This window comes from Lotus japonicus, chromosome 4, assembly GCF_012489685.1.
Source record: "Lotus japonicus ecotype B-129 chromosome 4, LjGifu_v1.2".
NCBI classification, from domain to species: domain Eukaryota; kingdom Viridiplantae; phylum Streptophyta; class Magnoliopsida; order Fabales; family Fabaceae; genus Lotus; species Lotus japonicus.
Window position 1 is genome coordinate 70,651,574 of NC_080044.1, and position 70,265 is coordinate 70,721,838.

General features: G+C 37.3%; 7 protein-coding genes, 1 long non-coding RNA gene and 2 pseudogenes across 8 annotated transcripts in view; 5 read left to right on the plus strand and 5 right to left on the minus strand.

Annotated features, from left to right (window-relative positions):
- The first annotated feature begins 432 nt into the window (after positions 1–432).
- Positions 433–2,507, plus strand: LOC130710168 (threonine synthase, chloroplastic-like). The gene has a single exon (XM_057559336.1). The coding sequence runs from the start codon at positions 525–527 to the stop codon at positions 2,055–2,057; it is 1,533 nt and encodes a 510-aa protein (XP_057415319.1). The 5' UTR covers positions 433–524; the 3' UTR covers positions 2,058–2,507.
- A 154-nt stretch (positions 2,508–2,661) lies between these two features.
- Positions 2,662–6,051, minus strand: LOC130710169 (WD repeat-containing protein VIP3). The gene is made up of 2 exons (XM_057559337.1): positions 5,604–6,051; positions 2,662–3,464 (listed from the first exon to the last, which is right to left on the minus strand). The coding sequence occupies exons 1-2, from the start codon at positions 5,940–5,942 to the stop codon at positions 2,835–2,837; spliced, it is 969 nt and encodes a 322-aa protein (XP_057415320.1). The 5' UTR covers positions 5,943–6,051; the 3' UTR covers positions 2,662–2,834.
- Positions 6,052–24,757: 18,706 nt separating this feature from the next.
- LOC130715721 (UBP1-associated proteins 1C) lies at positions 24,758–27,881 on the plus strand. The gene is made up of 6 exons (XM_057565840.1): positions 24,758–24,940; positions 25,022–25,096; positions 25,709–25,839; positions 26,601–27,075; positions 27,296–27,409; positions 27,498–27,881. The coding sequence occupies exons 1-6, from the start codon at positions 24,854–24,856 to the stop codon at positions 27,558–27,560; spliced, it is 945 nt and encodes a 314-aa protein (XP_057421823.1). The 5' UTR covers positions 24,758–24,853; the 3' UTR covers positions 27,561–27,881.
- Positions 27,882–29,276: 1,395 nt separating this feature from the next.
- LOC130713611 (uncharacterized) lies at positions 29,277–31,659 on the plus strand. The gene is made up of 4 exons (XR_009010940.1): positions 29,277–29,475; positions 29,566–29,674; positions 30,274–30,388; positions 30,962–31,659. It is a non-coding gene; the product is annotated as an uncharacterized LOC130713611 (long non-coding RNA).
- Positions 31,660–32,758: 1,099 nt separating this feature from the next.
- Positions 32,759–34,658, minus strand: LOC130714640 (serpin-Z2B-like). The gene is made up of 3 exons (XM_057564561.1): positions 34,489–34,658; positions 33,528–34,337; positions 32,759–33,425 (listed from the first exon to the last, which is right to left on the minus strand). The coding sequence occupies exons 2-3, from the start codon at positions 34,236–34,238 to the stop codon at positions 33,294–33,296; spliced, it is 843 nt and encodes a 280-aa protein (XP_057420544.1). The 5' UTR covers positions 34,239–34,337; positions 34,489–34,658; the 3' UTR covers positions 32,759–33,293.
- A 1,640-nt stretch (positions 34,659–36,298) lies between these two features.
- LOC130713276 (serpin-ZX-like) lies at positions 36,299–38,152 on the minus strand (annotated as a pseudogene).
- Positions 38,153–43,901: 5,749 nt separating this feature from the next.
- Positions 43,902–45,651, minus strand: LOC130713277 (serpin-ZX-like; annotated as a pseudogene).
- A 10,447-nt stretch (positions 45,652–56,098) lies between these two features.
- Positions 56,099–60,913, plus strand: LOC130710003 (mitogen-activated protein kinase kinase 2). Its single transcript, XM_057559157.1, has 9 exons — positions 56,099–56,273; positions 56,395–56,479; positions 57,401–57,535; positions 58,710–58,934; positions 59,045–59,227; positions 59,320–59,552; positions 59,968–60,013; positions 60,093–60,184; positions 60,573–60,913. Exons 1-8 carry the CDS (start codon positions 56,197–56,199, stop codon positions 60,180–60,182), a joined length of 1,074 nt encoding a protein of 357 aa, XP_057415140.1. The 5' UTR covers positions 56,099–56,196; the 3' UTR covers positions 60,183–60,184; positions 60,573–60,913.
- Positions 60,914–61,273: 360 nt separating this feature from the next.
- Positions 61,274–64,963, minus strand: LOC130710002 (protein phosphatase 2C 50-like). The gene is made up of 5 exons (XM_057559156.1): positions 64,811–64,963; positions 63,326–64,422; positions 62,783–63,145; positions 62,583–62,688; positions 61,274–61,766 (listed from the first exon to the last, which is right to left on the minus strand). Exons 2-5 carry the CDS (start codon positions 64,115–64,117, stop codon positions 61,429–61,431), a joined length of 1,599 nt encoding a protein of 532 aa, XP_057415139.1. The 5' UTR covers positions 64,118–64,422; positions 64,811–64,963; the 3' UTR covers positions 61,274–61,428.
- Positions 64,964–67,356: 2,393 nt separating this feature from the next.
- The window catches only part of LOC130714246 (replication factor A protein 1-like), a 2,915-nt gene continuing 6 nt past the window's right edge, over positions 67,357–70,265 (plus strand). Inside the window, exons 1-10 of the mRNA XM_057564140.1 lie at positions 67,357–67,832; positions 67,942–68,209; positions 68,297–68,393; positions 68,472–68,678; positions 68,757–68,889; positions 68,986–69,140; positions 69,220–69,340; positions 69,420–69,614; positions 69,693–69,776; positions 69,866–70,265. The exon at positions 69,866–70,265 is cut by the window's right edge and continues 6 nt beyond it. Of these exons, the coding sequence (XP_057420123.1) occupies positions 67,683–67,832; positions 67,942–68,209; positions 68,297–68,393; positions 68,472–68,678; positions 68,757–68,889; positions 68,986–69,140; positions 69,220–69,340; positions 69,420–69,614; positions 69,693–69,776; positions 69,866–70,096 (1,641 nt within the window). The 5' untranslated portion in view covers positions 67,357–67,682 and the 3' untranslated portion in view covers positions 70,097–70,265. The remainder of the gene's footprint in view (positions 67,833–67,941; positions 68,210–68,296; positions 68,394–68,471; positions 68,679–68,756; positions 68,890–68,985; positions 69,141–69,219; positions 69,341–69,419; positions 69,615–69,692; positions 69,777–69,865) is intronic.

Genomic DNA, 70,265 nt, shown 5'->3' on the forward strand with positions numbered 1-70,265 from the left:
CTTGTTTGATTTCCTTATTTGAGATTAAAAGAGCACATACACATACAATGACTCTTCAGATAGAAGAAAAAACAATGACTCTAGTCTAGACACATGCGAATATGCGATAGAATGATTGATTCGAACTTCATTCACACATAATTTTATCTTCTATCTCATTAGAATTCACATACAATCTTTCTACCTCTATCTTTTTTCTTTTTCTATCGTATTACACAACTTATCTTATCATACATCTTATCTTATGTTTATCTTCCAATCTCTGTATAATCTCTCTATAAGTATAACTCTAATTGGAGTCTGAAAAGATATGTTTGTTTCCATAAGCATCAGAATCTTAATTTCAACGTTTGGGGATAATTAAACCGCACGTGTTTCCACCCTAGTTTTGTGGGTTACCACCATTACCATTGATGAAACTCTTTTGAGATATCAAGAAAACAAAATAAATAACGTGAACCACACAACTCCTCTTCTCAAATTCTCAGAGGATTAAAAACAAGATAACGCAAAAAAAAAAAAAAATGCTCTCTTCGTTGTTCAATCCCTCTTTCGTTATTCCAAATGCAACACCAATCCATTCAACCGCCACTAGAAACACCCGCTTCCCCTCCACCGTCGTAATTCGCGCCGCCTCCAGCAACAGCCACCATCAACCGCCGGAGAGTATCAAGGAGGAAGAAGCGCGCCGCCACCGCTCCGCTGATAAGGACAACTTCACCGCCAAGTACGTCCCCTTCAATGCCGGCTTCGACTCCCCGGAGTCATACTCTCTCGATGAGATCGTCTACCGGAGCAACTCCGGCGGGTTGCTTGATGTCCAGCATGATATGGAGGCGTTGGGAAGGTTCGACGGTGCGTACTGGCGGAACCTCTTCGACTCGCGCGTGGGGAAGACGACGTGGCCGTATGGTTCTGGTGTCTGGAGCAAGAAGGAGTGGGTCCTCCCGGAGATTCACCCCGACGACATCGTCTCCGCCTTCGAGGGAAACTCCAACCTCTTCTGGGCGGAGCGATACGGGAAACAGTATCTCGGCATGAACGACCTCTGGGTGAAACACTGCGGCATCAGCCACACCGGAAGCTTCAAGGATCTCGGCATGACGGTTCTCGTCAGCCAAGTAAACCGCCTCCGTAGAATGAACCGTCCCCTCGTCGGCGTCGGGTGCGCCTCCACCGGCGACACATCCGCCGCGCTCTCCGCCTACTGCGCCGCCGCGGGAATCCCATCCATTGTCTTCCTCCCGGACAACAAGATCTCCACCGCGCAGCTGATTCAACCTGTTTCCAACGGCGCTCTGGTTCTCAGCATCGCCACCGACTTCGACGGCTGCATGAAATTAATCCGGGAAATCACCGCCGAGCTTCCAATCTACCTCGCGAACTCGCTCAACAGCTTGAGAATCGAGGGGCAGAAAACCGCCGCCATTGAGATTCTTCAGCAGTTCAACTGGGAGGTTCCTGATTGGGTGATCGTTCCCGGCGGGAACCTCGGCAACATCTACGCCTTCTACAAGGGGTTCAAGATGTGCAAGGATCTCGGCCTCGTGGAGAAGATTCCTCGACTGGTTTGTGCTCAGGCGGCGAATGCGAATCCTCTGTATCGATACTACAAATCTGGGTGGAAGGAGTTCAAGGCGATTAAGGCGGAAACCACATTCGCTTCGGCGATTCAGATTGGTGACCCGGTTTCGATTGACAGGGCGGTGCATGCGCTGAAGAGTTGTGGTGGGATTGTGGAGGAGGCGACGGAGGAGGAGCTGATGGATGCGATGGCGTTGGCGGATTCGACTGGGATGTTTATTTGCCCGCATACTGGGGTGGCTTTGACGGCACTGACGAAGCTGAGAAACTCCGGGGTGATTGCGGCGGGTGATAGGGCGGTGGTGGTGAGCACCGCGCATGGGTTGAAGTTTACACAGAGCAAGATTGATTATCACTCTAAGGCTATTCCGGGTTTGGGTCGGTTTTCTAACCCACCTGTTACTGTGAAAGCGGATTTTGGAGCGGTTATGGATGTGCTTAAGGATTTTTTGAGCAAGGCGCCAAAAGTATGAGTGAAGCTAGTTTAGCATTTGTCTTCTTGTGCTTTGATTTTTAAATTTTAATTTCACAGTTTTGTTTATGTTTGACTAATAAACACCAACTGAGAGTCTTGCTTGAATAAACCGGTGGTTACTTGGACAAGAGATTCTAAATGCTTTAAAATGTAGCAGCAGATATACCGCCAAATGTGGAGATGAATTTGCATTAGATTATTCTAGTTTAAACAGATGTCTCGGACTTGAATGTTTTTATTTTGTGTGCCGCCTAGAGTGATCCAACAATGGAGAAAACATGTGTTTTTTGGAACATCATCATATGCTTCAGTTTGACCTAGGGAAAAGCTTTCGTAGGATACACGGTGGAAAATTGATGATGCCATGCCTGTATAAAATATTGGCATGCTGGCCGATGCGAAATTCTTAACCTTATAATAATAAGAGAGATTTTATGCTTTTATCATACGCCTGCCTGTGTAACTAATACAAAATTGAAAATCCAACAAATAACACCTGTCAGCTCGTAATTTTGCTGCAATCTTCCTAGTCAACGATTTTGGACAGATTTTGAGCCGAAACAATATTTGATCGCACAATATTTTGACAGATTTGTCCAGTATTTCCAATTGTCAATAACAAAGTTCAATTCTTAAATGTAATGACCTTTTCTAGCAACAAATCATGGATACGGAATCACAACGGATAGGGAAAGCATCAAAAAGTTTATAACATTCCACGAAAAGAAAACCAAGGTACAAAGTACAAACATTGGGTGCAATGTCTAAATTAGGATCAGGAATAATCATACAGGGATATGCTCTTATCATCTGAAACACTAGCAAGCCTGCCACCTCGAACATCAGTCCCTCCAGGTGGTCTAAATGCCACTCCCCAAACCTGGTCTGTGTGGTTGCTCATTGTCTGCACAGAAGCTCTCATGGCAAGATCCCATAGCCTAACAGTTCTGTCACTTGAACCGGTGGCAATGGCACCTCCATCTGGGCTCACATCCACACATAATACCCAGCTAGCATGACCTGACATGGTCCCAACTAGAGCTTTCCCCTCAGCATCATACATGTGGACATTGCCATCATCAGAGGCTGTAAAGAGCAGCCTTGGATCATAAGGAGAGTAGACGAGAGAACGAACAGGCATGAAGTGGCCTTCAAGGTGATGTAAAAACTTAGCCCGTTGCACATCAAAAACTGAAATAGTGCCATCCATTGAACCGCAAGCAATTCGTTTCCCGTCAGGGCTCCATGCAACTGACAGGACAAATTTCTTGCTGCCACTTTTGTCTGTGGGTTTGGATCCTCCTTCTGGACGAGGAATTGAGAGGGTGGCAACAAGCTCCCATGTGGAGGTGTCCCAAAGCTTCACTGATGCACTGCCTCCACCAGCCACTGCTAGAAGGGCACCCTGAAGGTAGAGAACTTTTGTTGATTAATCCACCACAGTATGTGGTTAAAAACTTAAAATGATAAAATAATAGACTCTGGATGAAATGCTCGTGTTTACTAGTATCATAAAAAATTCAAGGCAATGGATGATATCTGCTATGCTGCAAAGATATAATGGGACAGGTAAAAGTGTACATTAACAATGAGTTTTCTAGTACCATTTTCACAGCACACGTCCCTGAAATGTTCACCGTTATTGAGGGTGCACCAAATATCCTATGCAATGGTGAAAGAAAAAGAAAACGACATACTTACTAAAATCTCAAAAACAGAGTATCCAAAAGAGCTGTGGAAGATAGATACTTTGAAAAATATTTTATAGTCAAACATTTGCAAACTTCAAAATTATTGTGAATGGCCAAATTATATAAACTTAGCATCATAGAATATGATAGTAGTAAAAAGGGTAAGAGATCAGAAGTTGCATTCATACAATATCAGAAAATAAACAAATACAAACTCACATTTGATCAATATAATTGACAACTGTGGAAAACTTAAAATTAACCAATCAACTTCATGTAATTAAGATTTTAAGTATGCAAAATTACCAATACAGGGGGGAAAATGGAAATTTCAATAAACATGCTATGTGAAAGCACTTGTACTTAAAGTCAGTTTCTATTTGTCTCAGCCTCGTTAGGGCCATCCACAAAAGGGTGAGTAGGAAGTAAAACCCTTTCTCCAGAAAAAAGAAGCACTCATGTCAGAATAATAATATTACATGTTGATTAAGAACTTGTGAGTCACAGTTGTTAATACTTAACAGCACAGTATAGCAATGGGGCAGCCTGTGGCGGCTAAATGACTTCAATAGCACTGCATTTAATAATAGAGGCAATGGCAGCAGCTATTGCAGCCTCAACACAAGGAATCACCGCTGCTATTCTTCACAAGGGAAAAATCTGTATTTACCCCTTGTCATATGGGTTATTGGAGCCATTGTTTGTTAGTTTTTTTTTCCTGAGTTGCCTTCTTAAATGTAATATTAGGTTTCTGTTTGAGGAAAAGCAAATGAACTATCATCTCCGCTGTATACTTTATATATCTTGTATTTATATCGAGATTTTAGAGCCAACAGCTCCGTGCAGTGATCCAACGTTGATATATATGTTATGAACTTGCATGGATACACCGATACAGTTATTGTACCGGGTACGAGGTTTTGTAAAAACTAAAGTATAGATATGGTGGCGTGGGTGTGAATGATAGAAAAAGAGTAGAAATTGAAAAGCTATGCAGGTCAATATAAAAACCAGTAGAAGCTGGGCCGGTATCATTGAATTCAATGCCTTCATGTTTGAATTGCCGTTTGATTGTATGCCGAAATATCTCTTGAACCTACGCTTAGACCATTTAGATAAAACTAAAAAAAAATAGTTCTGTCTTGGATGGCCAAAATATTGCATAAGCGTTGCAGGTCTTAAAAGTAAAGCAAGTAACAACATACCTTGACGGAAGCTGAGGTTAGTGGCATTTGGGTGTGTGTGTGAAACAGAGGATATAGTGCGGCGGCAGAGGCTTTAAGTTTTGGCCGTTTAAGAATTAGGTTTGAATAAGAAAAATAGCCGTTTAAGAATTAGGTTTGAATAAGAAAAATACCTAAAGTATCTCAACAAAACGACCCAATTTTGGATGTACAAGTATCTAAGAAGTACCTATGAAGTACCCGCGAAATTCCTAAAGAACACTCAATTGTTATTTTTGAAAAGTCAATCCCATACGCCTACCGATACCCTCATACCTGTTACCAACCAAAGCACCAAGCATTTGGCTCAATTGTAAATAAGTTGAGTCCTGATTTTCAGCAGACAGTCTTTCTTTCCATTAGGGTTCTCAAAATATATGTCATCAAAGTTCTTACTAGAATTGCACGGTTTAGCATATCGGCTTATTCGACCAATCAAGGATAATAGACACACATACAATTCATACTATTAGGGTTAGTCACACATGAATTTTCACTGTTCTAGGTTTCAGCACACAATGAACGAAACTCTTGAGAAAAAAAAAAAGGTATAAATTCTAGAATGCTATCAAGTTTCAATACTCTGTGCCCATGTGCAGTAAGTAAAGAAGGGAGGTCGATATTCCATACCTTGGGATCGAAACGCATTTGCCATACTTCAGAGGGTGGAGCCTCGAGGGTGGCGAGGGTAGCGTTGGAATCAACATCGAAGACGCGAACGAAGCTGTCGAGGGAAGAGGAGGCGGCGATGGAGCCGAGGGGGTGAGCGGCGACGGAAGCGACGCCGAGGCAGTGGCCGGTGTTGGTGCGTTCGAGGACAAGCTCGTCGGACCTCCAGAGCCTGACGGTCTCGTCAAGAGAACCGGTGAGGAGGAGCGGAGGGCGATTGGCGGTTGCGGGTGCCCATGTGACTGCCCACACGGAGTCGTCGTGCGCGTTCTCCACCGATTTGAGTCCACCCAGTTTCATTGTTCTCCGCTCTGCTTAGTGCTCAATGCTCAGTGCTCTGTTGCGCTTTCTGCTACGCCCGTTTTCAACTATGGTTGGCTTGTATGGGCCTTTCTCTTTTAGGCCCATTCACATAGAAGCTCCCTTGCCATTGCAATAATAAATAGTAACATTTCGACTAAGAAAAATAGAGATTTAATTTAGGCTTAAATGCACTTTTGGTCCCCCAACTTTGACCTTCCTGTGAAAATCGTCCCCAAACTTCAAAATTAGCAAAAAACATCCCTAACGTTTACACCCGGTTGCAAAATTGGTTTTCCGTCCAACTTCTGTCCAAAATCTAACAGATTGCTGACGTGGTATTATTTAATAATATTTTAATTTAAAAAACATTAATAATTTAATTAAGAAATAGATTTTTTTTTTATTTTTAAGACTAGTGACGGAGATAATCTGTCACAATTTTTTATTTGCATGTGCATTCCCGTCCCTAAGCATCCGCACCTTTTGTTTCTTCTTCTTTTCTTTACTTTTCTTCCCTAAATTTCATCTCCTTTCTTCTCCATCCTCTCTTCTTCTTCTTCACCACCCCCAACCCCAACAACCACCACCACCAATAGACTCCATTACCAAGCCTTCCTTCGCCATCTTCAACGTTCATCTTCTTCGTTTCATTTCCTGTTTGAGATCTGGGTCTGTGTTCTTTAATTTTCTGGGTTATGGGTTTTCGATGTGGGCTGGGGTTGAGGTTCTGGGTTATTCTGGGTTTATGGTTCTAGAAGATGATAATAAAAAAATGGCAGTACAAAAGTTCGATTAAGTTGCTGGGTTCTTCGATTTCAGATCTAGGTTTTTTGGGGCTCAGATCTGGATTTTTGGGATTTAGATATGGTTTTTTTTATTCATATCCCTGAAGTTCTGGGTTATTCTTTGATTCAGATTTTTGGGATTCCAATATAAGCTCTTGCAAACATGAAAGATCATGCCCCTGAAGTTTAACGAAGCAGGAATTATCATTAGAAATTTCAAATCATTACATGACACATTCATCTATTTCACTGTAATTTACGTGTTTTTGTAATCAAAGAATAGGCAACATAGAAACATATGAAGCATATCTGTTTATACACTCTACACTCATCAAAGAATAGGCCACATGTGAAACATATTTGGGTTTCTTAATTAGATTAGGGTTAATTTTGTTAATTTTCCTAACATTTTCATCACCTTCATCCTCAAAATTTGGTGGTGTTGGGTGAGGGGGTTGGCAGTGGTGGTGCTGCAGGGAGGGGGGTTTGATGAAGATGAACAATAATTAATGAAAATGGAGACGGGAAGATTTTAATTTTAGTAGTTATAAATTTGCTGGGTTTGTATTGATGAAGATGGAGAAAGTGAGGAATGAGGAGAGGAAAATGAGTGGTGGTTATAGAGTGGGGGACTAAAAATGCAACTGATTAAATGTTATTTAATTAAAAAAAAAATCAGTTAAAATTAATTTAGAAATGCCACATCAGCAATCTGTTAGATTTTGGACGAAAGTTGGACGGAAAACCAATTTTGCAACCGGGTGTAAACGTTAGGGATGTTTTTTGCTAATTTTGAAGTTTGGGGATGATTTTCGCAGGAAGGCTAAAGTTGGGGGACCAAAAGTGCAATTAAGCCATTAATTTATATGCACGTGTGTAAATAGTTTTATACATGCATTCAATCGTAGAAATTTTGGCGCTTGAGTTGGGATTGCTGAAATTTAATTGACCCCAAATAGATCATATAGACATAGATACAGATTATAGCATGTTGTGATTCAATAGTGTAAATGAATTGTGCACCTGGAAGCATTGAAGAATCCATGAGTTTGTTGTTTGACCAGATAATGAAAGTGAAAAGGAACCAGAGGAGTGGAACTGCTCTCAGCACCTGGTAATACGTTATCGGGATAAACTGTCTAATGGGGCAACAGTTTATATATCACCAGTTGAGACCAGGGTCCCCTCATTAGGCAGAGTTAACTAACCTAACCCATTATAGGACAGTTAATAACAAAAGCCTAATCTACCATCCATCATAATACATGTAATTAAAGTAAATTAATAATTCACATAATTGATATTAATGACTGTTAAGCTAAAATTACGAGTACTACGATTCTCGACATCATGGTGCAAAAGTGCGTTCTCGACAGAAAGGGTTATTGCGAAACCGGCAACTCAGCACATAGTGTCCTTCAAAGTCAAGTTAGTGAGAGCTATATCTCGACAGATGAAGGAATCTCGATCATCTTAACGGAAGAGGCAGTTACCGAGTAACGAGCAACTACAAGCACGTGCATATACCCACGATGCCACGAATAGCAACGGTTACCCACGACTCAGGACCACCCACGTGGAAATAGAGTCACGTGCGCGAAGACCACCGGCTAAACGTGGGGTAAGGCGCCAAAATTCAAAACCCACGAAGCCATCATGCATTCAAGAAAAACCGCCAAGAACGTGGGAAGAAAGAAAACTACAAATAGAGGAAGCAACAGTAGAAGAAGGGGTTCCCAACTCAAACTCTGAAAATTCACCAAAAAGCTCCAAATGTCCGCATCAATGAGACTCAAGGAGCAAAACGTGATGATGAAGGAGTATGTTGCAGAACCAACACTTTAGTTTTCTTGTATTTAAGCTTGTTAATTCCCAGTTCCTTTATGCATTTTCCTGTCGAGATCCTTATCTCTTGTAGCTTTTGTGTTATTTTGATGTATGTGATTTCTTTGTAATTGACCCGTGCTTAATGAAATTCAGTTCTGTTTAAACCAACTCGTTGTTGTCGAAAAAGCACTTACACACACACAACACTTTGGCAAAGCGTTTTCTCAAAAGGACCCTGAATCTAAACTTCCTTTAGTCGAACTAAGAGGATATTTGTTTACCAAAAATCCATGTAAACAAATTGGCACACCCAGTGGGACAGTTTTTGTGAAAACTAAGTTTTACAGAAGCGTTTTGTGTGTTTAGTTTATTGCATGCTATTTGGTGTTTGTTACTTGCCTTGATTGTGATTTATATGCACCTGAGAAGTGGTAAGACTATAAGTATGGCAAGCAATCGAGGAAGAACCTCCCCCCAAGGGTCTAACGTGGGCAATCAGGGTAGCCCCGGGGGAAGTAGTGGTAATAATAACGAAGAAGTGTCTACTGGGATGGGACCTGGCACCACTATGCCAACCCAGAATGTGGCAATCTCTGCAGTTGTAGAAATGCATGTATCTACATCAGTGCAGGCACAAATTGTTCCAACGGTTACGAGGGAAAACATGCCTTATGGTATGCCTACATCTGTGATGCAAGGCATACAAGGCACGTATTCGACGTTCCCTGAAAATGTCCCCCCATTCAGCATACCCCCTTTTGGGGCAAATGGAACAATGCTAAATTTGGGGAGTCGAGTTAGCCCTCCTATTCCTGGATCTAGTCCACAAATTTATTTATCTACAGGTATGAATACTGGTTCACTTCAAGCCATTAGGCAGCAAGTAGATGATAGTAACCATGAAATGGTTAACATGTTATCGCGACAGATAGGTGAACTAATTAACCCTGTGCTCCAAAATAATAATGTCAATAATCAGCATTTGGCACGTCAGATGGATCGCTTGGCGACAGCCCTGGGGGCACCAGTCGAAATCCAACCGGCACCAGGGGTTAATCAAATTCCAGTGCCTAACCATGTCCCCGCTCCTGTGCGCTATCAAGCGCCACAACACCAAAACATGGGGGCAAACCCTTTGTTTGGGGGAAACGAGGTAGTGCAACCACCATTACAGAATGTGTACATGGTGAACAGGGATGAGCACGCTGATGGTGTACTAGAACGAATTCGACACCAGAATGCTGGGGGGCAACAAAATGTTGCTGCTGTAGTGGAACAATTGTTGAACCAACATGGTTTCAACGTGGGTTTCGCGAATAGACCCCATTTTGTGTCGGCCTTTACAGAGGAGGTCCTCGAATCAGAACTTCCTCGAGGCTGGAAGGTCCCCAAATTCACTAAGTTCTCGGGGGATTCAGGAGAGTCCACTGTAGAACACATAGCCAGGTACCAAATCGAAGCAGGGGACTTGTCCATCAACGAAAATTTAAAAATGAAGTACTTCCCGAGTTCTTTAACTAAGAATGCATTTACCTGGTTCACCACCCTCGCTCCTAGGTCACTCCACACATGGGCCCAGTTGGAAAGAACTTTCCATGAACAGTTCTTTAGGGGAGAGTGCAAAGTGAGCTTGAAGGATTTGGCTAGTGTCAAAAGAAAGCCAGCAGAATCTATTGATGATTATCTAAACAGGTTTAGGATGCTTAAATCTCGATGTTTCACTCACGTCCCTGAACACGAGTTGGTGGTCTTAGTCGCTGGTGGTTTAGAGTATTCTATTAGAAAGAAAATCGATACTCAGTACATTCGAGATATGTCTCTGCTCGCAGATAGAGTGAGGCACATCGAATTGCTAAAGGCCGAAAAGTCTGAGGAGAGGGCCAAGACTACTAAGTGGCCAAAGAAGGAAAAAGTGGCGTACATAGATGCTGATCCAGTATGTCAAAGTCCATGTGTCTATCGAGAAGTTCCTGAAGACGTCGAATTAAATGATGTCAATCTGGCTGAACTCCAGCCAGGCGATCCTTATGTTTGTAAAGCATTGAAGCCACGTGAAAACAAACTTGGGGAGGAAAACCCCAAGAACACGATTCCTGCTGTGAAAACTTATACTTTTGATGTGACCAAATGTGATGCAATTTATGATATACTTGTGTCTGATGGTTTGCTTGTGGTCCCTAAAGACCAAAAACTTCCTTCTCCTGAACAAAGGAAAGGGAAGAAATATTGCAAATATCACAACTTTTTTGGCCATTGGACCTCACAGTGTGTTCGTTTCAGGGACCTTGTGCAAGGGGCATTGGACTCAGGAAGACTCAAGTATGATGAAAAAGCCAAAAGTCAAATGAAGATCGACTCTGATCCACTACAGATAGCTGAGGCCAGCTATGTAGAGCCTTTCTACATTGGCATGGTCGACATTTCCGAAAAGCTAGGTCTGGGCTTGACGCTTGAAGAGGCAAGAGAAGAAAACATAGCTGTCGAAGAGCCAGAGATCGAGAAAGAGGTGAGCTTGGAAGAGGTTTACCCCAAGGCTGGAGAAACTCTTGTCGAGTTTCTATCCCGGAGCAAAGATGGCGAGAAAGAAGTCATGTTGTGCCCTCGATGCAGCGCTGTTTTCGACAAATCCGCAGCCAAGGCCTACCAAGATTCAGAAATGAAAAGGCATTATCAAAAGAAAGCTCCTGTATCCAGGAGACTGAAGTACCCCCACGAGGAGTGGGTTGAGAGAGATCAAGAACTCGATGGCCATAAAGGCCAAAAGTTAAGAAGTAAGGACAAGACTTATGTCCCTGATGCTGGGTTACCAAAAAATCAATGGTTTAAGCCAGCACCTCCAAGGCCAAAACCATACCCCAAGTGGCAGAAAATCGACTTAGGCCAGGGGTCTTCTTACATCAACAATTCCCGTGTGTCGCGGAACTATTCCTATGGCTCTGGGAATTATTATGCTCCTGAACAAATGACCAGAACTCAGTTCCGACGTTTCCTGAGGAAAAGGAAAGCGGAAAGGGAAAGGGGTGGCAAGTTCCGTTCATTATGGGACATAAAGCCAGAAGACAACCCGCACAATGAACCTAGTGTGGCGCCAATCATTAATCAACTTGACCACGCCATCAAACAAGGAGCAACCGTGCCACCAAATCCAGCTAAGGAAAAAGGGAAGGATGTTGTCGAGGATGAGGATGAAGACATGCTCGAGGATTTCAATGACAGTGAGGGGGAAGATCTTAACATCATCTGCATAGTGTCTATCTTACCCGCTGAATTCGACAGAATCTCGGAGGTCACCGAGAATGAAGAAGACTACTATGACGAGGAAGAGCCAGATGACAACCCCTTGTGCTACTACGTGATGCAAAAAGGATCCGTCGAAGACGAAAGAGCTATTTTCCAGAGGCCAACGGAGCAGATGAAAAGCCACTTGAAGCCGTTATTCGTTTGGGCCAAAGTCGACGAAAAAGGAGTCAATAAAGTTCTTGTCGACGGAGGGGCCACAATCAATTTAATGCCTAAGTTTATGCTCAAGAAGTTGGGCAAAACTGAAGCAGACCTAATCCCTCACGACATGGTCCTTTCCGATTACGAAGGGAAGACAGGTTCTTCTTTAGGAGCAATTATGTTGAACATAACCATAGGAACGGTGGCCCGTTCCACATTGTTCATCGTGGTGCCCTCAAAAGCCAACTACAACCTGCTATTGGGGAGAGAATGGATCCACGGCGTGGGGGCAGTGCCCTCAACCCTGCACCAACGTATCTCCATTTGGAAATCAGATGGGGTCGTCGAGAACGTGCAAGCAGATCAGAGCTACTACTTAGCGGAGATAGGTTACGTCGGAAAAAAGAATTTCGAGAAACGTTTAGCCACAATTGCTCCTCTAGACACAGTGGCCTCTCAATATTTCAACCCGTACTTGGAATACTCAGTGACGTTGGATCCCATCAGGGGATTAAACCTTAATGAAGCATACAAACCTGATGCCATGAGTGGATGGCACAGCGATGAAGAAAAAGACGCCACAACTGAGTGGCAAAATGAGGTTAAAGATGATTAATTCGAGCCTAGCTCGAATTTCGGCTTACGCAGCCGAAAACAGAATAAGGACGGCCTTAGAGGCCGCAATAATAGCCAAAGAAATGGCCACTGACGAAGCCAATGCCTCAATTCTGCCTGTCGAAATGACATCTCAAGAGGAGGCAACAACAAATAAGGATAACACGTGCATAGAAGAAAACGAGCAGAGTGTCGATGAATGCGAATTCGATGACCTTCGTAATTCGAGGCTAGATTGCATCTACGATGACGGTCCATTAGGTTTCGAGAAGCCATTGGTCGACGTTTCCAAGAAAATGGAAGCACAAGACCCTCTGGAAGAAGTGGACCTGGGAGATGGCTTAGAAAAAAGGCCAACATACATCAGTGCTCTTATTGACCCAGAGCTAAAGGACAGGATGGTGAAGTTACTCAAGGAATTCAAAGACTGTTTCGCTTGGGATTACGATGAAATGTCTGGCCTCAGTCGCGAATTGGTGGAATTGAAGTTACCCATCAAAGAAGACAAGAAACCATTCAAGCAATTGCCCAGGAGGTTCCATCCAGATGTGTTGGTGAAAATCAAGGGAGAAATCGAGAGACTCCTCAGTTGTAAATTTATCAGAACGGCTCGATATGTGGACTGGTTAGCCAACGTGGTTCCAGTGATCAAGAAGAATGGAAAGATGAGAGTTTGCATCGATTTCCGAGATCTTAACGCTGCCACTCCAAAAGACGAGTATCACATGCCTATTGCTGAGATGATGGTGGATTCAGCTGCTAGTCACGAATACTTAAGCTTGTTGGATGGTTACTCAGGCTACAACCAAATCTTCATAGCAGAAGAGGATGTGTCGAAAACAGCTTTTCGATGTCCTGGCGCCTTGGGGACATACGAGTGGGTGGTCATGCCATTTGGGTTGAAAAACGCTGGCGCGACCTACCAAAGGGTAATGAACACCATTTTCCATGACTTTATTGAAACTTTTATGCAGGTGTATATCGATGATATTGTGGTGAAATCCCCATCGAGGGATGACCATTTAGCCCATTTAAGGAAATCCTTCGAGAGGATGAGGAAATATGGCTTGAAGATGAATCCCCTTAAATGTGCCTTTGGTGTTATTGCAGGTGATTTTTTGGGTTTTGTGGTGCATAAAAAGGGCATCGAGATCAACAAAAACAAAGCTAAAGCCATTCTCGACACGAGTCCACCAACTAGCAAGAAACAACTGCAATCATTATTGGGAAAGATTAACTTCCTGAGGAGATTCATTGTCAACCTCAGCGAGAAGACCAAATCATTTTCCCCACTTCTTCGACTTAAAAAAGAAGATGCGTTCTGCTGGGAAGCAGAGCATCAAAAAGCGTTCGATGAACTCAAAGTGTACTTGTCCAGCCCACCTGTAATGGCACCACCTATAAGAGGAAAGCCAATGAAGCTGTATATCTCTGCCACGGATGGAACCATTGGAAGCATGTTGGCTCAAGAAGATGAAGATAGCAAGGAAAGAGCCATATTTTACTTAAGTAGGGTGTTGAATGATGCAGAAACTCGATACACCATGATCGAGAAATTGTGCTTATGCTTGTACTTCTCTTGTGTAAAGCTGAAATATTATATAAAGCCAATCGATGTAATGGTTTTTTCTCATTATGATATAATAAAGCACATGTTATCTAAACCTATCTTGCATAGTCGAATTGGTAAATGGGCTCTGGCCCTAACCGAATATTCACTCACTTACGCCCCACTAAAGGCAGTTAAGGGGCAGGCAATTGCTGATTTCCTAGTAGATCATGCTTTGCCTAAAGAAATTGTAACTTATGTGGGCATCCAACCTTGGAAGCTATTTTTCGACGGTTCCAGCCATAAAAATGGCACCGGAATCGGGATGTTCATAGTATCCCCAGGGGGCATCCCCACGAAATTCAAGTTTAGGATTAAGAATAATTGCTCGAACAATGAGGCCGAGTATGAGGCATTGATATCAGGCCTCGAAATCCTGATAGCCTTTGGGGCAAAGAATGTTGTCGTAAAAGGAGACTCTGAGTTGGTAATAAAGCAACTTACCAAGGAATATAAATGCGTCAGTGAAAATCTAGCTAGGTACTACACGAAAGCTAATAATTTGTTGGCCAAATTCGACGAAGCTAGGCTAGGCCATGTTTCCAGGGTAGACAATCAAGAGGCCAATGAATTGGCACAAATCGCGTCAGGATATATGGTTGATAAATGTAGGCTAAAAGAGCTTATCGAGGTCAAAGAAAAACTAAACCCCTCTGACCTCAACATCCTGGTCATTGACAATATGGCACCTAATGATTGGAGAAAGCCAATTGTTGATTACTTGCAAAATCCTGTGGGTACTACAGACAGAAAGACAAAGTACAGGGCAATGAGCTATGTCATCATGGGAAACGAGCTATTCAAGAAAAACGTCGACGGAACACTACTGAAGTGTTTAAGCGAAGACGACGCGTTCATAGCAATCTCGGCCGTTCACGATGGGTTATGTGGTGCCCACCAGGCAGGAATCAAGATGAAATGGATCCTATTTCGACAAGGGATATATTGGCCTACTATCATGAAAGATTGCATGGAGTATGCCAAGGGGTGCCAAGATTGCCAGAGACACGCAGGGATACAACATGTGCCAGCAAGTGAATTACACTCAATCATTAAACCATGGCCATTCAGGGGATGGGCTTTAGACCTAATTGGCGAAATTAACCCATGTTCTTCTAGGCAACACAAGTACATAATAGTGGCTATAGATTACTTTACCAAGTGGGTAGAGGCAATTCCTCTACAAAATGTTACCCAGGACACGATGATCGATTTCATTCAGAATCACATAGTGTATCGTTTCGGGTTACCTGAGTCACTTACTACAGACCAAGGCACCTTATTTGTAGGCCAAAAAGTGGCATCATTCGCGGAATCTTGGGGTATAAAACTCCTAACCTCGACTCCTTATTATGCTCAAGCGAACGGCCAAGTAGAAGCGGCCAATAAAGCATTAATCTCTTTGATTAAAAAACATGTCGGTCGAAAACCTAAAAACTAGCATCAAACGTTAGGCCAAGTGCTTTGGGCTTACAGGAATTCACCTAAGGAAGCTACCGGAGCAATGACATTTCGACTAGCATACGGCCAAGAAGCGGTATTGCCAGCAGAAGTATATTTACAATCATGCAGAATTCAAAGGCAAGAGGAAATTCCAAGTGAAGATTATTGGAATATGATGCTTGATGAATTAGTCGATCTCGACGAAGAAAGACTACTGGTGTTGGATACCTTAACCAGGCAAAAGGATCGTGTTGCTAAAGCTTATAATAAAAAGGTTAGAGCTAAATCTTTTATGCCCGGTGATTACGTATGGAAGGTTGTCTTACCAATCGATAAAAGGGATAAACGATACGGAAAGTGGGCTCCAAACTGGGAAGGCCCTTTCACAGTCGAGAAAGTACTTCTAAACAACGCTTATTCGATTAAGGAATTAGAAGGTCGAAATCGACAAATGACGATAAATGGCAAATACTTAAAAACGTATAAGCCAACGGTGCATGAAATAAACATCGAATAAGGAAGTAAAAGAGAATAAATTGCCAAACTCGAATGTTTTATTAATTAGAATGGAGCATTACAACTATGGCAAAGAAACTTTAAAAGGGAGGATTGACCCTATAACTATCGTATCTGGCCCTAAGAGGCTCCATGCGTCTTAAGACATCTTCTTGTTGGGATTCTAGTCGCGATTTCTCCTGTCAAATATCCAGCTCTTCACGGGCGGTGGCAGAAAGCTTGTCCACTAAGGCTTTCAGAGCTCCCACACTCCCCTCAGGGTCCGCTTGGTTCAGAGCAGCCTTCAACGCTTCAAATTCCTCCATCTTCTCATCAATTTGGTGTTCAGCAAAGAACACTCGAGCAGTAAGCTCTCGGTGTTCTTCATATAGGGGTACAGCTTCACGCTGAAGGCTCAAAAACTCCTGAAGAGGCGTTTTTACCGAGGCAATAATATTCCTCGAAAGAAGCTGGTTAATGAGCCCAGTAAGCTCTTCAGCCAAAGAAAGAGAAGAGTGCAACTCCCAAAATAGGTCCTGATCAAAGGCCAAGCCCCGGATTTGGTTAAGAACACGACGGCTAGCCATGGCTGAAGGGGTTTGTAAGAGCAGGGAAGGAATTCTGGAAAAGAAACAAGGGAGAGTCTGAAGAAGTTACTGAAGAGAAGTAACCAAAAACGCTTTATTTATAGTATAACAACAAAGGAATGCATTAATTAGTGGCAATCAGTTGCCAACTCTTCATCTTATGGTTACAGGCCATGTAAATTACCACTACCATCGTAAATAGCTTCGGCCTTTAATGAACAAAGACTTACATTGAATCAAGAAAACGTGGTATAAGATTGCAATAAATTGGCTTATTTCCCAGAAACCAAGCAACGACTACGTAAGGGGGTGCAATGGAGTTTGAACGGCGCAACAATAAGTGAATAGCCGTCAGAATAAATGCATAGTGGAAACTGAAAAGACTTGTCAAATTAAACGTCAAATTATATGGCCTACGTGCCAGAACCATTGTCGAAATATTACATGCAAATCGGAATCGAAAGCCATGGTTAGAATAGTGCCATCATTACATATTGATAAGAGAAAGTCCTAAAGCAGAAATTTAAAAGAATTCAAGCGATCAGCAAAGGTGGCAATCTTGGCGTCGAGATCCTTCTTCACGGCCTGATCAATCTCCAACTCCTTGATAACATCCTTTGTCGAGATGATAAGAGCCTTGGACTCCTTAGTAAGCGCATCCAACTGAGCTTTCACAGCAGGGCCTTCCTCGACCAAATCAGCTCGCCTTTTCTCCAACTTGGCAATCTCTCGATGCAGCTCCTCAAGTTTAGTGTCGACATCAGAAATTTCATCTGCAATCAAAACCTTCCTAGCAGTAAATTTCTTGAAGTCTTCTTTCAACGCTGCAACTTGAGCTTTACCAGAAGAAACTTTTGCTTCCTTAAAGCTGACAGCTTGGCCAACGTCCTTGACTTGATGAAAAGTGGCTAAAGCATCCACTAAGAAAGATTGAAGGTTGGCCAAAGCAGCAGCCTGATGAGAATCAAGCTTTTGGCCAAGTAGGAAGACGAGCAATTCCTTAGCAGCATGACTCGCTTGAGGATCAACTTGAATCTGGTCGAGAAATCCGCTGGCGAAAACAATAGCCTTCAGCCGACCCATGCTCTCCTCGATTTGCTGAAGGTTAGCCACCCCACTAGATTGAGCAGTCTCAGCAGTGGCATCAGCTTGATGGGGTGGAGAATCCTAGTCTAAGGTGCCATCGAGAAAGCCATCCAAAGCTGCCAGCGGGTCCTCCTCAAATAAAGTGTCAAGCTTTTCACTAGACACATGAGATGAAGAGCCACCCTTGGCTTGAGGCGAAGGTTGCACAGTGGCAGTCGATTTTGGAGGAGGCATAGGGATATCATCCTTGCCTGGAAGAGCTTCTGTTTCGCGAATAGGAGAGGTTGCACCTTGAGTTTCCTACAAGAGAAACCTATTTAATGCCCTTTTCGATAAAGTAAAATGCACAGTAGAGGGACCAACAGAACATGAAAAAAAAATGTAAAGATACCTGGCAAGCAGATTCTTTAGAAGGGCTTGAGTTGGTGGAGCTTTTGGAACGATGGGGAGATTTGTGACTAGACTTTCTCTTAACCTTCCTCCTTCCCTCAGATGTTGAGGTCTTTTTAGCCGAGGATGCGGCCTTAGGAGGTTTCTCGACACCTTCAGCTTTGGATTTTGCAGGGTTGGGAGCTGGAGAATTCTCACGAGATGGAGGATTGGAAATGGAATGCTCATGAACATCAGCCTGAGGAAAGGAACAAAACACGATAAGACCGAGAAATCACAGATCAAAATGTCACAAGGTAGTCTCGAGAATAAGAAACCTACCTGAATAACGGCGTCACCACCACCTTCTTTGCCATCGCCTTCAGCCTGAGCATCGGACACCAGTGTAGAAGCCTTGCTAGCTGTGGAAGTACCAGCCCCTTTGGCTCTCTTTTGGCCAGCCGAAGCAGCAGGTTTAGCCTTCCTTTTTCGACCCTGTCGAAAAGAATTTTAGTCGAGACCCCAAAGAGGCCAAAAGAAAAAGAAAAGCTAAAAGGAAAATACCTTAAGTTTGTCAGCAAGGCTGACATTATCATCCTCATCATCATCATCATCGTCCTCAATCACGACTGGCTTGTCCTTAGAAGAATGAGCCACCGGAGAAATAACTTGAGGAGTTGGTTGGGTAATGACTTCAACTGCAAACAGAAAGAGAAATTAAGAGGTAAAACAGGAAAACCTAGGCCAAGTCGAAATATTACCTTGACCAATATGCATGTTCAGCGATATGTGGTTGAAGATTTCGACAGGCACATGATACGGAAAGTTCCATAAGTGGTACTTGGTCCAAGTCACTCGCTTTCGAGGAGGTAGAGCTTGATTGGCCAACACATTTATATTTACATGGTCAACCCATTTAGGCAAGACCGGTGGAAAGGCCAATGCAAACCTACTCGTGGGCAAAGATGGGAACCTAAAGCCAGTTTTTCGAATAACAAAAGATAGACCCTCCTCACCAGGAGGAACAACTAACTTGGATTTCTTGGCTTTAAATTCCCATTTTTGCCTTAATACCTGAGCTGCTTTCGCAACCGTATCTCGAAGGCGAAGAGTTGGGTAATATACCACACCAAAGAACTCTTGAAAGGATCGAATTTCTGCCAGGTGCATACCTTTGGTCTTCTTCGAATCCTGCTTCTGCAAAAGAAAAGCATCTGTCATGCATTGCAGACAATCTACGAGGGGCTTCGAAATTTGAGCCCCATACTCAGACCACCAGGCTTTGAAAGCATTAGTAGCATAATATGAAGGAGCGTAAGTGAAGGGGCTCAGGTTGAGAAGTTTCTTGTTATAGAAATGAACAGTCGTGTCGAAAGCAGAAGCCCTCTTAATAGCCCCGGGGTACAGGACTAGACTCTTGTCAAACAAAGTGTTGGGTAGAACTTGGCTAAGCCCAAACTGTCGAGAAACCAATTGAGGGTTGTAGCCACATAGAGTGTAGTCACTGCTAGCAAAGCCTACAGTTAAAACCCTAGGAGATAAGAGGGTCCTCCAGAGTGTGATGTGATGTTCTTTGGGCAATGCAGAATCAGAAGCATTAGGATAAGAATTCCTCAGCCAGAAAGGGCCACGAACAGCCTTGCTATAAGGAGAGAAACTGGAACGATAATGCTTCAGCTCGAGAAACATGGTAAAGTACTTTCTGAAATCAGCTTCAAAACTCGACGCATCATAAGCAGGGGTCAGGGTCTCGAGCCTGTGGGCATCAATCCTGGTGTTAGAAACAGTGGGAGGATTATCTTGTACCGGCAGAAGAGATTCGAAGACCGCATTTAACCAAAGTTGAAATAGCCAAAGAGGTCCAGCCGCATTCAGAGAAATGGCCTTGGTATTCCGGATATCCTCGACAGCTTCATTCAGCATTTGATAAAGGTTTCCAAGGACAAGCCTAACCATAGCGAGTTGTCGACCCTCGTGGAGTAAATTGGCTAAGGGCAAAAGCTTGGCAGGTATACGCAAAGACTTGGTGCAAAAAACATAAGCAGACAGCCAGTACAGCAAGAACGCGACATGTTCAACATCAGACACCTCACCACTCTCGACATAATGGTCCTTAATAAATCGACTAAACGAAATATTGTCAGTAGGAATTGAAATGGGGTTAGCAGCTGCAGATGCAGAGTGATAATCGTCACCAATGGGCCATAATCCAGTAATAGCAGCAACGTCCAAGAGGGTGGGAGTAATCATACCAAAGGGAACGTGGAGGCAATTAGTAGACCTCTCCCAAAAATAAAGTGCACTCAGTAGCATAGCAGGGTTATACGAGATTTGTGATCTCGACAACTGAATCAAGTCTAAAATCCCGACATCCTTCCAGTGTTGCCTCTTGTCTTCCTCAACCCTATCTAACCATTTCAGGTAGGCTTTGTCGTTAGCAGAGGGGTTAGGAGGAGCTGAACGAAAGGCTCGTTTTGGGTCGGCAAGAAATGGCATACGGTAAGAGGGTTGGAATGCCAAAATAAGCTCCTCTCCCCTAGCACTAGGGTGAAATGACTCATGTTCTTCAGGAAGACTATTGGGCCTATCATGCTTCACTACTTTCAAAGGACCCAAAATGGCGCGTAAAGTACCATTAACAGAGAAAGGAATGAGTACCTGGGATTTCCAGATAGCTCTCTTCTCTGCTTCGTTGGGAGGTTCCGGGATTGCCACGCGCTTGGATTCATCCAGCTTAAGCTCAGTGGCCAACGGAATGGTCTGCTCAGGATTGGAAGCCATTGAAGGAAACGGTAGGTACTCCAGGAAAAAATGGAAGAAGACGAAGTGAGAACTTTGGGGGAAGAAGCTGAAGGTTTAGGAAAAGAGTAAAGTTTGGACGAGGACTACCAATAGGGTATTTATAAGCAGAAGGGCAAACGGAACCCAGGCCGCATTGAGCAGTAATTTATAAAAATTTGGGGTCCAAGTGATTATTTTATTAGTTAACTCATGTCACCTCTCAACTTTCTGACATAGATGAAATCATGGCCCTAAAAAGGCTATAACTGTCAGCTAGTGGAAAGACAGCAGACGTTATGGCTATCGATTGGACCTGAGGATCGAACGGTCAAAAGCACAAAGTATTTGAATCGTTGAAATTGAACGGGTGCGATCAAAAAATGCTTGGTGTCTTCAAGCTAAAGCAGTCGACAACCAACATTCTTGGGGGGCAACTGTTAAGCTAAAATTACGAGTACTACGATTCTCGACATCATGGTGCAAAGGTGCGTTCTCGACAGAAAGGGTTATGGCGAAATCGGCAACTCAGCACATGGTGTCCTTCAAAGTCAAGTTAGTGAGAGCTATATCTCGACAAACTCAGCAGATGAAGGAATCTCGATCATCTTAACGGAAGAGGCAGTTACCGAGTAACGAGCAACTACAAGCACGTGCATATACCCACGATGCCACGAATAGCAACGGTTACCCACGACTCAGGACCACCCACGTGGCAATAGAGTCACGTGCGCGAAGACCACCGGCTAAACGTGGGGTAAGGCGCCAAAATTCAAAACCCACGAAGCCATCATGCATTCAAGAAAAACCGCCAAGAACGTGGGAAGAAAGAAAACTATAAATAGAGGAAGCAGCAGTAGAAGAAGGGGTTCCCAACTCAAACTCTGAAAATTCACCAAAAAGCTCCAAATGTCCGCATCAATGAGACTCAAGGAGCAAAACGTGATGATGAAGGAGTATGTTGCAGAACCAACACTTTAGTTTTCTTGTATTTAAGCTTGTTAATTCCCAGTTCCTTTATGCATTTTCCTGTCGAGATCCTTATCTCTTGTAGCTTTTGTGTTATTTTGATGTATGTGATTTCTTTGTAATTGACCCGTGCTTAATGAAATTCAGTTCTGTTTAAACCAACTCGTTGTTGTCGAAAAAGCACTTACAGACACACAACACTTTGGCAAAGCGTTTTCTCAAAAGGACCCTGAATCTAAACTTCCTTTAGTCGAACTAAGAGGATATTTGTTTACCAAAAATCCATGTAAACAATGACTAAACAAAATATATTCTAATTAATTGATAATGTTAATCCACATAACAAAAGAGATAATTAATTATAAATAAATCTAACAGGGACTTCAACATGTTGTTGGTCTTGAGGTTTAGAGGGTGGTGTGCATGACTGATTGTCTTCAGATTGTGAGTATTTTGCACACACAGGTGGATGTTAGCACGTTTTGGGAATGTGATGTTATTTGCTGTGTTAGAACCATGATGACCAAGTTCAGTTTATTTAGATTATTCATGTCCAACATGAGAAGAATAATACGGAAGATTGTCTAGCTCGTGTGGTGAGGAGAATAAACGCTTCGTGTCAAGTATGAAAAAGGCATCCTTCTTTTGCTTATGCATCTCTGTATATGCATGCAATTAGCTAGTCTTTCTGTTTTGTTGTTAATTTTCCTCATATAACTCAAAATATACATACATTCAATCACATCATTTTATTTATCATTTTAAATTTAATTTAATTATTACATGACAAATTAATTAATTCTAATTATATTAATTATTTAAAATTTATGATATTTATCCTTAATATTTTCATGGTAATTTTATAACCTTGAGATTGAAAATCACATGTTTGAAAATTGAAACCTTTCATGATGCGTGTCTATTAGGCTTCAAGAGTAACTATCTAGAAATGAATCCAACAAGCTTATTAGCTCAAGAAGTTGTTTGAAGGCCGACTATAGTATAAGGCCTGATAGTATAAGGCCTGATAGTATTAGGCCTGATAGTATAAGCCCTGATAACTTTCTTATACTATCCAGCGTTTGGACATACACTGTATAATTTACCATATCGTTTAAATTAATGCAATTTTATGTTTAATGAAGTATTGAATAATGATATAAAATAAAAATCAAATATGGAGGTGATTATAACGGTGGTGGCGGTGGTGATGGAAGTAGTGGTAGGTTGGTGGTGGTGGTGGCAATGGTGGTAGGTTGGTGTTGGTGGCGGTGGTGGTGACAGTGGAGATAGGTTGGTGGTGGTGGTGGCAGCGATGGTGGTTGTGGGGGTGGTGATGATAGGGTGGTGGTGGTGGTGGTAAGGCGGTGGCGGCTACAGTGGAGGGTGGAGGCAATGGTGGTGGTGGTGGTTGTGGTGGCGGTAGGGGGCGGCGGTGGTGGTGGCGGTAACATCGGTGGTGGCGGTGGTGGCAGCGATGGTGGTTGTGGTGTTGGCGACGATAGGGTGTGGTGGTGGTAGTAAGGCGGTGGCGGCTTAGTAGGGTGGTGGTGACGGTGGAGGGTGGAGGCAATGGTGGTGGTGGTGGTGGTGGCGATAGGGTGGTGGTTGTGGTGTCGGTGGTGGCGGCGATTATGGTGGTGGTGGCGATAGGGTTGTGGTGGCGGCGATTATGGTGGTGGTGGCGGTAGGGCGGCGGCGGCGGCGGTGGCAACACCAGTGGTGACGGTAGGGCGGTGGTGGCGGCGGCGGCGGTGATCGGATGGTGGTGGTGGTGGTGGTGGTGCCAATGGTGGTGTAAGTTGGCAGCAATAGAGGGTGGTGGTGATGGTGACTTATACGTCACAACCTTATCATGCCTTATCCATCACTCACATGATGGATTAAATAATACGTCATTTTAACGTATAAGGGGACTTTGATGGATAAGCTTATACAATACAATGTCATCACCAAACAATGGATAAACTCATAATGTATTGTATAAGCTTATACTATCATGCCTAATACGGCGTGCCAAACGAGCCCTTATTGAGACTTTTCTACTAAGATACAACCAAACAAATGGCACGGTGGTTGTCTGGTTGAAAAAGGGACGAATGATCAAGGATGGGGTTAGAGGCTTAGGGTTTGAGAGATTAAAAAATCATAAGAATTGAGTTTGATAATAGATTTCTCTCCGCTCAAACTCGGAAATAAGTAATTAATAGCACAAGTGGATAAAAAAATATGACAATTGGGTATAGTTTGAATTGGTTTCCACTTTTCTAAATCAGAAATCAATTTGCTTTTTTTTTTTTGTCAAAGGTGAAACTTTCATTAAAGGGCTGAGCCCATGAACGAGGTTACAATTCATGCTTGAACATATTACAATCTACTTACTCAGCCCAAAGCTCATTCAAAGACGCAGTTAAAAGCAAAACCATAGAGCCGTTGAAAGGAAGACCAGCAAATTAATGAATCAGAGTTTATAAGAACTAGGCAAATAGGGTAAAGACTAGAAACATGACTGAAAAATCTTCTCCTAGATTCGCACAACTCTGAAAAGCCGTCTCTTTGAATTGTCTCATCCATTCCTAGCTTTTCACGTTCTCCTCTAAAAAGAATTTACACAATTTAAATCCAAATTGACCCGCAAGCCCAAACCCAACGAAGCTTTTGTCTTCGAATTGGGTCGGATCGACCGGATAAATCCGGTTGACTCGACTCATGTACACCCCTATTAAGTAATGTGGTAAAAGATTTAATAAAAAAAGGAAAGTAAAAAAAAATGTGTCCACCATCCTCAATAAACTAGTTAGACCAAGTGAAGGGAGAAAGACAAGTAGCTGCCTGGCATAAAACGCAAAACCCTAGCCGGCTTAAACCCCAAATTGCAAAACCAGAACTATCATTCTCTCTACCATGGTTTGGTTCCAATGCGAAGATTGTGGCGACAACCTCAAAAAGCCCAAGTTACCTAGCCACTTCCGAACATGTTCCGCTTACAAGGTTCTAATTCAATCTCTCTATTAATCAATCTTCATTCACTTCACAAGCTGATCCAATTCTCATTTTTTTGATGTTATGCAGTTGTCGTGCATTGACTGTGGCCAAATTTTCGGGCGTGACACCGTTCAGGATCACACTCAGTGCATTACAGAAGCAGTGCGTCTCTCATTCTCACTTTCTTCTTAATGGGTCTCGCTTTTATTCATTCTGATTTGGGAATGCTGCATGGGTTTTCAATTTTCATGTTTTAACACTTCTTCGAGTGTAAATTGACGATATTTATGAATTTTGTGAAAATGGGTACCTGTATTCATGGATGGATGGAGTTTACTCAGTGCTAGTTCTTTGATTTGCTCAATGTGGCCAGGGTAGCTTCTTCAGAGTATTATAATTTCTTTATCATATCATTGTTTTCCTCAAGAATATTCCTTATAATCTGGTTTTTGATTGATGTCAATTGGCGTAGTGTTATCCACGTAGCCGACCTCAGTTAGTGGGATAAGGCTTTTGTTGTTGTTGTTGTTGTTGTATCATTGTTCTCCTCAAGTTGAGATTGTTTACTTACCTTTTTCAATACCTTAAGGTCTTCTACTCATGTCTGCTAATGGGCATAATTTTTTTTTCTCATGTCTCACTTTTTAGCATGGCTACATTGTATTCTTTTGGTTTACCTGTACTTTTTCCAGCATAATGAATTTTCATGTAAGTTTTTAGAAATACGTAACCATCTTATTTCCCTCAGCCAATTTTTTTTACTTTGATTTCCAGGAAAAGTATGGTCCAAAAGGCCAAGGCAAAACTGTGAACAATGCAGCTGCCAAGCCTAACAAAGATAGCAAGCAAAAGCCTGAAGTTGATATTAATGTGGGATTATCTGAACGGCCTCCATGGTTCTGTAGGTATGTACCTCTATAGGATACACTTCCATGGTAGTCAGAGTGCTCATATTGAGATTAAATGCCAATCAAGATGCTGCATTTTATGTTTTCAAAATGTCATAGGCGAGAAACATAATTATCATTGTCCACATATCCTGTTCAGATGGGAATTAAACTTCAAAGTCCTCACTCCTTACATTTGAGTTGTCTTATCATGTCTATGTTTCATGGGATCATCAAGATGACAAGATAATCGTTCAAACCTTTTAATTTTGTGTAATGTAAACATAAGATGTAAAAAACTAGCCGTGTGTATTGTAGAAGTTTCAAGGGTACTGAGTTGAATGTGCAGCTTTTACCTATTGTTTCTGTTGAAGCATGTAAGGGGGCAGGTTTGATGTTTAAGTATAATACAATTCATATAGTTGCACCATGATTTTTTTGAACTTATAGATTCTTGAGTAATATTTCTTTCTAATAGGATACTTTCAGCTGCTACTGATATTAACTTCAACTGATTAGTAGCCTGCAGACCCTTTTGGATAGAGGTCTTTGTGAAAGTGCATACTAGTAAACAGTTTATGATTGTGAGGTTATGATATTGAGTTTCAAGTGCCAAAAACAGCTTATTATAGAGACTGAAACTATTTACAGTAAAAAAGTTGGAGAGGAACTGTGCTTAGTCTTGATGCCCAAAATCTTCATTCAGAAAGAATTTCTCTTAGTTTTTCTGTCACCCTCATGATTATCTGATTTATTACGACGTGGTTGTGACTTTGCAGTCTTTGCAATACAAAAGCTACAAGTAAGCAAGCGCTTCTTCTACATGCGGATGGAAAGAAACACAGGGTAAAAGCCCGAGCATTCCTTGCTTCAAAGCAACAGCCAGTCCAGGCTGACAAATCTGTCCCTGATGCAAAGGCTGCAGTGGAGACTGCTCCTAATGATGAGGCAAGAGATGACAAAAGTGCAGAGCAGCCGAAATTGCAAGAGTCTTCTAAACTAAATGACTTGAAAGCAGTGAATGAAGTTTCTTCCGAAAAGAAAAAGAGGAAACTTGGAGCATTGGAGGGTGAACTCACTAAGAAAAGCAGGAATGACACATCAGTTGACATGGGAAATGGGGAAGTAATTCAGGGTGACAAGGTCACGGGGGAGGGCAACTTGAAAAAAGAAGGGAAATCCGAACCTAACGGTACAAGTGCTGTCAAAAGTAAAATCAAATGGAAAAAGTTTATCAAATCAGCCTTGAAATCCGTAAGTGTTTAGAATTTCGGAATGTTATAGTCTCTTGATTTATGCTTAATGTTATCTATGATGTGGATTGGATCATATAGAGTCAATGGCTTTTAAGATGGAGGCAATTATAGATTCTGCATTCATACATATTAGTATTAATGAGATTGCTAAGTTGGTCTATGTATGCATCTTATTTTCATACAACACTTAAATGCGCTTATTGTTTTGCTTGTGACAGCATCCTGATGGAACTTTGAAGATGAAGAAACTGAGAAAAGCTGTCTTCAAAGCACTCCAGGAGTCTGGGATTGTAGTCAATGAAACTGAATTGAGTGAGACACTTGAGCAGAAGGTAAGGCCATCAACTAGGTTGTGTTTCTGTTAATTTGCCCTTTAATAATACTATTATGGATTTCCTTATGAAATGTGTGTGCTTACAGATCAATTCCAGCTCCAGATTTGCAATTGAGAACAAGTATGTGCGATTGGTGGCCAAAGATTGAACACTGTTGTTAGAGTCATCATGACTGAGTCCATTGAATTTTTTGTATTTCTCTTACTATTTGGTAAACATTCATCCCTATAAAATATCTCCTTATAGAAAAAAAATTGTGAACAAATACATTTGTTGCTTTATGCAAAAGTTCAATTACTATCTTGTCAAGGCAGATCCGTTTGGTCCTGAATGACAAGAAAGAGTTATAAAAATTTGCAAAACACAGATGTTAAGTGATCATAGATGCTTAGATGAGTTGGTCATTCGAGGGGTACTTTTCAATTGTATGACACAAGTTTCAGTTAAATGAATTATTACATTTGATGCATATCTTTTGCCAGCGTCTATTAACATTTTATTTTCAATGTATATAATAAATCGGCAGAGGAGGTAAGTGGTAACACTTCCTTTTGTTTAGACTGAGGATGAATATTTTAAAATACGGGTTATCTCTTGATTTATAATATGTTGGCATCAGCTTGTTTTCTCCAGAATTAATTTTGGCACATAAAAACTACACACGGAAACTTGTTTCCAGAATAGCTCTAGCTGTCAAATCAATTGTAGCAGGATTTTTGTAACACACTTGTGCTATTTTTGAGCCATCAACGCTTCCTTTTACAATAGAACACACAGAACTTCAGCATTCCACGTTTCCTAATATCTGCAATGCAGCAAAGGAAATTGGATGGCAAGAAAACTGCAAGGCGGCAAAATAGCAATCCTCACTATTTATTTACAGCTGATCAAGTTATTGTCTATTTGGATGCAAATTGAGTGTAATCAATCAATCATCAATAATACTAAATAATACTATTAAAAGAACAAAGGTTCAAAGACCTAAATGCTGATGTGTCCAAGCATTCTGCTCTCTCATGCAATCTTAGACTTAGTGGAATTCCACATGGCATTCTACAAGCTCTTCTCTCACTCTTCCTGATTTCAATTAAAATCTTTAATGAGGCTTGCTATATCCTTTGAACTCAACATGTGAATTATGCTCCAAAATTATTACTTTCTCGGTTTACTATGCAATTAATACCATCAATCAATTCTCCTTTTGACTCTTTTTTCATATGTTCCAAACTACCCCTGTAACCTCATAATATTATCAACAAACATTACTTCAATTCAGTTTAAAAAAAAACGTCACTTTTTTCCTTCTTTTCACTTTTAATAGTTTAAATAATTGTTAATCTGAAATATAATTAATCTAAAAATATTAAATATAATTTAATACTAATTTTTATTTGAATAATAATTAATAAAATATTAGTAACCGTTTTTTAAAAGTTTTTCAATGTAACAAATTTCCTTCTCAAATTTATTTTATCCTCTTAAAATATCAGATCCTTCTTCAATTTAAATTAAAAAAATCTTTTAAAAACAAATTTACTTCAGATTTCATATTTTTCACATTGGCTTCCTATTTTCTGTCATCCTCCATCTAATTCATTACCTGACATTTTGTTGCTATTATATCGCCCTTTATAGTCTTATGTCTGATTTGTTTCAAATATTACGTTAGATTTACTCTTAATCTTCATATGGTTATCTTTCTACACATTTTTTTGCTTTCAAATAGGACTCTACCCATGATTTTCATTACTGGTTTTTATCTGGTGTTGAATACCTGATAAGAAAATGTTTCAATGATGAATTATGGTTCTACTATTTGAACGCGACTGTACAAATTATGGTTCTTTTTCTGTTAGTTTTTTGTTTCTATTATATATTTAGTCAATAATTTGTGTATTGAAACTTTAGTTTGATCAATGTTTCAGGCCCCCTAATAAAGTTACTGCTATTTGAACGTCTGATTCTGATACAGACAGTTTCTTTTCTAAGTGAAATCATGTCCATGACGAGTAGTATTGATGGATTTTTGAAGAGGTTTGACTCTTGAAGCTAGAGATATTCCTGTTAGTCTCCTTTCTATGAATCTGCTTTGATAAATTTTATGTGAATTTTAAATTTTTATTTGTTTTATGTGTTCTATGTTTCTCATGCAGGGCTAAATTTATCAATTGTAATAACAGACGGTAATTCGGTAAACTACCAGGATCAAACAGTTTTGGGATAACATTGATAATGAGCAGTTTAATTGTGGTTGATGCTGAAGTAAGTTGTTTACCTTTTTAATGAAATATTCTCTCCCTTTTCTTTATTTTTGATTTTCTATTAAAAGATTTATATTTTATAGATTGCAAGTTAAACATGATAGAAATTTTATATGGCTACAATGGTGAGGCATTTAATGTTACTGTCAAAATAGTTTATATATAGATGGGGTTTTATCTGTTGTTTCATAAGTAAAATTCACCTAATTGGTTCTTTAATGTTATTTTTTGATTTGATGTGAGCAATTTGATATTAAATGTTGAGTTTCACATTATATTTAAGAAAACATTTGAGATTTTGGATAAAGCTTCAAGAATGCTTCTACAATGTGACATTTCTATTCTTGAATTGAGTGTTCTTATAGTGTGACTTTTTGAATTGTTGTTATGATCTTCTATCTAATATAATGGATCTTAATATTTTAGTGTAAAATGTTGTAAATTCCGCAATTTTTGCATGTCTTCTCCAAAAAGCCCCAATTAGTTGATATGTCAACCCCAAATGCATTATCTTCCCACATTTTGTGTTTGCTTTTGGTTAATGATTATTGATACCAGCTTTTGAATTTTAATAATATTTTTCCTAATATTTTTAACCAGGTCCTAGAATGGTAAAAACAGCGAGTTAATGCAGCAGTTAGTTTTTCCTAATATTTCAAGAAAGATGATGTGCTGGAGCTGACCAAATGGTCTGTGGCTCCTTTCCCTATTCCTGGTCAGTGGTCTGTGGCTCTGGAGATGTGAAGAAGCTTAGTGGTTCTTTGTGGATCATATAACCATGGAATTGCATTTTACTTTACACCCTTCTTTTGAAATAAGCGCATCCAGATGATGATAAACATGCTTAGATTTGAAATTGTTAGATTTAGTTCTTGGTTATGCTATGTATATTTATATTTTGTCAAATTATAAGGTAAAAATCCCACAGGGATTGTAAATGTTAATAATTTCATGTTAAAACTCTTTTTTTTTTAAATTAATGCTAAAATTTAAAACTGATATAAAAATTAATTCTTATTTCCGTGCTTATGTATTTAGCAGAGATATTTTATTGTACCTGTAATACTCTTATTAAGTATGTGTTTTCTTCTTTATTATCTGTTTTACTAATTTTGTCATATGAGAAGGGAGACCTGACTTTTCTTCTCCCATATGTTTATGTTTTTTTTTTTGATAAGCCCCATATGTTTATGTAAAATGGAAGAAATATTTGGAAGAATTATAGAGAACTGGTGAAATAATCTTTATTCTCACAGATTGGTGAATTGGTTTTTTTTTCTCATTTCAGAGCTTGATTCAGAGAAAGTCAGTGTAGCAGCTCAAGAAGAAGAAGAGGAATCTGTTCAAGAGCACTTTTCATCCCCCTTCCACTACTATTTTGATTCAGAGTCAGAATCATTTGATGAAAAGTGATCTAATCTGGGGCAACAGTGACAAAATTGATGATTCGATTTCATATCAATTCCTGGGTGGCAAAATTTTCGGTGAAGGATTTGAACCTGAGATTCTGAAGCTTATTACGAGAGAGGAAAGACAAGAGGATCTGGATGAAAAGCAATCTTCATGTGATAGAAAATTTTCAGAATTTGGAGTTCATGGTGTGTTTATTCTGAAGATGAGTATATTGAAATGGAACCTGGCATGATGCGTTTTAAGTCTTTGAATGTGCATGGTTTTGGTGATGTATCAGAACCTGATGAGCAAGATGAGGATGATTTTCAATGTATCATGTTGTATTCTTCCTGGAACCAATACAAGAAATACATGTATTTCTTATTTTGTGGATGTTTAATTGAATTGGTGTTTCATCACTTTTTTTCAGCAACAATGCCAATAATATATGTTTATAATGAGAGATGCAGTCCAGATATACACTACAGGGAATGCGAAATGAGAGATGCAGATGACACAACAACATGCACTTCAAGCATGAGCCCCAACGTTTTGTTTTCCCCTTTAAGTTCCTATAGTTACTTTTATATGAAATTGTATTTGTGTTAAAATGTAGATTCCTATCTTTTATACGATTGGTTCTACAGGTTCATACGGGGTGAAATATTAAAATGTAGATTCATATCTTTTATACTTTTATATGATTGGTTCTACAAGTTCATACAGGGAGAAATATTTTACATTAAAATACATTCAATTTGATTTTAATAGAAATTGAATTGAAATATTGTGCATGTTAATGTTTTATTTTGGAGTCTTTAAGGTTGACATATCTCTGTTTGACTTTAAATAATCTAATCATTTCTTATTATAATTGGGATTTCTTTCAAAAAAATTGATTTACTTATAAATATTATTTTCGCTTATATAATTAAATAATAGTAAATTCCGCCGTGCAACGCACGGGCAGAAAATCTAGTGTAAATGAACTTTCTGCTCAATTTATAGGTTTCGTTCACTTTTTGTCTTAAAGTGTGAGTAAATGAATGTCTATTTGCACCAAATGGATACCCAAACAGTCTTTACTCTTTAGTCATTTGACTTGCTTACATTTTTATCCTTTTTATTATCATTTAATCCTAACCATTAAATAAAAGAATATTCCAATATTCTCAAATCCAACGGCATATGATTCTAGTATGAATCTTGATTTTCTCTCTCTCTCTATACCCTATACTAGTGTCATACACGTACATGATGTGTGACACAATCGTTATTCGGCTAGTACTGAAATATATTATATGATATATCTTAGAAGGATCAGAATTGATGTTATGAATTATGATAGATAAACATTCATGACAAGATGTTTTGCATATTGGAAAGAAGAGATAGATAATCAAGTACCATTTACTATCTAATAGGCATATAAAATTGTATTGGTTTCTCTAGGAAGTAGTTGCATATGTTGTTAATAATAACAAAAATGTTTCAGTTCCTTGATTATGGAGTTAAATTGCCCTCTCAGCCTCCCAGATGTTCAAATAAACAACACTCAAAATCCCTGTTTTGCAAAGTCCAACATGTTAGATAAAAAGATGAATTGAGATACCAGCGTGTTTCCACCTAGAAACAGATGAATAAAAAGAATATTGGTTTGACAACTCTGAAGACAGTAACACTACTGCATATTTTCAACAAATACGCAGGAATGGCTACTCACTAATCAGAAAAGGGAAGAAAGGCCTTTCATAATCTAAGAAACATGTGCTTAGGCAAGTAGTCAAGTACATTAACCATATTCTGAGGAACTGGGAACTTCAATTTCTCCTTCATACTGCATCAGAGTTGTAATAATTGTGCTAATATTTTACCAAAACAACCTTAGTAATTGGCTGCTGGAAGAAACAGGAGACTTTTGATTGCAAGGAGACCTAAGCTTTTGAATCAACAAGTGTTCTGGTCTAGAACCCCAAGCATGTTAAACTTTTTTGTTTGTTTAAACCAAGTATCCTCCACTGAGACAATACTGGTTGAGTCGGGTACGATCACTAGGAACACTACTGCATGTTAACTAAATTTGCAATACTAATCCTTCCCAATTAAGTAGTTCAGCTCATATAAAACGCATAGAAATTCTATGACATGGAGCTTGAATTCGACTATGTAGTAAGTATGCACCAACAAGACAAAACTAGGAAATCTAATAATGCTGCAACATGGAGCTACTAATCCTTTCTTGACCTCTTTTTCTTCTTTGGTGGAACCTTAGGCTTATCATCATCGTCGCCATCACCTTCATCTTCCTCCTCTCCATCATTGCCTAAAATGCGGGCAAGGTGTTCTGCTTTCAAATCCTCCTGAAACATTTTATACATAAGAGTAACTCAAATGCTTAAAACATAATAAAATGAAATCATACTTGCAGTATAATGATAATACAGTAATACAACGGTGCTGACCTTCTTCAGCGACGTGGCTGCTCCATCAAGAGGATTGAGCACCTGCCCAATGAAGAGGACAGTTCCGGTCAAATCTTCTCGGATCAAGAAGAGGAAAGGGTGATCAGCTACAAAATCAATACCACCAGGAGAGGGACAACACTCTAGTATCGCTCTCCATGAAGAGGTTGCTGCAGCTTCAGTGCCTTGTTCATTTACCTCAATAGAAGCTTTATGATACAAGTTAGCAACATATAATTCATCAGAAGGAGAGTCCACCATATTTGTAAAATCCGCATCCGTTTTAGTGAAAGGCGAAATCACTCCCAGCTCCTTCAGCACAGTAGAAGCTTCAAGTGCAAACGAAATCTTGAATTTCGGAATCTTGAAATCATCTACTCTTACTTTTCGCCGAGGAAGCTTGCCTTTCAAGAAACCAGATTGTGAAGCCAACTTTCCAATTAAAGACGACAGTCCATCTATTGCATCCGGAAGGAAAATGCACATGGAGAATCGACGCTCTTTATCTCTACCTTGCTTATAAGAAAGACGGAGGACTTTGAAACCATCAAAAGTCCTAACGTACTGCGTCTCCTTCTGGCTAGTCATGAAGGGAGCCTTGACTGTGGTACCATTAAGCAAGTGAAAATCAGAATTCTTTGTGTAAAGGGGATCAAGAAACTTGTTTTTCCACTCGCCCTTGAAGTGGAGGGCATTTGCAAACACAAGCATGGTTAAGTTGTCTACTGCCTTGGAAGGCAAAAGCTCTGTGATAAGCCCCTTTGTCTCTCTTTCAACCCATGAATTCACCTCATGGCACACTTCATCACCCTTCAAAACCACAGAATTTCAATCAATTATATTTTCTTTAAGCAGTTCAACAGCAGAAATTCCAAGTCCCTAAATAGCAATTAAAAGAAACTGGTAGATGAATTTTCCAATTAAATGAAAAATGAAGATGCTGATGAAAAAGGGAATGTACCTTGTTCTGAAAATCAACTGAATTGAGAGTGCCCTTGTATGAGTGGCCACAAGCTGTTTGAAAGAACGCTTAACTGAAAGCGATTCATGAACCCACATTCCGTTGGCAAAAGTAAGACAATGTGAAGAAGTAGCAGCGTCGGAGAACACAGCGGAGAATCCACATTCCATTGTTGCAGTCTCAGCTTCGAATGTAGGAGAGAGACAGGAACAAGACTATTTATAGGCAGCTTCATAATCCATTGTTGTCTTTATTTTTACCTTTTATCTATATTTTGTTGTCAAATCTTGAAATTTAAATCAAATCTTGTCGTAGTTTTTTTTGGGCACAAATCTTGTTGCATTTATTTTTAACTTTTATATATATATATATATATATATATATAATATATATTTTAAAGAAACCAAAAAGATTGATTAAATGGAAGAAGGCATGTGGGGACGCTTATGGATGGGCGGTATAAGCGTTATGTTCATGTTAGTGATTTTGCGGCTGTGCGACACTTGTTGGACCGGGATTTAGAGATTCAACTTAGACATATTTCTCGGGAAGCTGATGCTCAGTGTGCGGTCACTGTTCTTGAGGATCCTCCTGATCGGGTTATTCCATTAATTTTTCAGCTCTAGGGGTGCAGTTTTTTTTTGAAAGAAGGCATAGACGCCAATACATCCACAATCACTAACGAAACAACCTCTACCAACACCTCTTCAATTCGGATGGAAAGGAAGAAGCATACCTAGCAAGGAAGTCAGCATCTATCTTCCTTAAAGTGAGGAAGAAGAGGATCCAACATGATCTTAGAATGCAAAAACATTTCTACAAAAAAGTTGAAGAGTAAACTTTTTTAATTTCTTGGATAGAATTGGAATGAATTTAAAGACTCAAAACTTTTAAATGGTTCAAGCCGTGGATGACTTATGCTTATCATAATTCGTGAGACACTAGTAAATAATCATGCTTGACAGAACATATGATCGAATAAGGAAATGTTTGAGATGATGTTGAAATATGTGGCTTAGGATTGTATTTCTTGTGACCGACACCAAATTTCATTACAAAAATCATTAGCTATATGACAAAGAATCAAAATGAAAACCTAAGCCATACATTGTTTTGGTTCATCGATGCCGACACGAGATCAAAAGACAGCCGACGGTAGAGCGGTGAAGGTGGACGACGGAACTCGGTGTCGTCCGAAGATAGAGGTAATTTTGACTAGAGAGAAATCTAGTGGACATAATTTGAGTGGACATGGAAGAAAAAGGAACACATTAATAATTCGACCAACCATAATATTGTTTTACTTTCGTAATCCACTAAGTTGGTTTCAAAAAAAAGTAATCCACTGACTTTCATTTATTTTGGCATTCTTAAGAAAATAAAAACCTAAAAAGCCTTGTCGCTAATGATTTGTAATGAAATTTGGTGTCTGTCACAACTTAGTGATAGGTACGGAGTCGTCCCTAGCCTTATTCAGTACTAAATTAATAAAGACCACCATTAATTTAGTAACTAAACGATGAAATTCGTAACTAAGATATTGACGGACCTATATTTCTGTCACTGAATAATTAAAAAGCACAAATATTTACCAAAAAAAAGAAATCAACCAAATATTTACTAAAAAAGAAATCAACCAAATATTTAAGGGCATCACAAAATAATACATAAGATATTTGTTCTATAACAGGTTTTAACCCACTAATATTGACTTTGCAGTATGCACCAACAAGAAAAAAACTAGTAAATCTAATAATGCTCCAACATATTAACACATGAGACTATGAGAGCATGTAACAATTTCATGGAGCTACTTATCCTTTCTTGACCTCTTTTTCTTTGGTTGAACCATCTTCCTCTTTCGTGGAACGTCATGCTTATCATTGTCGTCGGCACCTTCATCATCCTTCTCCCCATTCACCTCCGGTCCAAAATCACTAGATTGTTCCTCCTCCTTAGCATCCCTTTTTTTTGCCTATAAGCTGGAAAAATCGAGCATGGCTTTTTGCTCTTATTTCCTCCTACAATTTATGTATAAGAGTAACTCAAATGCTTAAAACATAACAAAATGAAACTATACATGTAGTATATATATAGACAATACAATAATGCAACAACACACCAGGTGTAGACTGTCTTTATTTCCATTCTCACTTAAAGAAGAAATTATGTAATGTAAGACATAATGTTGAGTTCTTTTAAACTTCAAACTTGACCGTGTTCTATTGATTCTCAAACCCCACACATCAACTCAATTGCTAAAATTCAAGTAACAAATAATGAAGGACCTGATTATATAATGCACATCCCAATTGTAACTTTCCCATATGAACTTACTAATCACAAAATACAAAATTGCTAACCTTGTTCACCGGCGGGTCTGCTCCATCAAGAGGATTGAGCACTTGCCCAATAAAGATGATTGTTCTGGTCAAATCTTCTCGGATCAAGAAGAGGAAAGGGTGGTCTGCTTCAAAATCTATACCAGCAGGGAGGGTCATACCCTCTGCTCTCCCTCTCCATGAACTGGCCACTGCAGCTTCAGTGCCTTCTTCATTCACCTCAATGGAAGCTTTGTGATACATGCTATCAACGTATAATTCATCCGAAGGTGAGTCCACCAATTTTGTAAAATTCGCATCAGAGAAAGGCGAAACCACTCCTAACTCCTTCAACACGTTAGAAGCTTCAAGCGAAAAAAAAATCTTGAATTTTGGAATCTTGAACTTCCATACTCGCACTTCTTGCTGAGGAAACTTGTCTTTTAAGAAACTAGATTCTGAAGCCATCTTTTCAATTAAATACGGCAGTCCATCTTTTGCGTCCGGAAGAAAAATGTACATGGAGAATTAACGCTCTTTATCTATACCTTGCTTATAAGAAAGACGGAGGACTTTAAGACCATCAAAAACGCTAACGAATTGCATCTTCTTATCAGTGGCCATGATGGGAACCTTGACTGAAGTACCATTAAGGAGGTGAAAATCATAATCGTATGTGTAAACTGGATCAAGAAACTTGTTTTCCCACTCGCCCTTGAAGTAGAGTGCATTTGCAAAGACAAGTCGGGTTAACTCATCCTGTTTCCGGGGAGGAAGAATCTCTGTGATAAGACCATTCGTCTTTTTTTCAACCCACGAGTTCACTTTACGGCGCGCTTGATCACCATCCTTCAAAATCAGATCATTTTTTTTTTGCTTCAGTTAGATGAATTATCCAGTTAAATGAAAAAATTAAGATGTTCCTGAAAAAGTGATAGTACCTTCCAAAAATCAAGTGAAGCGAGACTAGCTTTGTAATGAGTGGCTACAAGTTGTTTGAAAGAATGGGAAATTGAAAGTGATTTATCAACCCACATTCCGTTTGCAAAAGAAAGACGGTGTGAAGATGTAGCAGCAGCGGCGGCGGCAGCGTCAAAGAACACGGTGGAGTTAAGATGGGAGAAGAAGGTGGTGAGGTCGTCGATGGAGTCAAATCGGAGAAAGGAAAGAAGCTCTTGGAGTGTGTCGCCTGCTGAACCGGTGGCCATGACGCTAAGAGCAACGTGAAGAGACAAGGGGGAGAAGATGAGGTTCTTGTCCTGATACTCTTGTTTTGAGAACAAGTGCTTTGTGATGCTGAGCGCAACGTCTGTTTGGCACCGAAGTGATTTTTTGAGGTCCATTGTTGCAGACTTGCAGTTCTCAACTTCTTTTTTTGAAAGTGGCAGTTCTCAACTTCTGATTTCCAATGACAGAGGGTTAGCACTTAGCACAATCAATACTTATAGGGTGCTTCAAATTAAGGAACAAATCTTAGTTTAGTTATTTTTATTTTTATAACAAAATCACATAATTTACATATTGAAATTCAATCAACGAGAATATGTTTCTTGATTTTGTGATCAACTCTAAAAATGAAAATTTAAATTAGGATAAATTATGATAAAATATTGTATGTTTTTTCGATTATCTTCTTTTTTAAAAAAGATTTGCTAAAAGTAGTTGAGTTGTTAGTTGTTACAGTAACAAAGTTCTAAAATATTCTTTTATTCATTTTAATTTAACGATGTAATTCTAAAACTATTTTTTTTAAAGAAATAAAACTAAATCTAGAAATTCAAAAAGTCTACATGCAAAAAATATGTTTTTACTTCGTGGTATAATTTTAAGCATTAAATTTGGTTTAAAAAAAGCATTAATTTTGATGCACCGACGGTGTAAAGTTTTTTTACACCGTCAACCAATCAGATTTCAAGGATGTGACATGTCAATTAAAGAAATTAAATGAAAAGAGAGATTTTCTCACATTCTTGAAATCTGATTGGTTGACGGTGTAAAAAAACTTTACACCGTCGGTGCATCAAACTTTTTCTCATTAAAAAAAACTTAAATTCAGAGAAATATCTTGTTTTAATTTTTTTACTTCTACAACATAATCACATAAATTATATATTGAAATTCAACCAACCAAGGAGAATATAGTTTTGATTCTGCAATCAAATCTTAAAATTTAAACTTAAATTAAGAGAAAATATTTTTTGGATTTTTAATAGTAGGATTTTTTTGCTCCTTCTGAAAATTATTAAATTATTTTAAATTATAAAATAAGCAATTTTTTAAATATTGTCAAAGCCAAACTTAAATTATTTTGGTTACGATTTTTAGAAAACATATCTTATCAAAAAATTAGTAATATTTCAAACCATAATTTTCTCGACCCCGGACATTTTTGCGCTCTAAATAATGTTACTTCCCAAGTAGTAGTAAAATGATCACCTATTATTTGCCTATTTTTGAGTATTTGGTGAAAACATTAGTGTTGTTTTCTTAGTTCATCCTACAGTAGGAGACCAAAAGTTGGTACCTCCGTTCCTGATATTTTGTTGTTTTAACTTTTGGTCTAAATTCTAAAACTTTTGTTGTTTAACAAACTCAATGCATTTTTTCACAATTTATTTCATGTATACCCTCATTTAATATTATATCGCTCACCTACTACCTCTTATGTTCACCAATCAAAATCGTAACAAGTTTTTTAACCAATAACTATTATTCTCTATCTTCACTCTAACTCAACAATAAATATGAGTGTTTATGTCAACAAGTATATCAATGATTGCACTCCTAAACAATGTGCATAACCTTAAACAGCAAAAGATCAAGAACAAAGAGAGTAGGAGCTATGAGGAGGAAACTATGAATGGTTTTATTAGAACATCTCCAATGCAAGGTTCTTAGTTCTTATTTTTGAGTTAAGAACTGAGAACTGAGTTCTTAACCTCCGGAGGGGATGACGTGGAGTTCTTAGTTCTTATAAATAAGAACTAGGTTTTTATATAAGATGTTTTACTTTTTGAGTTCTTAGTATAAAGTTATTTTTTTTTCTCTCATTCATTTAATTTAAGTATTAACTAGCATTTAAATTTAAATTTAAATTATATGAAAATAAAAAAATATTAATATAATGGTATTGTAGGACCGGATGAATAATGCTAAGAACTAAGAACTAATAACTCATGGTTGGAGTAAAATCTGCAAAGAGTTGCTTAAACACATGTGACAGTACGGATCCACATAAATATTGTTAAGAACTAAGAATTAAGAACTAACATTGAATATGCTCTTAGAGCTCGTGAAATGCATATTTAACAACAATATCACGACTAATATTTCTTAAATAATAGAATGCTTGAATGACAATTTCAACATTAAAAAAAAAATTTAGAATGTGTCATTCAAGTTTCCAACTTCAAAACTTAATAATCTTATAATGATTGTTATTTGCCAACCTACTAGCTCGCTAACCGCATCAAAACACTGTAAATTAATGGAACCATGGGGGAACAATGGGTCGATAAAATGGAAGAGCCCACGACCATCACCCATTCACCCCCTTGTTTAATTTGTTCGATTGATGTTCTCATGACCTTGCACAAGTTTCTTTGAGCATCATCTTAAAGTGATATAATAGGAAGTTAAATAATAATAATTATAACAAAATAAGAATATTAATTATTATTTTTTGATATTTGTGCAACAACCTTAAAATGATAATTATATAAGAACAAAAGAAGTACTCCCTCCGGTCCTATTTATAAGCATGAAAGAGAAGAAAAATCTTGGTCTTTTTTATAAGAACCAAATGAAAGTTTGAGCTATATTAATTATTTTTTTCCAATGATGTCCTTATTAATTCTAACTTGTAGAATGTGTCTCATTAATTATTCTCTCTCTTTCCCACTTTCCAACATGAATAACAAAGGGTAATTTTGGAAGTTTATTTTGATTCAAGACAAATTTAATGCATTTTATCTAGTTTTACTACATTTCTTAAACTATGTGAATTTTTTTTTTGTTGCTTATAAATAGAACCGGAGGGAGTAATAAAAGAAGAGAAATAAATGAGACAAAATGTGTTAGTATCCCGGGTCAACATGGTAGTTGTGTCATGACAATACCGTGAAGGCCCGAGTTCAAATGCTGGCAAGAGAGAAAGAAACCAAAGATAAAGAAAATGTAAATATAAAGAAAAACGAGTAGTTGTAATATGAATAAATCAAAACACATTTCCTTTTATGAAAGTATTTGGTAAGAGACACCTTAATCTCCATCATCTTTTGAGTGTATATCTTTTTAGCATCAGAAAAATAAACTACACTCCTGAAGAATTAATCTTTGAATTTTCTCATCCCAAACTTATATATCCTCAGCTTTTACCACATGACCTATTCTTCGAGACCTTTTGAGTGTATATGAATGTGTGGGACTCAATCATTTTCCAAAAATAAATAGGTGAGGAAATTTGAAAAGTCCACAACAGTCTTAATCCCCAAAGCAGCTGGTTCAGTTCGTCAATGGTGACTGCTCACTTTACCAACCAATCACAAAATTAGAATTTTCAGTACCTTGATACTCCAATAAAGATATATCATTTTTAACTTTAATTAATACTACTCCTATGTTTTTGCTTATAAAAAAAAACGAGTAATGATATATATACACATTATTTTTTAAACACTTCATTTCCACCTCTTTTTATTTCTATCTCTCTCATCTTATCATCTATCACATCTCATATTTTATCTCTCTTACTTTTTCTTTTCTTCCTATCTCTCTCACCATTCCACCTCTCCACCTCAAAAGAGAGGTGTGGATAAAACATTATCCTTACTCCTATGTTTTGATTATTACACTACACACTCACTCATATATAAATAGAGAGAGAGGAGAGAGAGGAGAGAGACTCACTCAGCTAGCAAAGTTTTGGTCTTTCTTTCAAAATCAAGCTGAGACTCTCTCTCTCAGAGGCTCACCCCATCATCATGAATAGAGGAAACTTGGGTCTCAATCTCAAACTCTCTGTTCCTGCACCTAATGAGGCCACTTTTGCCAAATTCCTGTGAGTTGATTGATTGATTCATGTGAGGTTCTTTGATGGCAAGGGTTTCCAAACCCAAATGGACCATTATTTGTTTCAAAATGAAGATTGAATTTTGTCGAATGGATTATTTGCTGTTTCCCCTTACAATTTGGGTAAAAATATCAAATTGCTAATGTTTTAACTTGAATTGGGTATTCTTAACGAATTTACTAGTGTCTCGCGAATTATGATAAGCATAATTCATCCACTGCGTGAGCCGTTAAACAATTTTGAGTCTTTAAATTCATTTCAATTCTATCCAAGATATTGAAAAAGGCTTACACTTAAACTTTTTTGTAGAAATGTTTTTGCATTCTAAGATCATGTTGGATCCTCTTCTTCCTCCCTTTAGGGAAGATGCTAAGGATTCCTGAATCCAAGTAATTAACCCCTAGTTTCTGCCAGAATCTTGTGTGATTTTCCTGAATCAATTAAAACTACCTGTTAGTATTGACGCTTTTATGAATTTCTAATGTATTGCATGGTCATATTTTTTTAGAAAACAGAACTAATGGATAGTAGGTACATGGGCATGTGAAATGAGGACCCAACATTGACTCCCATGCTCACTTTTATTGATGATTCTGTTTCACTAACTAAATAAGGTGGTTGTTGTGTACCTTAAGCTAAATCAAGATGTGATACCTGAAATGATGTGTACCACTAGAAAACATACATGCTCCAATTGAGTAACATTCATGTATTTATATTAATATTTTCTTTTATAAATTATACAGTAAAATGTTACTAATATTATAAACCCTTCATCTCTTCTGCATCACCCTAAACCCTAAACCCTTCATCTCTTCTGCATCACCGAAATTTGATTCACAAAGCAGTGGCGCCAGAACTGCATCATTGTTCTCTTCGTTTACCGCCACGATCTCTAGATGTCGCCATCTCTATCATCCAAAAATCTATCCCTCTTCGTTCATCGACATTCGACCATGATAATTTACTGAGACACTCAATATGGGTATCACACTCAAAATAATTTATGGGTGTCACAGACTTCAACACTAATGCGCGATGAATTACTAAGATACTGACGGACCTATATTTCTGTCACTGAATAATTAAAGGGTTAAATATGTTTTTGGTCCCTGACTTATACACTCGAATCAGAAATGATCCCTGAAAAATAATTTTATCTTTTTTCATACTGACAAATTTTGTTTGATTTAAAATGGTTCTTATAACATCATAAATCATTTTTGAAATATTATTTACCTAGTCCCTCATCCACGTGACAATCCTGGTTAGATATAAGTGTTCACGTGTAATTTTTATATCATTTTTAGTCCTTTAAAAAAATTAATCACTTTTGGTCCTTCTCCTCTCCTTCTTCCTCATCCACCTCTCCTTCTTAGCCACCACCCAGCCACCACACAACCTTCCCCCACCTTACACAAACCTTCTCTAGTTCTCTCCCCTTCCTCACCGCACACTCCTCCTCCCTAAAACCTTTATATGCGACAAAGTTTCTAATGCCAGAGAAACTAAACACCCGAGCTACACAAATAACCCTGCAACCCCTGCCCTTGGTCGCAAATAATCATTGGGTTCTAAACCCCTAACAATCATCGATTTCAAACATATTAGACCTTGCACTCAGGTAAAATCTTAAAAAGCACAAAAAGATTTTTACAGGTAAAATCTTAGGTAACAGTAATCCATCAATAATTATTACTCACCTTCGCCAAAAGGAAATCGACAAGTTCCTTGTCAATTTAAAAGTAAACATGAAACACCAATCAACATGTAATTACAATTAGAAATGAGCCAGAATGTAATAAAAAAACCGTTTACTAAACCAGAAGAAATCAACCAAATATTTAAGGGCATCAGAAATAGTTATGATGCATAAGATATTTGTTCTATAACAGGTTTTAACCCACTAATATTGACTATGCAGTATGCAGTATGCACCAACAAAAAAAAATTAGTAAATCTAATAATGCTCCAACATAATAACACATGAGACTATGAGAGCATGTAACAATTTCATGGAGCTACTTATCCTTTCTTGACCTCTTTTTCTTTGGTGTAACCCTCTTCCTCTTTCGTGGAACCTCATGCTTATCATTGTCGTCGGCGCCTTCATCATCCTTCTCCCCATTCACCTCCAGTTCAAAATCACTAGATTGTTCCTCCTCCTTAGCATCCCTTTTTTTGCCTATAAGCTGGAAAAATCGAGCATGGCTTTTTGCTCTTATTTCCTCCTACAATTTATGTATAAGAGTAACTCAAATGCTTAAAACATAACAAAATGAAACTATACTTGCAGTATATATATAGACAATACAATAATGCAACAACACACCAGGTGTAGACTGTCTTTATTTCCATTCTCACTTAAAGAAGAAATTATGTAATGTAAGACATAATGTTGAGTTCTTTTAAACTTCAAACTTGACCGTGTTCTATTGATTCTCAAACCCCACACATCAACTCAATTGCTAAAAAATCAAGTAACAAATAATGAAAGACCTGGTTATATAATGCACATCCCAATTGTAACTTTCTCATATGAAATTGCTAATCACAAAATACAAAATTGCTAACCTTGTTCACCGGCTGGGCTGCTCCATCAAGAGGATTGAGCACTTGCCCAATAAAAAGGATTGTTCCGGTCAAATCTTCTCGAATCAAGAAGAGAAAAGGGTGGTCTGCTTCAAAGTCTATACCAGCAGGGCGGGTCACACCCATTGCTCTCCCTCTCCATGAACTGGCTGCTGCGGCCTCAGTGCCTTCTTCATTCACCTCAATGGAAGCTTTGTGATACATGCTATCAACGTATAATGCATGCGAAGGAGAGTTCACCATTTTTGTAAAATTCGCATCAGAGAAAGGCGAAACCACTCCTAACTCCTTCAACACGTTAGAAGCTTCAAGCGAAAAAGAAATCTTGAATTTTGGAATCTTGAACTTCCATACTCGCACTTCTTGCTGAGGAAACTTGTCTTTTAAGAAACCGGATTCTGAAGCCATCTTTTCAATTAAAGACGACAATCCATCTTTTGCGTCCGGAAGAAAAATATACATGGAGAATCGACGCTCTTTATCTTTACCTTGCTTATAAGAAAGACGGAGGACTTTAAAATCATCAAAAACGCTAACAAATTGCATCTTCTTATCGTTGGCCATGATGGGAACCTTAACTGAAGTACCATTAAGGAGGTGAAAATCATAATCATATGTGTAAACTGGATCAAGAAACTTGTTTTCCCACTCGCCCTTGAAGTAGAGTGCATTTGCAAAGACAAGCCGGGTTAACTCATCCCGTTTCCGGGGAGGTAGAATCTCTTTGATAAGACCATTCGTCCTTTTTTCAACCCACGAGTTCACTTCACGGCGCGCTTGATCACCATTCTTCTGAAAATCAAGTGAAGCAAGAGTAGCCTTGTAATGAGTGGCTACAAGTTATTTGAAAGAATGAGAAATTGAAAGTGATTTATCAACCCACATTCCGTTGGCAAAAGAAAGACGATGTGAAGAAGTAGCAGCAGCGTCAAAGAACACGGTGGAGTTAAGATGAGATAAGAAGGTGGTGAGGTCGTCAATGGAGTCAAATCGGAGGAAGGAAAGAAGCTCGTGGAGTGTGCCGCCTGCTGAACCGGCGGCCATGACGCTAAGAGCAACATGAAGAGACAAGGGGGAGAAGATGAGGTTCTTCTGCTGATACTCCTCTTTAGAGAACAAGTGCTTTGTAACGCTGAGCGCAACGTCTGTTTGGCACCTCATTGATTTTTCGACGTCCATTGTTGCAGTTCTCAACTTCTGATTACCGATGACAGAGGGTTAGCACTTAGCACATTCAATATTTATACGGCGCTTCAAATTAAGGATCAAATCTTGTTCTAGTTATTTTTATTTTTATAACAAAATCACATAAACCAAATATTGAAATTCAATCAACGAGAATTTGTTTCTTAAATTAGGATTAAATTATGATAAAATATTTTATATTTTTTCGATTAGTTTTTTAAAAAAGATTTGCTAAAATTAGTTGAGTTGTTACAGTAACTAAGTTCTAAAATATTCTTATGATTTATTTATTTATTTTAATTTAACGATGTAATTCCTTAAAAATATTTTATGTAATTCTAAAACTAATTTTTTTAAAGAAAAAAATTTAGAAATTCAAAAATTTTACATGCAAAAAATTATTATGACGTTTTACTTCATGGTCTAATTTTAAGCATTAAATTTCAAAAAACATAAATTTCAAGAAATATCTTGTTCTAATTATTTTTACTTCTACAACATAATCACATAAATTATATGGGGGGAAATGGTAGCCCACCACTTGGTGAGCTAATAGAAATGAATGGATTTGCAGGGTGAAGGTCGGTCAGGGTTCAAATCCTAGCAAAGAAACTAATTTACTAACAAAACAACTAACATTTACCTATTAAAAAAACATAAATTATATATTTTTCAAATTATATATTGAGATTCAATCAACCAAGGAGAATATAGTTTTGATTTTGCAATCAAATCTTAAAATTTAAACTTAAATTAAGAGAAAATATTTTTGGATTTTTAATAGTAGGATATAATCTAAATTAAGCAATCTTATAAATATTTTACTTTCGTGATATCATAGTAAAAGCCAAACTTAAATTATTTTGGTTACAATTTTAGAAAATATTTCAAACCATATTTTTTCGATCCTGACCATTTTTGCGCTCTAAACAATGTTACAACTTACAACAACAATATTTGCCGATTTTTGGGTACTGGTGTTTTTTATCCCGTGCATTGCACGGGAAATATTTCTATTGTATTTGATGTATCAATTAATCATGAATGTGATTATGCGTGTTTGTTTAAATCTTAGATAATTAGGGCAAATCTTTTAAAATTCGGTTTTAAGATCTGTTTTGGAATTAGGAAACACGTGTCAACAAAAGATAAGTTATCTAATTCTTTTGTAATATATATTAATATATAGAGGAGGAGATGATTGATGCAGTATCTTAGATAATTATGAAAAATATTTTAAATTTTAATGGATTATAATCTCAGCATTACATTTTTTTATATTGTGGATCATGAGAAAAAATAAAATGAGAAATCACGGGATTCGTGTAAATATATAGTAAATTAGGCTTGAGACTTTTCCTAATTTAAAGAGATAATAAAAACGGTTTCAAGATTTGTTTTGGAAATAAATTTAGTAAGGAGTAATCTAGGTAAATCTTAGATAATTAGGGCAAATCTTTTAAAATTCAGTTTCAAGATAAAATAACACAACATAAGAGAATCTATCAAATGGAATGACACGTGGATTTTATTTAAATAATAAGATAAATTAAGATAAAATCATGAAATAAACAACCTAAATCCTAATCAAATCTAAAATTTATATATGTATTTTCTTATGAAAATTAACCTGAGAATGACACGTGAATTTTTTTTATGAGAATTAACGTGAGAATGACACGTCACTAAATCAGCCTGATAGAAGTTCTTCTTTTCTAATATACTAGTGTTTTTTACTCGTGCATTACACGAGAAATATATCTATTGTATTTAATATATCAATTAATACTTTGATTATTAAAAATATAATAAACAACAAATGAAATAGAAGAGTCTGAAATGATGAGCAAAGTGGACAAAAAGTATTAAGTTGAAAATTTTTGTTGCATTAATTGAAATTCATATCCCCGTATGATAACTTAAGTGGTAGGAGCTGTGGGACATATGAGTTGGGTAGGGGAGAGGTCTAGGGATCGATTCCTAACATGTGAATTTATCTTTCCGATTTATAAAAAAAAATAGATTGAAATTCGTACAATTGAATAACTAACAAAAAAAAAATGCTTAACCAAATCTCAAATTCTGCAAAACATATCAGGGGATGATTTAATGATGGCTAATAAACAATAGCTAATTTAATCTACAGTGAAAAAAAGAGAAAAAAAATTCTTTATGAACGTGATTATGCGAGTTCGTTTTCACACAGTAAAATAAACCAAGCTTGATTCAGATCAACAGAAAATCGTTTCACATTCTTAACTATAAGTTCGAACAATAATTTTTTATCTGTGCGTTACACGAAGAACTATTAGTTCAAACAATCAGTTTTTATTCGTGCGTTACACGAATAATTTTCTCTTGTGCTTAAGACATGTTCCCATACTTTAGCGACATTTTCAAATACTAAAGGACATACTTAATGAGAGATATATAATGCAACATAATGCGTCCCTCTAATTTAATTTCCCTCTATTTATAACTCATCTCGTCCTAGTACTAAGTAACTACTATAATATCATCTAACTAACTTCTCTGCGTGTCCGTGGTAGCTCTATGGACTCTCAGCACCAGGTCAACTCCCTTTTTCCTGTAATTAACATTAAATAAAACTAAGATAAATTAAGAAAAAAAATAAGAAATAAACAACATAAATCCTAATCAAATATAAAATTTAAAAAGGTACTAATTAAAGATAGATAAAAACAAACAAAATCTAGCAAATCACAATAAAAACTAATAAAACCATGAATTAAATAAAAATCCGAAAATTCAATAAAATACCATAAAATTTAATTAATACTCTAAAAATCAGAAATAAAGTAAAAGACCTAAGATAGAATCAAGAAATAAACAATATAAATCCCAACCAAATCTAAAATTTAAAAAGGTACTAATTAAAGATAGATAAAAACTAATAAAATCTAGCAAATCACAATAAAAACTCATAAAATCCTGAATTAAATAAAAATCCAAAAATTCAATAATTCAATAAAATACCATAAAAATTAATTAATACTCTACACGTGTCAAGAAAAGAGAAGGCAAATGAGAATTAATCTGTGAGTGACACGTATCAAATTGGCCTGAGAATTAATTTGAGAGTGACACCTCATCAAATTGGCCTGATGGAAGTTCTTTTTTTCTAATATATATTGATACTAGTTTTATACCCGTGCATTCACGGGGTAATTTATTTTAAAAAATTATGAGAAAACATTAATATTTAATTTAAAAAATTAAATTAATTTTAACATCAAAATATATTTTTCCGTAAATTATATATATATATATTATATTTTTTTATTAATTTTAACACGAACAAATTTTCATGTAATATGTTCCTCCCCGTGATATGTTTATCTTTGTAATTTTTCCAAAAATAAAAGGAAGATATTTTGCCATGTAGTATACTTTTAACATGGAGTTATATTTTAAAGTAGTGAAATTTTATTAAAATTTATTGTTGTATTAATTTTACATAAAAGCATCTTCTTGTAATATATTTTAATCTTGGCACGACATATTTTCATCATCATATTATTGTACTTTGATTGATAATATATATATATATATATATATGTTTACTTCCAAAATTATTTTAAAATAATGAAAAAGGTACTTAAATGAAATTAAACTTTAATTAAAAAGAAGTTTTAGTATTCAACTTTTTTCATGTAAAATACTTTATCTTGTGATACTTGTTTTATCATGTAATTTAAACACATACTTGTAACATTTTCATACTTTTATTTATATTTACTGTTAAAATTATTAAACAAATTATGAAAATGTTTTTATTTTATATAAAAATTTACTTTTCTATTAGTTTTAACATTAACTTATTTTCTTGTAAAATGCTTCATCTCGTAAGAGGTTTTTGTTATTTAATTTCAACAAAATCAAAAGCAGACTATATAATTATATAGTACATTTTAACATTAATCTATGCATGTTAGAAAGAAAATCATATATATTATCTAAAATTTGGCATTTTAAAGTAAATTCCTATTAAGTGTAACAAATTATAACACCTAATAAAACACCACAATTTGATATGCAATAAAGAAATGAATAATGAAACATAGAGGGCAAGGAAATTCCTGAGAGTTGTCGATTATGAATACTTTTAGTAAGTCGATTCCAAGAACAATATATTTGACTTTTAAAAAAAAGTTAATTTAAAAAACAATCAAATCTTTGGTGTAGGTATCATTGTTGACTTTTTTTTATAAGCAAATATTATTTGTTAGTAATGTTATGTTAGTAAATTAATCTCTCCTCAGGATTCGAACCGTGAAACTTATTATGATTTTGATTGGTGAAAATAAGATGTGATAGGTGAGAGATATAGTATTAAATGAGGGTGTACATGGAATAAATTGAGAAAAAATGCATTGGGTTTGTAAAACAACCAAAGTTTTGGAATTTAGACTAAAATTAATACAACAAAAGTTCAGGAACGGAGGGAGTATTAAAGTCAAGTAAAAGCTTGCCTTTAGTTTTCACCATGTTTGTCATTATATATTATATAGTCTCAAGGAGAAGTTGAGAAGCATAGAAAGAGATTTACCCAAACTTTAGGTTTCTATTTTCCTCACCAAGGTTCTCATTGGGAGGAAAAAGAATAATGTTAAAAAATAGAAAAATCCAATATTATTGCTAAGAGTCAGAATCTCATCATGATTACTTATTAAGCTTGTTGGAAAAGAATAATGTTAGAAAATAGAAAAATCTCATTATTGCTAGGAGTCAGAATTTCCTCATGATTACTTAGTAAACTTCTCGGAAAAGAATAATGTTCAAAAATTGGTTAGATATTAGTAAGAGTTATGTGAAATATTCTTGAAAAAAGAATAATAAATAATTTTATTTTCATCATGATTACTATATTGAATGAAAAATGAAAGTCATCTCCGTTTTATAGGTACAACAATTTCATATAAAAATCATCCTCCTGCCATAGCAAGAGAAAGAGACGCCTCCCCAATAACAGACTCTCCTAACGGCTTGCTCCAATATCTCTATTACAATCAATCTTTGGTGAACACCAAACATCATTTCTTTGCTGGCACGAAATGTAGGTTTGAAGAGTTGAGCTTTCTTAAAAACAAATTTTGTTACTTCTAGGCTAGAAATCATCACTCGAGAACAACATGTGAGACTTCAACATAGAGGCATACCTATAGAAAAAGGAATACACAATTATATGATCGCATCATCCAATAGCCTTTTAGTTGTAGTTATTCCCTTGAATTAAATTTTTCGTGTTCATATTCAGCTCATGAATCTGAAAAGACCAAATGTTCGTTAAATTCAATAATCAGGCGTCAAAGAGAATTAATTAGAGAAAAAAAACAGATCTTTAGCTTTGCATAGAAACGATATTCGTAAGTAATAAAAAGCATATTTATCATACATTTTATTAGGTGGAATTGCGTTCTAATATGAGATCGAATAATAAGAGCAGGTATGAAAATTGGAATAAATTGAACCCAAGGACAGTTCAAGAACGGTGGATGGCTAACTGTCTTCCAAACACCCCAACATCAATTGAAAGTTATGCTATCAAGCAGTATGATCATTTTCAAAGCAATCATAAATTCACAATCAAGGCAAGATATTTAGTCTCTGCTGTGGAAGCAAAGGAGAGCTGTGGATCAAATAAAGTGAATCAAGAAAGAAAATAGTACCAAGTTATCAATTCCATGAAGAGCATCGAATTAGAGAATTTTTATAGTGCACATATTATTTAAAGTATAACACCAGAACATCATGCAAGTGTATCCAACTCTATTTCTTAAATATTTTGTCAGAGAGCTGCGATGATAAAGGAAAGGATTTGAAAACTAAAAAAAATAATGAAATTTTTTTTAAAAAAAAGACTGTCCAAGCAGCACTCATAAATTAATCTAAATCAAACCATGAGCTTAAGCACAATTCCAGAAAAGTATAAAGCAAGGGCTAAATTTACATTAATAGAAACTGTACAGAGATATCTTCATCTTTATCAAAGTGTCATGCATAAAACCAGACATAATTATTATGTTTATATTGCAGGTGAAGCTTGCTTTTCTTCCCCTTCACTATTAGACTTGTTTTGGCTAGTCTCTTCAAATTTCAGTACTGAGTGGAAAACTCCAAGGAATGCTATGCTAACTATCAAAAAGAAAAATCAGCTTATGACTTATGAACATTGCACTTGGCATGCTTACTTAACTGACATGAGTTTAGAGGAAACACCTCACGAAATGCATTACATTCTTACTTTTCTAGCAACAAAGGCCCAAAGAAAGGATGTCCATAACAGACTGTATGTCAAACACTACCCAGAAAAACTAAATGATGCTCGAACTCAAAATTGGTACATCAAATACTCAATGCTTCAACTGGTAAAAATGATATATCACACTTTAAAAACAATAAGGGGCAGCAACACTGCAAAGAAGTAAAGCTATCTTTATCCAAGAGACTTCCACTAAACCATGGAAAAAGCAATTTCAGGGCAAGTCACATGTCAGAGAAGGGCATACCTATTCTTATAAGTTGCTGATATATTGGTTAATGTGATGATTCAGGTGGTATATTGCATTCTTCAAATACTTGCTCAAACAAAGGGGGGGATAGATCAGATCCATCAAACCAAAGTTGAATAAAAGCAGGAGCGATAAATGAACTTGAACTATATGGACAGGTGATTAGTACTCACTTCAAGAACTCGTGAAGGGAGACCACCAAACAATAAAAGAAAAGTGATTTGATATATGTGTTTGAGTAGTAGACAAAATCCAACCTCAGTAAAACTGAAATACCGAATAATAAGAGTTAGAATATCTGTAAGACTTGCAATGACAAAGGACACAAATTTTTTTCTCAATTCAAACTTATACATGATAGTCTTCATCAAGGAAGCATGAATTGTGTGTCTTTGAAAAACTTAAACCATTGTATAAGCTGCATCTGAAATAAGAGATAATAATCAAAAGTACTTGAGAAGAGAAAAGTATTGGAGTACAGAAAACCCATACCTGAATCGAGAAGGTCATTAGAAACAGAATAGCGTGTCAGAATCGCGTGCTCGTAATGAAACGGAGAAGGGGGCGTCGATTAGGTTGCGGCGGCGATTTGGAAACGGTGATAGGGATCGGATGAAGGCGGAGAGGAGAAGGCGGCGATGAGAGAATGAGATTGATGAGCGATAAGGCGAGATCGTTGAGAGAGAACATTTTTGAGAGAGAGAGAGAGCGCTGGAACTTGAAACTTGAAATTTGAAATCACACAGTGAGAGAGAAACATGAAACTTGAAATTTTGAGAAAGAAAGAGAAAATGGAAAAAAATGAAAAATGCTGAAAAAATGCCACGTGGATCATGATGAAGAATAGGTATTGAAATGTCACCTGGAATAGTGGGACCCTGAACAATTCCTATTTTTATATATTATGGATTATGGATTGATGATTTGGTGAAAACATTGGTGTTGTTTTTTTAGCTGACCCTACAATAGGAGACTAAAAGCTAGGAGCTATGAGGAGGAGACTATGAATGGTTTTATTAGAGTTCGTAAAATGCATATACAACAACAATGTCATGACTATCACCCCCTTGTTTGTTCGATTGATGTCCTCACGACCCCCAAGAGTTTCTTTGAGCATAGGGAAAGATATGTGTTACAACTTACAATCAGCACTGATAGTCTGATACAACTAGAAATCAAAACATTCCCTCCATTTTCCCAACAAACACGTACAACAATACGCTTTCCCATTATGTAGCATGTATGAGATTACCAAAAGAGGAGGGAATGAGGGATGATATGTTTGCAAATTGAACTTTCTCAACTAGTTGCCCCACGGATCTTGACCATTCATTTTAAATATATCCAACATTCTCTAAATTCTATATGGAGAAAAAGGATGGGTTAACACTCCAATTACACTCACATTTATAAAGATATAGTAAAAAAAGAGAGAAATAAATGAGATAAAATGTGTAATATATTAGATAAAGAAAATAGAAATATAAAGAAAAAACAACTAGAAATAATATGGAAGGGAAAATGAAATATGAATAAATCAAAACTGATTCCCTTTTATGAAAGTTTTTTTTTTTGGGTTAATCGTCTACTTGGTCCCTGTCTTTGTCTCGCCGTCTGAAATTAGTCCCTCCCTGAAAAATTTACAAATCTAGGTCCTCTCGTTTGCAATGTGTGTGGAGCAGGTCCTCGCCGGAGCTCCGAGCTCCGGCGAGTGATGACTTGGAACGCTGACCGGATTAAATTTGCTTACATGGAAAATAAAAAATTTACACATCAGCAAAGTAAATTAATTAATCAAGCTGATTTGGGTTTTTTATTTTCTTCCAATTAAAATTAACAAAAAAATGTTTAATTACTGAAAACTTAATTAAAATACTCATGTTCATACTCCAATTAAAACTCAAAAGCTAAATTAATCAATCCTTCATCTTCATCCCCTTAATCAACCTTTCATCTTTCCAAGCCCAGCCAAGCCACCACCAACCAGAAACCCAACCCCACCTCCAGAAAGCTCAACAACCCAGCAGCCCCACCCATACCCAGCCACCACGACCCAAACCTAGCCACCGAGCAACCACCACCCAGAAACCCACCCCCACCTCCAGCAAGTTCAACAATCCAGCAACCATTTTCTTCCCTCGACCCAAGTTCAACAACCCACCCACCACACTAGCATTAAATCACATGAACCTCGACCCTAATAGGATAGTGGGGAAGATATCCCAGGCTACAGCAGAAACGAAAAAGAGAGAGAGATGGGAGAGGGAGAGAGCACAGTGGAACCAGAACCAGAAGCAACCGAGACATCAACAACAACATCAACATCAACGACAACATCATCATCAACAACATGGAACCTTGGACAACATACCCAGATACTGAACTTGTCGGAGAACCTCATCAATGGGGAACTTAACACAAAGATTGAAGCTGCGAGAGAAATCAGAAGACTCATTCGCAAATCTTCATCTCCCAAGACCCGCTTCAAGCTCGCTGCCGCTGGTGTCATTCAACCCCTCGTCTTCATGCTCTCTTCTTCCAACATTGATGCCCGTGAATCCTCTCTCCTCGCTCTCCTCAACCTCGCTGTTCGCAATGAAAGGTACTTCTAGTTCTATGCCACTACTACCCCCAAAGATGTGTTCTTTTTCTGAAATCTAAAATGGGTTTCAGATTTCAGAAACGAAAAAGAAAAAAAAAAGAGGAAGAACAAGAAGGGCCAAACAACGGCCACGAAAGAACAACGAAAATCGTTGATTTCCCCTGAAACTCCACCATGAAAATCGTTGACAACAGACATAGTAAGAAGATGCAAGAATGGTTGAAGAAGACAGTGGTGGCGGAAATCATGGTGTGTGTGTGAGTGTGAGTGAGAGAGAGAATGGAGATGAGTGTGGCTATGGCTATGGGTGGTTTGATTGGGTGGAGAGAGCAAAGGAAGCAAAATCAAAATCAGAAGCCAGGGGAATGAAATCAGAAGATGAGGAGAAGAAGAAGAACCCAAATTTGATTGGAAATTTGGGGGAATTGGGGTTAATTTGTTTTTGTTAATTAAATTAGGTTTAGATTTGTTAATTGATTTTATTTTTTTATTTAATTTAAATTTTTTATGTATAATTTATTTTTTATTTATTTTTAAAATCCACGTCAGCATTTTAATCCCAGTCAGCATGCCTATTCATCACTTGCCGGAGCTTCGGGCTCCAGCGAGGACCTGCTCCGGACTTATTGCAAACGAGAGGACCTAGACTTGCAAATTTTCCGGGGAGGGACTAATTTCAAACGACGAGACAAAGACATGGACCAAGTAGACGGTTAACCCTTTTTTTTTTTGAAGAGACACCCTAATCTCCACCATCTTTTAGGTGTATCGGAAATATAAATTACACCATTTAATCTCTGGACCTTTCCCTCATAAACTCATATGTCCCCAGCTCTTACCTCATTATCTATTATTTAGGGACCTTTTGGGTGTATATTACTCCCTCCGTCCCGTATTATAAGACATCTGGTATCCGGTCACCCTTTGAATGCAGTCAGATTCAGAATTTAGTCATAGTTAAGACTCCTCATCCTCTCCCAGAATGCATTGTGTGGAGATTGAGAACTCGAGCGCTCTTCCCACACACACTCGACCTGCGTTGCCAATTGAGCTACCCCTCTTAAATAGTGTATATGAATGTGTGAGAATCAATCATTTTCCAAAAATAAATAGGTGAGGAAATTTGAAAAGTCCACAACAGTCTTAATCCCCAAAGCAGCTGGTTCAGTTCGTCAATGGTGACTGCTCACTTTACCAACCAATCACAAAATTAGAATTTTCAGTACCTTCATACTTCAATAAAGATATATCATTTTTAACTTTAATTAATACTACTCCTATGTTTTGATTACACTATACACTCACTCATATATAAACAGAGAGAGAGAGAAGAGAGAGACTCACTCACTGAAAATCAAGCTGAGACTCTTTCTCTCTCTATCAGAGGCTGTGAACCCCATCATCATGAATAGAGGAAACTTTGGTCTCAATCTCAAACTCTCTGTTCCTGCACCTAATGAGGCCACTTATGCCAAATTCCTGTGAGTTCATTGAATTTGATTGATTAATCTGTGTTGTGTTTGTATGAATGTGATTGATTGTTTCTGGTTTTGGGTTTTGAATGATCAATTTGAGATTTTGACATCTGGGTATGTGTTGTAGGACTCAAAGTGGCACTTTTAAGGATGGGGATCTGCTTGTGAACAGGGATGGAGTTCGAATTGTCTCTCAGAGTGAAGTGGAAGCTGTAATAATTTTCTCTCTCAATCTTTTGTTTTCCCCCAATTTGTTTTTTCAGTTGTTTATTGATTCATCTTGATATATATCCAGTGAGATCGTTCAATTGTTTGTTCTGTTCTGTTGCATTTGATTTTTTGGATCTGAGGAATTAGGTTCTTTGGTGACAAGGGTTTCCAAACCCAAATGGAGCATTATTTGTTTCAAAATGAAGATTGAATTTTGTCAAATGGATTATTTGTTGTTACCCCTTATAATTTGGGTTAAGATATCAAACTGCTAATGTTGTAAGTTGTAACTGGAATTGGGTATTCTTAACGAATTTACTCGTGTCTCACGAATTTTGATAAGCATAAGTCATCCGCTGCGTGAGCCATTAAACAATTTTGAGTCTTTAAATTCATTTCACTTCTATCCAAGAAATTGATAAAGGTTTACACTTAAACATTTTTGTAGAAATGATTTTGCATTCTAAGATCATGTTGGATCCTCTTCTTCCACCCTTTAGGGAGGATGCTAGGGATTCCTGGATCCAAGTAATTAACCCCTTGTTTCTGCAAGAATCTTGTGTGATTTGCCTGAATCAATTAAAACTACTTGTTAGTATGGACGCTTTTATCTACTTCTGATGTTACATGGTCAATTTTTTATAGAAAACAGAACTAGTGGATAGTAGATACATGGGCATGTTAAATGAGGACCCGGCATTGATTCCCATGCACACTTTTATTGATGACTCTGTTTGAATTTTTTCCTGTTAAACTCTACAAATCTACAGTAATCAGCTGTAAATCCCAACCATTGGGGTTTTTTGGTATAATAAGGGCAGTAATGTTGGCCTTTATGTTTAGAAAAAAAAAACCATAATACACGCGCTAGCTAAATTCTGACTTGGTTATATGTGGGCTTAATGTTTGTTTTATGTTTTCAGCCACCCCCAATCAAGGCAGTGGACAACCAGTTAAGTTTGGCAGACATAGACGTAATCAAAGTTGTTGGAAAGGGAAGTGGAGGGGTAGTGCAATTGGTGCAACACAAATGGACTAGTCAGTTTTTTGCATTAAAGGTATACCTGCTGTATATCTCATCCCTTTCTTTGAGTTTATATCTCTGTTCTCTCGTTCCTAGTTAGTTCACCTTTATTGGCATTCTCTACCCACATTGCATACTTGTAGACATGATGCCATTCCACTCTCCATTACATCAACGAGGAGTGCTTGCAACACTCACTCTAACACTATTTTCATCACTCTCCCTTCTATTGGTTAAAATTCATGTAGGTCCTACTAAATTGGAAGTGAGACCCACATTTTAGTGGATCCCTCATGAATTTCAACCGATGAAAGAGAGGGTGTTGAAAAGAGTGTTAGAGTGAGTGTTGCTTGCATTTCTCTACATCAATTTCATTCAATTCATTGAGCAAGGTAATTTGAAACTTATTATCTACATCAAGTGTTAGAGTGAGTGTTGCTTGCATTTCTCTACATCAATTTCATTCAATTCATTGAGCAAGGGAATTTGAAACTTATTTTCTCCATGCCATTTCTGGGTCACTTGAGCGCATATTATATACTATAAGTTTCAGAAAGCAATTTTTTTCCATTTGCGTTTCATGATTTAGTTTCAGTAGGAGTAACTCAATTTCATTGAAGTAGTCAGTGAGGTAATTTTTATTTTGTTGCTGATGATTCCTTGTCGATTATGTCAGATGTCCGAACATATCCTTTTGTTCCCCCTGCTTTTGACTTTAGAATTGTGTTTAATTAACATAACGATTGAGATGTTGGTCTCTTCTCATAGGAACTTGTATATTTTAATCAATTGCTGGACAAGACAAATTTAAGTTATGATTTGAACTCTGATTACATCTGGACTTAAGATCATCAATGCCCCTGCCCGCCCTTCGTTGTTGACCATTCCCTTTCTTTACTTAATTTTTGGAAGGAGCGCAATGATTTATTAATGTGTCCCATATTGGTTTCGTGCCCTGCTTTTGGAAATTTTAAATTTCATTTGTTTCTCTGTCTGGCTGCTAATTGAACAACTTAGTATTCTAGTTTTTTAGCTTGGAAGGCTACTACTTCTATATCATGATTTTCTTATCACTAGGTACTTGAAGTTATGACTTATGAGCTAATTACTTTACTTTTTTATCTGATATTTTTACAAGGTTAATGCTATTATGTATATCCGTTCAACCTTGTTCTTAAGTCACTTTGTATGAATTCTTCACAATTCAGATAATTCAAATGAACATTGAGGAGTCTATTCGCAAGCAGATAGCACAAGAACTGAAAATTAATCAATCAGCACAATGTCCTTATCTTGTTGTCTGCTACCAGTCATTTTATGATAATGGTGTCATATCAATCATCTTAGAGTACATGGATGGAGGCTCCTTGGCTGATCTTCTGAAGAAAGTTAAAACAATTCCAGAGCCTTATCTAGCTGCCATCTGTAAGCAGGTAAGGAGCAAGACTATGTATTTCAGTCTCAAACCCATAATTCTTTTCACTGAATCCCGAACAATAGCTTAGCTGACCCCTTCGTTTATTCTTCTTTTTTTACGATGTAGGTGCTGAAGGGTTTAATGTATCTTCACCATGAAAGACATATCATCCACAGAGACTTAAAACCTTCTAATTTGTTGATTAATCATATAGGCGAAGTAAAGATTACCGACTTTGGTGTGAGTACAATTATGGAAAGTACATCTGGTCAAGCAAATACTTTCATTGGCACATACAACTATATGTCTGTAAGTAAAATATGCAAGCATATATATCATTCTACTACCAAAATCCATCACTGTTGTGCAGAATGTAAAATCCACTCTTGCCAATTTTACAGCCAGAGAGAATCAATGGAAGCCATGAGCATGGCTACAACTACAAGAGTGATATATGGAGTTTGGGACTAATATTGCTCGAGTGTGCTATGGGGCGGTTTCCATACGCACCACCAGATCAAAGTGAAACCTGGGAAAGTATTTTTGAACTTATTGAAACTGTCGTCGACAAACCTCCTCCTAGTGCTCCATCCGAACAGTTTTCTACAGAATTTTGCTCATTTATCTCTGCATGGTAATTGCTAAGTTTTCTGACTAGTTGTGTTCTATCAAGAAATTTAAACCTCCAAAAGTAAATGAAAACACCACACACTCGCAGAGTAAACTTTTAATTAGCGCTGGTAGTTTAAGGTTATCCTGAAATAGTTTGGATGCTTGGGGAGCCATCATTTTGAAGAATGCTGATTTAGGCAACATTAGTCAAAATGTAAAGCCCTACCTACCTATAATAACCTTTATTTTCCTATGTAATTTTAATTTTTATGTTGTCTTTCTTAATTGCTTTGAACAACCCTCCATGTGTTTAAAACAAACATAAAAAGCTGGTACCTTAAATCACTATTCAGTTGGCTATTTTGCTGTGAATTCTACATCACAATGTGATTTTTATGAGTATTCTGATCCCCCTTTTCAATGTGCTCTTTGTTTAGTCTACAGAAAGACCCAAAGGATAGATTGTCGGCTCAGGAACTTATGGTATGTATAATCTCACGCATATGTACATATACCATACACAACAGTATTTCTTATGCTTTATATCTAATTGAACTTCCAGAGACTTCCTTTCACCAGCATGTATGATGACTTGGATGTGGATCTTTCAGCTTACTTCTCCAATGCAGGATCTCCACTTGCAACCTTATAAAGGTTGGAATTTTGAACTTAAGCGAAAGTTTTTTCTTTTGTTCTTTATTTACCCATTTATCAGGTGTTCTTGAATGTAGATTACTAAATAAATCAATTGTATTGATCTGTAAGGGATACAGATGATTATGTTTTGGACCTCATGTATTTCAATTAAAATGAGGAAATTTGATGAAAGATTATCCTATGCTGCTTATATGATTACCTGAATTACAACTGATGAGATTTGCTCTCTTGCAACCTGCTTCAGATACTAAGATTTCTGGATAATCTGAGTTCCTTCTTTTCTTTAAATAAACAGTTTGAGTTACAGTACTGTGGCCACTTGGCAAGTGCAAATTCCGCCTGATATATAACTGTAGTTTGGATTCTCTTTTTGTTGTAATTGTAGAGCATCGCTTGCATATGGGCATCGTTTGCAGATGAGTCAGATAAACCGGCTCGTAGAGTTACCTTGAAGATTCTGTATTTTGTTGAGTGATTGAGTGCAATAATTTTGTGAGAAACTCATGTAAATGCAAGGTCAAAAAATTACACTGAGTGGCACTTCATTAAGAATTTAATGCTGAAGATTGAGTATTAGGGGACATTTGTAACAAAATGTTGAAATTTTATGAATGCAGCAAAACGTATCACTAGGATTTGCCTAAGATGCTGATAATATCATCTACTGTACAAACTCAGAAGAGATAAAGGTTTATTAATGAACGTGAAAGTTTATGCCTATTGTTACTCACTTACTCTGGCTGAATGCCCCCCAAAGTTATTTGAGTTAGAACTTGTCAAAATGCCTTATCAATTTGGGTTTCATGTTTTATTTTTTGAGCAGAAAATTAGCAAAAATTTAGTCTCTTAAGTATAATTGTGTTTGTGTTTCGTAGTTTAGAATTGCGTTCTCCGCAATGTCGTAAGACCATGTATGCAGGATAACGCCAGTCCTGGAAAGGCAAGAAAGTTGGTGACTTGATGTCCTGGGAGCTGCATTTGGTCTAAAATGTAGTAGCTTCTGATTTACATGGTTTTGCCCCTTATGCAGTTTCAGGGAAGATTGCCAAACATGAAAGTAATTTTTTTAGTAAAAAACTTTTGATATGCTTGGAACTCTTTAAGAGTGCCGTTGACAACATATATAACTTACTTAGCCCTGGTATAAAACTGGGGGGCTAAACAGTGCTAATGACTGAAATTACAAACAGTGAATGAATAGCATAAATGATGAAGTTCCAACATGCTAGAAACATATTATTTTATGCCTTTCTCTTCAATTTTCTTTGAGGTTTCAAGTCAATCACTATTATAGAGATGTTATCATCACTTCCTCTGTGGAGGGCTAGTTTAGATAGATACTCTGCAGCTGACTGAGCAGCAGGATCAACCCCTTCACCTTGTCCTGTTGTTGTTCCATTGTTGCCATACTTCTTGTGCCAAAGAAGGATTCGTTTCCTCGCAACATCACAGGCTTCTTCATTTGTCATTACATCCCATAAACCATCACATGCTACAATTAGGAGCTCATCGTTTTTCTCTCTACGCATGATAGTAACTTCTGGATCTGGAATTATCCATGGTTTCAAGTATCTATCCCCTGTTGAACAAGAATATAAGGAGAATTACTCTCAATTACTAATACACAGATCTTAATAACAGTTTATAGCTCAATCAAATGCTATTTCAATGTAACAATATTTTCTTTTGTAGGCTGAAATCACGTTGAACAAGTGTAGTGAAGTTAACTTTTCTCCAAAATCTTTTAGAATAATGGAAACTAGCTACAATACTGCCAATAAAAGAAAACTTGCAAGAAAAAAGAAGCTATTCTTCTTTCTTAAAAAAGTTGAAATGAAAAAATACATTACACCCTGTTTCAAGGGGAAAATGGGAGCACAGAAGTTGGGTGGAAAGAAAAGGAGAGATGTATTTCTTCAATTTAGTTGTGGAAAGAAATATGAGGAAGGACAAATTTGATATGGGAACCCCATTAATGCTTTCTCTCATCATCAAGTGGAGAGAAAACACAAATTCCATGAAAAAATTTCACTCTCCTTTCAATTTTACTCATTTATTTATCTCTCTCGTCTAGTTTGTGATTGAGCTAATTCTTTGTATGCTATCAAAGTTAAAAAAGATGTTCATTCTTCATTTTCTTTCTTCTTCTCATTCAACCAAACATGTGAAATGAAATTGATTTTCTCTCTATTCAAAGTTCAAACAATATACAAAACACATTTAGTTCCTTTCCTCTCCAAATGAAGCATCAGTGAATTGCGAAAAAAATAATGTTTTTAAGAGTTGAAAAAATAATAGTCAAACCATTTGATTGAGATAATAAAAAGCTTCAACTCTTCAACAAACATCAATTGTGTTCTAGATGCTGAAGGAATTTAATGCAATATACACATACCTATGGACCTTGACATTGCCAAGACACCAAGAACTCGGTATCCTTTCCAATGTATGACTCTTCCTCCTGCAGCTTCTATCCTTTCTCGTTCATCCTCTCGGTTCGGCTACAAACAGGAAGTAAGGTTCCTTCAATCAGACAACTTCAGCTTCTAACACAAATTCACCAAAAACACTGAAACTAGAATGAAAATGCCTTACCTTGTGGTCAATAGATAATGGCAGTGCTTCTTTCCCGCGATACAAAACTGCTCTTGAATCCCCACAATTTGCAATTATTATGTGAGTTTGACTTAAAATGGCAACCACTGCAGTGGAGCCAGCAGTCTCAGGAGCAAGAGGTTCAATATTAGACTCAGATTCAGATCCACTATTGTTGTTTCCCCTACTACCTGCATCAATACCACCAACCTCGTCATCTACTTTCTGAAAACAATTGGAGAGTGCTTTCTTCCAATGATCCTGCCAACACTCTCTCCTATTTGCTTCAGCCAAACTTGATTGTGCAGCTTCTATCTCCTCAATCAACACCGAATGAAGACGTTCCCGGCAATAATTAGCAACCTAGGAATACATTACAACACCCCTCAGTGAAATAAATCAAATTTAAAATACAGTTTGTATATTTGTTTGTTTGAAGTTTAAACCACAAGTATCTTCTATTGAGACAATTATGTTCGAGTCAGAAATGACTACTATAATATACAACTTGTATAAGTTGATTAGAGTATTTTTAAGGCATACCTGAAAGCCTCCATGTCCATCATAGACACCAAAAAAGTGGGCTGGTGAGTATTTTGTGTTTTCATTCACATGTTCATCCATTAGCATCTGTGAAGGGACTTGAAAAAGTTGAGGCTTGACAGCAACAGCATCTTCCATCTCCGGTCTATTTCCACAAATTGATGAGAAACCCCATAGAGGACCACCACTAAATTCCGAAACATTCTGGTAGCTTGTGTTCCCAGTTTTATTGTCCTTTGGGAACTGATCAAGAAGCATAGCAGAAAATTTTGGATCAGACTCAGATCCACTTAGATTTTCACTCCCAATATCCATTGCAACATAAACTGTGTTCTGCTCTTGCTTTAATGCTGGAAGTGGCTTGTTTATACAGGGCTTACCACTCATGTTATCATCAAACTTGATGATCGTTGGTGAATCGATTTCAGAATAAACAGTCTTCAAGGATGCAGCCACAGATTGAAAGCTTGAATCATGTGGACACTGAAAATCCACAGACAACATCAATTCATCTTCTTTCATAGGCTGGATTTGGCTTTCACTCAAGATCCAATTACTCTCACATTCAATAACCATTTCTGAGACAATTGCATCCCCACCTTGATTTTCCTTTACCTCAGCAGATACTGTGATTTGGTGCTCCACTGCAGGATTTAATATCAAAGCTGCTGCTGTATTGGCCATGATCTTCAGCCCAGTTATCTCCATGTGAGTCTTCACTGCAGACTCCTTTTGAATCAAAGTTCCCAGTGTAAATGGTACTGCAACACTAGAAGAAGATATTTCCTCCATAGGCTTGTTTACTTTGCCTTGTAGCAATAGCCTTACCCTCCAGTATCCTAGAAGCTCCTTTGCCTTTAACCACTTTTTTCTCTCCCTTTTCCCTTAAGCCTCTTTTCTATGATATGGTTTCAATCACCATCAAAACACTAAGAAGGCTCCTAAGGCAAGAAAGTTCAATTTCTAGGCATCAAAATCCAAATCCTGAGGTAGCCTACAAGATCCTTTCTGAATTCACCTGTTCAGGATTCCTATTTTCAACCCTATCAAAGCACAGGTGATGTCCTCAAACCTTCTATTCCTACCTCTTTTGATCCCTGAAAAAAAGGCAATAGATTTTTAAATAAACCAATATCAAACAACCATTGACAAAGTCAGTGCTTGTCTCTCTCTACCAGACAAGTCACAAGGGAAATGGGGTCATTGAAAATGAAGAAAATAGCAAGAAAATATAGAGCAAAAAATAAAACGTTCCCTAGATCTGAGGTAAGTCACACCCTCCACTAAAATTTCCCTCCCCTGATTTTACCTCTTGTGTTCCTTTCATATCAAAAGGAATCCCACCCTCAAGATGATATCAAACCAAATGCAAATCATATTGGTCATATCGAATCCAAAATACACTTTGTGCCTTTGCTATCTATGGTGAATTATACATAGAATTCTTCTCTAGGCCTACCACAAAATAAACATGTAGTTGCTTACCTTTGCAAAAATGGCAAATACTGCAGGTAAGGTGAGGGAAGAGAATGAATTGAGGAACAGAAATGGTTATGTATCTCAGACAATGAACCACAAGTATTTCCTTCAGGGACTTTTATTGTAGACAAAAAACAAAAAATAGGAGGAGTTTTAGCTTTTGAAAAATAAACTAATATACACAACAGATGACTTTATTTTTTTATTTTAAAAAAATTGTTTACAAACAAACCAAAACAGCTTAGCTAGTTCAAGGTTCGATTGCTGATCAGTGTCGGTGTGTATAGAAAAAAATTTATTCGAAGAGACCAACTAACTTAATACGATCATACTGCATCAAGAAAATTAATCTAATGGTGGTCGAATTCACAAACTAAAAACATTATTTACAAACAAAAAGGGGTAAATTTAAATGTATCATGCAGTAGCATGCTTTCCATTCCTTCCTTTTCAGGATGATGCAAGATTTCGACACATACCCATTTCTTTTGAAAAAAAATATTCAATCGTTGGGTTGAGTTTGGTTCCATCATTTCCTAAGTAACTCTTTCTTTATTATACTTCCAATCAGAGATTAAGACGTGGAAGTCATTCTAATCTCAATCTCTCTCGTCCATTATGGAGTTAATAAGTATCTTCGCAAATGTGTGCTCTTATTTTATTTGATTTATTTACAACTGCTATATTGTTTTCTAATCAAGGATCAAATGTTGAACGATCCACCCACCATAGTATTATTTTCCATAATTTAATTAAAATAGGAAGAAATGTAAATAATAAAAAGGCTGTACGAGGAAGCCACGTGGGCGTAAGAATCGAGAAGAGGGTCCAAGCACCCAAGGTTCAAAGGGGAGATGTATGAAAGAAACAGAATAACAATAGAAATGGGGAAAAGGGATAGAAAACTTTGCTGTATTTGGAAGTAGTAATAATGGAAAGATGCATGAACTGAATGAACAACTGACACGCAGGGACAAATCAATAAATGGTATCCAATTCAATAATACCAGACTAACACTACTTCAACACTCTATTTTCAACCTATTTTTTGTTTATTGATTAAAATTCATGTGAATTATAATATATTGAAAATGAGATTCACATATGAATTTTACATGAATTTTAATCAATTAATAAAAAATATTTAGAGAATGTTAAGAGTGAATGTTATCATCATTTATCATTCAATAATAATTAATAATTAATATTAATAATATTAATAAAATGAAAGTTGGAAGCAAGATGAGCATGAGAATGAGATTCTCTTTTGATTGTATTTGCATATAGTTTTGCAATAATTATTTGTCCACACCTCTAAATTGAGGTGGAAAGAGGTGGAGGAGGAGAGAGATAGGAAGAAAAGAAAAAGTAAGAGAGAGAAAGTATAAGATGTGATAGATGATAAGAGGAGAGAGATAGAAATAAAAATAGGTGGAAATGAAGTGTATAAATAAGGAGGTGTGTATATATCATTACTCTATAGTTTTGTGCCGAAAGCCATGACAGACAACAACACCCTTCACTTTGTCTCCACGTGTTCTCCATCTTTGGTGCATTCCAACCGACCATGTCACATTCATATTCATATTCATTTTCATTTCATTTCATCTCTCTCTTTCTTTCCCTTACTCTATGCCTTCTACACTACTAAATTACTAATTTCTAGATTACACACCTTGCTATCTTTTAAGTTTTCATTTTGATTTGGAAAATTGGATTAAACTTTCTTACTCTTCATATTTTTGACAAAGTACCTTTTGAAGACTATTGGCTCTTCTTCCTATAGTTTTGAGCACAGATAAAAATATACTCATAAATTATGATATGTGCAGTTTTAAAGTTATATATATTTTCATTGTGGTCATAGACCTTGGTATCTAGATGTCGTATTGGATATTGATTAATTCGTTTCAAGCTGAATGGATTCATTTGAAGGGGTAATAAAACTATCACATTTACAATTCCTCTTGTAACCAAAAAAATAACTATCACATTTATAAACTTTGAGATATATTGATAAAAAATAAAAATAAACTTTGAGATATTGCTTGAGGAGAGATCCAAACTTATTGCCACATAACCATTAGATGTTAATATTTTCATTATGTACATGAGAATGAATTAGGCTTTGACTAATTTCTAAGTAAATTCAATTTAATGTTCTTTTGATTACTTAAATTAATAACTAGACACTTGTTAATTTGTAAATGTAAAATTATTAAATAATAATAGATTTCATTCATCTTTAAACAAAAAGAAGGGTTATGAGAGAGAAATAAATTTCAACTCATATAGCAGGTTTCTTTAACAGATAGTAGAGTAGTTTATGAAATTTAATACAATCAAATCTCACCGTCCGTCAAACGTAGCGATACGAATTTTAAAAATAAATTATTAACTTAACAAGAGACTAAAACTGTGCACACAAAAGAAGTTATATATTCACATCAATTCCTAACATAAAGGAAGTTCTGACTCCAACAGCAACATAAAATCTATACTAGATACAAAGCACAAGCCGTTTACCAGGACAAAATTTGACGTGTCGCTCTCTAAGAAGTTTGCCACGTGTCTCCGTTCCCCGGGTTCTTATCAGCCCTCTGAAGGAAAAAATCTTTAGCAGATGTTTTAACACCATACTTCTCAAATACCATGATTTTCCCACTGCTACCTACCTCTGTGTGATTCATGTGTTTCTCCCCCTTTTCAAATTTGAAAAAAAAAAAAAATACATTCTCCAATTCTGTGATTCTCCCGGTTTCTACTTTTTTCCAACTATAAATTTAGTACAAGGCCATTGTATCTACCACACCCACCCACCAACGTTGATTTGCTTACCATTCCCTGTACGTTTTACTTCCTTTCTGAGTGATTTGTGATGGAGTCTGTTTACCATAATGTTGCTGAGCTTCGTTCTGGGAAGCAACATTGGAGGATTATGGTGAAGGTGATCCGGATTTGGTACAGCCAAGGGTTTGCCACATCGAAGTTGCCCCTTTCTCTTGAGCTTGTCCTGATGGATGATAAGGTACTGGCTTGATATCGTTTTGTCTATTTGTCTATGTTATACATTTATTTTCCAGAATAATATTAAATATTCCGTGTTGGTAATGGTTGTATGCCTCTTTACTTTGAAGGGTACCAAGATCCATGCCAGTATTAAAAAGACTCTGATGTACAAGTTTGAGAAGTTACTGGTTGAGGGGAAGGTTTACAGTGTGTCCTCATTTGTGTTAGTGGATAGTAGTGGGGAGTATAAAACTACACGTCATAATTACAAGATATGTTTCATGTATAACACTGAAGTGCGCCCAATGGACCAGTTTCCTATTGATGCGTTCCCCTACAGCTTTGTTCCTCTAGCTGACCTTTTAGCTCCTACCTATGATTCCTCTTTCCTAATTGGTATCATTTTAGACTTTTATCTGCCTATGACAATTATGTGTTCCACCCCTTTAACAATTTCGTATTCCATATGGTTATGTTTTGCAGATGTGATTGGCATTCTAACCGGCGTTGGAGTTGAGAGGGAGATTGTTACTAATGGGAAGAAATCAAAGATGAATGTGATTGAGATTGATTCTGCAGGGTAATTTCCCTTAAGTTTTTGGATTATTTGATTTTCATCGTTTGAACCTATAATGTAGTCATTCACATTTACTTCCAGGGTCAGGGTTGAGTGCGCCCTATTCGGAGCTTATGTTGATGAGCTTGCTAATTTTCTTGGCGGTGGTGAACTCAACAACCCTGTCGTGATCATACAGTTTGCTAAAGTCAAATCCTTTCAGGGGCACAACAGCCTTCAAAATGTTCATGGGACTACTAAAATTCTGTTTGACCCAGATCTACCAATGGCTGATGTTTTGAAAACCAGGTATGCGTCTATGTTTTGGACTTTAAATTTTAGTCATTGAAATTGTGTACTTGATTGTCTGCCCAATGTTCCTTGCAGTTTTTTGGAAGCCAATGAAAGTGCATCGCACTCTGTTAGCCAATTGTCTGATTCCAAAACCGTTTCTGGCGAGGATGATTTCCTGGTTCTGACAATTAGCAAGTCTATTGCTGATTTGAGGGAAATCAAGAAGGTTTGAGATTGCATCTCATTGTTATCAAATGAGAAATGTTGATAACTCTTGCGTTATATGCCAGACTTTTGATGATAATATTATTTGTTTGTGTAGGATTGTGTCTGTGTTGTGTATGGTACCATTCTTCCTCTTGAAGAAGGTGTTGATTGGTGGTACACTGCCTGTAGATGTAGCCGCAAGGTGTATGCTGATGAAAGGATGTTTTTCTGTGAGGGATGTAACCGTCACGTGCTGGCCGTCTATCCTAGGTTTGGTTGACTTCATTTTAAATGTTCTCATGGTAACGTTGGGTGGTTAGATAGTAATGGTATATTTCATTTGGTTTAGGTATCGTCTTCAAGTCAGGGTGGAAGATAATTCTGGCAGTGCAAACTTTATCCTCTTTGATAAAGAAGCCACTGCACTGGTTGGGAAAACTTGCTCTGAAATGGTTGATGCTTGTGACAAGGTATGTTTCAACATTATATTTTTTTAACGAACAACCTGTGGCCAAGTTAAAATTTTTATTGGTTGTATATAACTTTCAGAATGATAATGGGATGGGGATTCCTGTTGAATTAACTAGCTTTGTTGGGAGATCTGCTCTTTTCAAGATTGAGGTTAAAAATTTCCAAGGTCAGAGGTTTGACAGGTCCAGATTTGAGACTTCATATCGTGTAAAGCGTGTCTGCACTGATCAATCGATTATTGAGCAGTTCAAAACATTGCAGTTAGATAACAGTGTAGGTGTTTCTCTACCTTATTTTTGTTATGTTTATTTACCTAATGCTGGTCCTGATCTTAATGAATACGGGATAAAGGTTGGTGCCTCTTCAAGTCGTTTGCTGCTCACCCCTCAGTCTACTCTGAATCCAGAAGCTGTGAAGCATGAGGAATTAGCGAAGGTTTATATTTTTAGAAGTATGTTATTGTTCCTTCTTTACCACATTATATAGACAAGGTTATAATTAAGTATTAATTGATATTTTTGCAGGATTTGTTGGAAGACTTTGCTGTTGTGTCCAATGAGAAAGCCACCCAAACTGAAGAATCTTTGGAAGGTCCTGCGAATCAACCTGCTATGTCATTGGAATCTCCAGCGATTGATCTAGCTGGAAATACTCAAGACATCATCAGTCCTAAGAGGAGTCCTTCACCTGAGAACGATGGTGTGTTGGTTTTGACGGGCAGGAAGAAGAAGGTGTTTCCAAAGATGAGGAAGTAGAAGAATTGAGACCTATCATATTGACGATGCAGTTGTTTTAAATGTATTTGGTGTAATTTTAAGTTGTTAAGAAGCAACATGTGGTTGCAGTGTCTTTTTTCACCTTATTATCTATGTTATGTTTTTAAATTCCAGTCTGCTATTTCAATTGCTGTTGTTTGTTCCAAGA

Bases quoted from the DNA above. Each gene is read 5' to 3' on its own strand.
- LOC130714640 (XM_057564561.1), bottom strand. From the start codon at position 34,238: ATGCTTGTGTTTGCAAATGCCCTCCACTTCAAGGGCGAGTGGAAAAAC. The intron at 33,426-33,527 runs GTCAGCACCGTT...AAAATGTTTCAG, and splicing joins CAGCCACGTCGCTGAAGAAG to GAGGATTTGAAAGCAGAACA.
- LOC130710003 (XM_057559157.1), top strand. From the start codon at position 56,197: ATGAATAGAGGAAACTTTGGTCTCAATCTCAAACTCTCTGTTCCTGCA. The intron at 58,935-59,044 runs GTAAGGAGCAAG...TTTACGATGTAG, and splicing joins TAGCTGCCATCTGTAAGCAG to GTGCTGAAGGGTTTAATGTA. The intron at 60,014-60,092 runs GTATGTATAATC...TTGAACTTCCAG, and splicing joins TGTCGGCTCAGGAACTTATG to AGACTTCCTTTCACCAGCAT.
- LOC130710002 (XM_057559156.1), bottom strand. From the start codon at position 64,117: ATGGAGGAAATATCTTCTTCTAGTGTTGCAGTACCATTTACACTGGGA. The intron at 63,146-63,325 runs GTATGCCTTAAA...ATGTATTCCTAG, and splicing joins ATGGACATGGAGGCTTTCAG to GTTGCTAATTATTGCCGGGA. The intron at 61,767-62,582 runs GTATGTGTATAT...CTTGTTCAACAG, and splicing joins GGCAATGTCAAGGTCCATAG to GGGATAGATACTTGAAACCA.
- LOC130710169 (XM_057559337.1), bottom strand. From the start codon at position 5,942: ATGAAACTGGGTGGACTCAAATCGGTGGAGAACGCGCACGACGACTCC. The intron at 3,465-5,603 runs GTATGGAATATC...CTCTACCTTCAG, and splicing joins AAATGCGTTTCGATCCCAAG to GGTGCCCTTCTAGCAGTGGC.
- LOC130710168 (XM_057559336.1), top strand. From the start codon at position 525: ATGCTCTCTTCGTTGTTCAATCCCTCTTTCGTTATTCCAAATGCAACA.
- LOC130715721 (XM_057565840.1), top strand. From the start codon at position 24,854: ATGGTTTGGTTCCAATGCGAAGATTGTGGCGACAACCTCAAAAAGCCC. The intron at 24,941-25,021 runs GTTCTAATTCAA...GATGTTATGCAG, and splicing joins GAACATGTTCCGCTTACAAG to TTGTCGTGCATTGACTGTGG. The intron at 25,097-25,708 runs GTGCGTCTCTCA...TTTGATTTCCAG, and splicing joins CTCAGTGCATTACAGAAGCA to GAAAAGTATGGTCCAAAAGG.